A 72,089-nucleotide genomic window follows, 5' to 3' on the forward strand; every position below is an offset into this window, starting at 1 on the left:
TTGCAGCGTGTTAAAGTCATGTGTTGCACCAGAGCAAATAGATAGATGAATGAGTGCTCACGATCTCTGGAGTTTCCAAAATTCACATCTTCGTATCTGCTGAAGGATTGCTTCTGGAAGGAAAGCATTTAGGAATAGATACTCTTCTGAACCTGTTTTATTGGGGTCCATGTGGATTTACTGGTTTGCAGTTTTACTACAGGCTATTCCTGAACTTCAAGTAGCAGACATGTGGAATATGTTTCCCTTTTTCCATTTGATAAATAATTCAAATGTTCTGAAAAAGGTCTGTGTCAGTACATATTGTGTTTTGGCCTTAAAAGGTACTAAGTATAGTAAGCAATGCTTGTATGGAAGCATTTTAATCTGGTGCTGAAATGATCTTGAGGACTGATATCATGTGGTGTATCAAACAGCACTTCTGTGTGAATTCAACCAATTCATGTTTTTATTAAATTAATTGTAAAAGGGCACACAGAACTTTACAGTCAGCTTGGACCTTTTTGTATTAATGTTTTAAGTAGTGCTATTTATACACTTGTTTTTTGAAGTTTATGATTTATTGTAACTGCACTACTACCAGATTTCGTCCATATACCGTATATACACATTATTAACAAGGAGCTCAAGGACATTTTAACATATTTAGAGACAGTTTTCTACATTCAGTAAAGGGTTCTGATGAATGTCTGTCATTTGCTAAGGTTATAAAAGGTGTTAGGATTTGTAACAAATAATCAGGAGTACTTGTTTTGTAGCTACAAGAGTACACTCTTGTTTTATGCCGAGTAAGCCGGGAAAGGGTTAAATACAAACACAGCTGCTCAGGACAGTAGCAAAGCCTTGAACAATGACTTAATGCACTCCAATGAGGCTGCTTCACATCCCTCTAATGGATCAGTTTTCACCTGGCACCTCGGCTCTCTGAAGAATAACTGAGAGGGATCAGCTTAATCGATTCCTTTCCTCTACACCGATCTGGATCAATAAGGATTCCTGCATTATAAACCACCAACTCCATTTCCAGTGCTGCTGAACTCACTCATGTCATTTACATTTGCATACCAAACGCACCTGGTTTGCCTTACGTCCAGCCCCATGTTCATGAAAAGCAGCTGCATGTATTTTAAGCAATGCCACCACTTACAGTTCATTTCTTCCCATTATCTTCACATTTAAACAGTAGAACTACTGTAAAACACTCATGACGTCCATCATTAGCCTCAACTGCAGGGCTTTGAATGGCAATCTCTCTTGCATGTTGTTTTCGTCAACGCCCAGATCTATTCTCTGAGTGCACATTCTGGCAGATGATTCACTGGCATGTTGAAAAAGCAGTTGGAAGTCTGCGAGATTGTTAAAACCTGCGGGGGATAAAATGCATGCGCCCCATCAGTATGCAATACATCAAAGATGCCGAGACGCCTCGATGACGCGCTCACTGGCATGATCAAAACAGCGCCCTTAAAATGCAAAATCTCACTCTGCGATGGCTGAGATAGAAAGGAAGCACTAATATAAACAACAATCTCCAGAAAAAACAAAGGAAGAAGCTAGAGCCACTGGAGTGGAGTACCTTCAAAGGAAATATGAATATGCCTGAGTGTCATTGTAATAATGACCCCTTAACTTGGATTCAACCTTCATCCATCCACTTACTAAAAAGACAACCCATTTCCAGTATGATCAGATAACGTAGATGTAAGATGAAAAACTAAGCGATTATTTATCCCGCTTGTTTACACTGGCATCGGTTACCTCGGGAAGGTGTTTCTGGTGTCAGATCTCACAGGGTAATGTGGTGGGAGGTTTGAGAGGAGAATACATGCTCAGTTTTACCCAGTCCTGTATTATGGGATGCTGCGCAGGGTTAACGGCACAGGGAGGCCTCGCCGCCTGCGAGGATTATTGGCAATACACTCCCACAAAACAGCTGCAGAAGGCAAATAATTGTCTTAAGGTGAATAACAATACCATGTATATCCCACCAGGATAAAGCTTATTTCCCCAACGTATATATTTCATTTATGAGATGCTCATATGAAGCCTGTTTCTCTTGGTTTGTATTCATGGATTAGGCACAGAAATGCAAAAAAGGGGGGGGGTAGGATTTAGCAGAATGCCCAAGGAAATGAACAGGGGTTGCAGGGCCATGCCAATATGCTTATTACACAGCGATACAAGGACTCTCCCCTGAGTGAGCTTGGATTTTGTGAATGAAACCCCTCCTTATCTTTTCTACTCCGGCTGCCAATCAGTAAATGCTGCCCAGGGGGAAGCCCTCTCTGCAGCACGCAAAATTCAAAACACATATGCAAATGTGCCTGCTTCTCCAATCTAAATAAGCCGGGATGTGCGGAGCCAGAGGTGAAGCACATTAGAATGGGCTCACTTGGTCATTACGTGGTGGTCGCGTGCAGTATCTCGCCTCAGGTTAGTAACTGAGCGAGGCAGCCGTGACATTGAGACAAAGAGCTTGTGTTTCTCATCAGACCAGGCTATGCTGGGCCCCGTTTGTGACTCATGTTAGGTCAAACAGACTGGCAGGTTGACCGCAGGTTCTGACGTTCAACCTGCTACTTGCCAAATCACAAAGAAATGTGACTGCAGACAGAGGCTGGCTTAACGTTTGATTGGTCATAGTAAGTCCCAATTATGTCAAAGTGATTTTGCTCAAATGGTTTTGGTTGTTTTTTTTCTTTAGATTTTCAGATTCATGCCTTTATTTGGGGGTTTCTACGAGAACATCTTTATATAATGTAATGTTCAAAACACAGTACCTTGCTCTACTGTCCGTCTGAATACACCTGTGTTCCCCCATCTGTCTGAAATGCTCCTTGTTAACGGCTGTCTCTGCCCCCTCCCAAAAAAAGTCCAGTCTGCTCTGACTGCTCAGCGTTTTCAGCGTTGGTGCTGTCGCCATCGTCACTGCAGCCAGAGACTCACTGGGTTTATCAACTACACTGAGTTCTGCACTTTTACCGGTGACTGTATAGTTTGGACGTCACAACCTTGCGCTAGTCCCGACGGCTCATTTGAATGGCAGTTTCTGAATACAGGCGGTGAGCGTATTGATGATAGTATTTATTATTTAATAGTATTTATATAGCACCTGATTTCTAATCAAAAACGTTTGAAGAATTTATTAGTAATCCTGTATTAAGAAATAATTGAATAAAAACCAACAATTGTTCAAGGTTTTAAGGTTTTTGCAGGACACAGTTTGACCCTGAACTATATTTGTACAGAATGCATCATTTGTTTTTGGTCTCCATGGACACTTTACCATTGTTTACGTTTGCAATTTTCAGCGTGTTTGAGTTAATCCCGTCTTATCAGCTATGCCCTTACACTCTTGTGCATGTGCTATAATTAGTGCCTAATGGAGATGATATGATTAGCAACTGCACAAATTAGTGGAGCGCTGAATCTTGAATTGGCTCTTTTTGAATGGCTTTAAACACAATATTGTTAATAAGGAAATTCCACATAGATTTGCAGCATGAATATATCACGGCTACGAACACTGGCTTTGCAAAGGCAAAATCAATAGTTCATCCACGAGTCATCTGCATTATGTTAGCCTCTACATCACCCAATTAAAAAGGGAGAATTTAGGCAAAAAAAGCTTTTTGAAGTTTCATTTTTAAGGGTCTAATATTTTTGAGTTATGCTGCCCCTAAATTATTTGTTTGACCAAGGGCAATGCCGTCTGTGGAGGAGTATAATTCCCAAGCTGTTGTTGTTTATGGGCTTCGGCACAATCAACCACCCCAACAGCGCAGTTCATCACGAGTCCAGTTATTCATTCGAATGACTCCACAACATGAAAAGCCGACTTCCATTGAGCATCACTGTTTTACATAACTTTGAAAACCAATACCTGTTGCAGACTTATTGGTTCTGAATGAACGCTGACTCAATGAGCTAAAGAAAAAACGAGAGCTTTTTTTAATGTCATTTGTCAGTGCTCACCTGCTGCATCAAGGCCTAATCCTGTTTACACATTGGAAATCCCTGCTCCTTTTGCCGTTTGTTCTGGTTTTTGCCTTGAGCCACATGCTTTAGTTTTGACACCCTTGTCTATCCAGAGTTTCCCTTCCGTGCCAGCAAAGAAAAAAGGGTCAATTGAAGAAAATGAAGAAAATTGCAATTTAAATATTCATAAGGCTCTTTGTCTTTTCCCTCCCATCTGTGTCAGAGAGGGATCATGCTATTCCACCGTGGATTCTAGCAATTACCTCTCCTTGTAACCTGCCCATGTCCAAAGTCACCCCTGCGATCTTGAGAGGCACAAGCAACCTTAACATAATTGTGAGGTTAGAAGAGGATGCCAACAGACCAGATATTGCTGAAGCTGACTTCATTTCACTGTTGTTGAATTGGAGCAGACCCCTGCATTGTCTCTTGCGAATTAATCTTAATGCCATGGCTGTGCAGGCTGAAAAAGATTACATTGTATAATTGCATGTCTAGCTCTGGCAAAGGGAGCCATTGTGAATGCCAAGCAAAGCGTCTACCGTAGGTGTGGGGAAAAACACTTTTTCTTGTTTTTACTCACACTTGTTATCTCCTGATTTTAATTCTAGCCGCTGACATGTCTTACTTTTAAAGAATGCAAGCCAGCTCCCCAAAAACGGTGGCTTTTGGGCCAATTTAAGCTTTTTAAAAATTTGATGAACCTAACTCTGAGTAGTGACAGCAGTGCCATCTACACAGTCTACACAGCTCAGACAGGATTTTGGCAAAAGGCTTCAGCTATAGGCCAACACTCTGCTAGCTCTGCCACACTATCATTCCAGTATGGACCGTAGGGAGTGTGGAGAATTTAAGAATTAAAAGCATTATTTAGTAGAATTTATAGCACCCCTAGTGGCGAATGAAATTGTCACAATGATGAGAATGTAAATTATGTTAAGAGTCACAATATATTTACTTATGGAATGTAATATAGGTTTACAGGATGTTTACTTATAGAAGATATTATATGTTTGCAATAAGTTTACTTGTAGGAGTCTTTTAACATAATCATTGGAAGTGTTGAACCAAAGTACAGTCACATCGTTATGGGGGTTCTGAGCCATGAGGCAGAGACATCAAAGGGGACGCAGAGGTGCTGGACAAATGGCCAAGGAAGGAGGAGGAGAACCGGAGACAACTGAAGGGAAGCAGACGGCCATAAAACAGAGAGCACTCCTGGGTAAGACCATGCGGTCCCAGGTCAGAGGTGATGTCAGAGGTGATGTCACAAGGGGTCTAGCCATTGAGATGAGCAGTGGATCGATGAAGGAGGCGTCAGAGCGATTGGAAGCCAATCACTGACCCCAGAAGACGGCCTTTGTGTTTTGCGACAGATTCCGGACACTTTACGACCATCAAAGGACATAAAAGGACTGTTTGCGAGGACGTGCGCCGGGCCATGGTAGTTCGCTTTGCAGGATCCGACTTGGTCGGGCCTGTGAGGGGAGTTGCACGTGGTCTCTGCTCTCGAGATGCATACTATCGATAGTGTATTATAGGTTGTAATTGTCATCATCAGTTTACAGACGTCATTGTTTAATTAAATGCTGTTTTGAATTTGGACCGGATCGAGTTACTTTATGATGCGCCTGCGCAGAAAGAAGTAAACACAGCAGCGGCCTTGCGCTTCCTCCACCAGTTTCAGCCTCAACAATTTGGCGCCCAACGTGGGGCTCGAGGATTCTGAGAAGGCTGAGGAGACGTGGATCGGTGGACACTTTCGAAGTGCGCACGAACTAAAGGTACGCAGAGCCGTTTTAATAAAAATCTGCATAGGTAGACTAGGAAACTTAGGCGAAAGTGTCCCGCGATTGATGTCTCCTGAATGCTGGACACGAGGAGGAACGCAAGCAGGTAAAGTAGAAATTTAGAGTGACTGTAATACTGTATGAGGTGCATTTGCAATCTGAAATACTTATTTAACTAGTGTTGTTAACGCTATGAGCTTCGGGCTCTAGATATTGTTGCGAAATCCTACCGGTGAGGTCCGTCCAGAAGTACGGTCCGTCAAGAGAACGGAGCGTCAAGAGAACGCAAGCTTTGAAGAAGCTAATATAGCTACGGGCTAATAGAGTGGCATAAGCGGCTCTGAGTGTCGAGTGATCTTCGGTGAAACGACGACTCTAACGGGAAGGGTACAAATTGAATACGAGCTTAAGAAGCCGAAAGAACGGGTCACGTTTTTGTTAGCTCCACTGGTTGGAAGCTAGCTGTCGCGAAACGCTGGTATGACTGAGTTCTAGGGAATTAAGACGAACAGTTCGCCAGAGGGCTAGCTATCTGGATGGCTAGCCGCTCGAAAGCGCTATAATAACTGAGTTCTAGGGACCAGTTCGCTAAAGGATTTTGCACTTTGGACTGAGGCTCAATCGCTTAAAAGCGCTATAATGACTGAGTTCAGGGGAATCTAATTTGGGGGTTGGTAATAGGTAATGAATGGGGCGAATTGTACATAATATTGATTTGTAACGGCTGTATTTTGTGATAAATGTTGTAGTGTTGTTGAAAGTTGTGTTGTAAGAAAGGGTAACGTACGGTGTGAATGAATTGTTTGAAGCCGGGAGCTAAAGGCCTGCTCCGGTGCTTACTATAGATAGTTGGATAAACGAGGAGATTATAAAATAACCGGTGCATGTGGAGAAGTCAAAGCACGGTCTAGCAGAAATATAGTGTGTGAATTCGGCACGTTATTGAGTTCAAACTATGGTGCTTTGTGTAACGTTTTCGCCAGTTAGCTTAGCTTGTTTCGTTAGAAGACGAAGCGAGGTAGCTGCTAGCATTAGCTACAAGCTGTTTCCGGTCACATCCGGTTGAAAAACCATAGAAGAAGAAGAGAACTCTGCACAACTAGCGGTTTGGATGAGTAATTGCATGATGATTACAGAAAACTCCATTACCCAGAAAACCTAGAGATGAAATCTGTTTAGAACTGCAAAATAGTTAACTACAATACGCCACCCAGTAGATTGGTAGATCGATTACAAAAGTAAGTTTTTGATGACAAACTTGTAGCATTCATTGTTTTTGACTCTATAATCTTTTAACTTGCATAGTGACTTCAATTGTTGCTTAGCATCAACACAGCATTTTAGACTACCGTAGATAATTTTACATGTACTTGTACGATTGGTAATTAGTTTCAATTCAATAATTTAACTTCAGATGGTACGTTTAGCTTTAATCCAATATTTTGACTTTCAGTTTTAATTCAATTTTATTCTACAATTGTTAACTTTGATTCATATTTCAACTTGCATAGTTGATTTAGACTTTGATTCCAGCAGTTGTAATTTTTTATTTTAATTCATAATTTTAATTTTCATAATTTTTAATTTTACAATTTTTAATTGTAATGAAAAATAGAAAAATACTTAATTTTTCACTCAGTCAGGGCTACAGTCAGAATAGAGATTCGAGGGTAGACGGAGTAGAGAGTTTATTGAACGCTCCTAGCCTGCATAATGTTTACATCAACTTCGGCGAGAGGCTCATTTTATAGCCAAGTTTGCCAAGATGACTTAGGAGTACCAAGGGGGGTGCTTAATTAATTTAAAGCCAGAAATCAGATTTCTTTGAGATACTGAAATTTTGAAAATTGACTCTGATAAAAAATTGGTTTGTTTATTTTGGGTTTTGTTCATTTTGGGGTTTTGTTTTGTTTTGGGTTTTGTTTTATTTTGTTTGTTTGTTTTTTGAGTCAAATTGGGATTTAAAAGTGCACAGAATTGGGACATAGAATATTTTTGGTAATATTCATAATAATGTTTCGATAATCAAATAATTGGGAGGGAAGCAAATTGGGGTTCCTTGAAAAGGCAGTTTTTGCCTAAGGAAAATTGTGATCAACTTTGAGTGTGCTTGGAGCAGAGAAAAAGGTGAAGCAGATAGAATATATTGATGTCCAAGAGGGAAAGAAAGAAATGTAAACCGTTAAAGCAGAGGTGGAGAGAGACGAATGCAGTGGTGAGACACACACACACACACACACACACACACACACACACACACACACACACACACACACACACACACACACACACACACACACACACACACACAGATAATCTAAGAATTGGATTGTCATTTTTAAATTTGATCCCAACATTGTAGCCAACTACAGATTAGTGATGTATTCTAACTTTTACTGCTGAACTTTGGGTAGTTTTTTGTTTTGTTTGTTTTTTTTAGTCGAGGTACATGGTCGAGTGAATCCTGATCTGGGATTCCACTTCGCTGCCGTATGCTCCCCACCCACAAACAACATGGACGACACCACTCAACATGCCGAGGATGAAGAAGATGAACGAGACTCATTCAAGATCTACAGTGTCAGCCCTGACTGAAGACTTTCCGCCATCCATGAGCCTGGAAAACATCACACAAGAGAATTGTGTGACATGGACAGAGAAGTTTCATCAGCACAGATGCAAGGATGCTCAGCTGATAAGGTGAGAGGCCATGACAGGAAGCTGAAAGATAGAGACTTTGAGACTTTGACACACACCAACTGAAGCCTTTGGGTGCCATAAAAGTGGCAGCTTGAACATCAAAGAAGAGGCTGCTCATCCTCCATGAACAAGGAGTGGGTGAAAGGATCGACAATCAGCAATCAGACTGGGGGGGTGCAGCAGGCAAGCGGAGTGGACCCCTAGTGATGGTGATGCACGCAATACAACACAGAGGGTGAGTTAACTTTAGATTCTTAGATGACAAACTCGTACATTTAATACACGCATTAGAAACTAGACAAACAACACTCATATCCACATAGCGCATGTATTCGAATGAAATTGAAGGATTTGGAAAGTTAAGACAAGTCACGTTAACTATTAAGGTATAGATGTTTGGAATGTCACATGCAGGCTGATTCACTTCACTGCACAGCACATATGTTACGTGAACTAGAGGAAGTATGACTTAGAGAAGTGGAAAGGTTATGTTATAATGGTTAAAATTAGTGTATTGGACAAAAAGTACTGCTGTGTCTCTGTTTCTCTGTCTCCCACACAATCTGAGTTGTAAGAGGGGGAGATTCCACAAGTGTTCTGTTACGAGGCCGAGGAATGCTGTGATGTCTGACCTGCAGCAAGTCAGACTCAATACACTGACTTCAAAAGCACAAAGGATCCTGATAAACAACAGTAATAAAGATTGAGAGATGCATAACAGATTTGTTTCTCTTGAACAGGAATTTCTGCAGCTGATGCCTGTAGAATTGTGCCTTAAGTGTGCCTGCAAAAATATTCCTTACGTGTGATATTCAATTATTATAAAATTGTGAATGAATAAGCCTAGACAATTGACATGTGATCGCTTCCATTGTTACGCTAAATTAGTTTACAGCAGAGATAGCGTGGCAAAGGGGGGATAATGTAATGTCATTTTGGAATTTTGTCTGTAATTTTTGATTTTGTTGTAAAGATAGATCCACATTTTGAATTTAGTAACGTCATGAAAAATCGCAACCTTTGAATCAAGATACGACCAAAATCCAAGTCTTTTAACTCAGTGATAGGACTTTAGGAGATAGGACATGGAAGGAGATTGAATCTTATACTTTTATTTTGGTAACTGTACAGTGCAGGTTATAATCTTGATGTATGACTAAATTGACACGAGTGAAAAGCAAATTCACCACCGTTGGACGACGATGAAACACCTGGAACTAAGTGGCCTTAGAGGCACAATGTGTTGTCTACTGTTTTTCAGCATGTAAATTGTAACACCTATTCTGCTTACACATCATGACACCTGTGTAAAGAATGATCCTTTTCCCTACACAGCTTGTACTTATTTTAGAAATGCTACACGAGAACTGTTAGAAATGCTTTTGAATGTATTAGCCTCAAGAATTGTTAATGCAGATGTTCAAGTGGATTCCTGCAGAGATTGATTGACAATTAGTGAAACAGATATACAGAGCAACCAGTTATGAGTTGATGATGCATTGATGGATACAACTGTTTAATATTCAATTGTGAGGGATTGTGTTATTCCAGGGAATTGATTAATTCGCTGTGAACAGCGAATTAGGGGGGATTTGTGGAGAATTTAAGAATTAAAAGCATTATTTAGTAGAATTTATAGCACCCCTAGTGGCGAATGAAATTGTCACAATGATGAGAATGTAAATTATGTTAAGAGTCACAATATATTTACTTATGGAATGTAATATAGGTTTACAGGATGTTTACTTATAGAAGATATTATATGTTTGCAATAAGTTTACTTGTAGGAGTCTTTTAACATAATCATTGGAAGTGTTGAACCAAAGTACAGTCACATCGTTATGGGGGTTCTGAGCCATGAGGCAGAGACATCAAAGGGGACGCAGAGGTGCTGGACAAATGGCCAAGGAAGGAGGAGGAGAACCGGAGACAACTGAAGGGAAGCAGACGGCCATAAAACAGAGAGCACTCCTGGGTAAGACCATGCGGTCCCAGGTCAGAGGTGATGTCAGAGGTGATGTCACAAGGGGTCTAGCCATTGAGATGAGCAGTGGATCGATGAAGGAGGCGTCAGAGCGATTGGAAGCCAATCACTGACCCCAGAAGACGGCCTTTGTGTTTTGCGACAGATTCCGGACACTTTACGACCATCAAAGGACATAAAAGGACTGTTTGCGAGGACGTGCGCCGGGCCATGGTAGTTCGCTTTGCAGGATCCGACTTGGTCGGGCCTGTGAGGGGAGTTGCACGTGGTCTCTGCTCTCGAGATGCATACTATCGATAGTGTATTATAGGTTGTAATTGTCATCATCAGTTTACAGACGTCATTGTTTAATTAAATGCTGTTTTGAATTTGGACCGGATCGAGTTACTTTATGATGCGCCTGCGCAGAAAGAAGTAAACACAGCAGCGGCCTTGCGCTTCCTCCACCAGTTTCAGCCTCAACAGGAGGCAGCTCCCTAGTGTCTTTGTTCTCTGAGTGCCAATTATGCTATCCAATTGAATTATGCCCTTGAGTGGTATTATAAGCAGTTGTTGAGGGATCCAAACATTTGTATTCATTAAGGTTTGCTCACAGGGATGATTGAATGACTGGCCCAGTCTAATTAATATGAATAAACACAATGCATAACCAATTTGAATGTTTATTAGCTCCATGCATTGCAAAAAAGGCACTTTTGGTGTGATTGTTCCCCCTCAATCTTGGCCTCTATGCCATTTAGTGCACACCTTGCACTCTGAACATCCCACAACACGTCTCAAGTAGTAGCCAGGACTCAGTTTGAAGTACTTCCACACAGAAGAGTATTCATCTTAATGAAGCTGTGAATCAAAGAGCCCCCAACTTATTCCGGCTAACTGGCACTGCGGCTAATGTATTACCGAGTAGCCCCAGGTTTGTATGCTACTGACCTAGAGAGGATCCAACGTCTCTGGCCCCAAACATGACTAACAGACCATCGGTCGTACTTGCTCAAATGTAACCTTATTATGAATATCTGTTGCAACAGATTGCACTCGTGGAGCACCCTTTATCAAAGCTTTCAACACCATGCTCAGTCAGGTTTTACTCATTAAAATGTGGTGTTGACACCAGATGGGAAACAGAATTACTTCGGTGCTTCAAATGTTGCCCGTTGGCTGATACTCGAAAACAACTCTGAATTCATTCGCCGAAGTCAATCAACCCTGAAAACAGTACTTTGACAATCCTTTCCTTCTCCTCTGCCTTAATCCTGCCCTTCCTCTATCCAGGGCCTCTCTCTCTCTCTTTCTCTAGCTCTCCCACTGTGCCACAGCGGATTTGGCTACTAGTTTGTGTTGCAAAGTCCTCTCAGCAGGGGGCCAGGAGTTAGTTGGCCGGGTCCTTCCCTTCAGTGAGCCACCCTAGGTTCCCTGCAAGCTCTGGTAATTCTGACCCCTTTCATCCCACTCTCACTCTGACTCAGTGACATCCAGTGTTCACGTCTGTTTTTGGTGGGTCTGACCTGGCACTGCCACCATGCGGGTCAGGGCCAAAAAAGCAGCATGCAACCTTGTTATGTGTGAAGTCAACCTCGCAAAGGAAGTATTGCTCTTTTCCTCCTCAGTTATTTTGTTCGCTCTGGCAATATCTGTGCCTAAATCCACTGGAGGCCACACAGGCAGTGCCTTCCTCCTTCCACCCGCCCGCAAGGCAGTCGGTCATCTAAAACTGTTCGCAATTAGTCGGAAGGCGCTAAATCTTTCTCAGGATCACTGCAGTCACACTACAGCGATCTTGCAGATCTCCACACTCCTAGCCAAAGGAGGGTTCTTGTTTCTGTCTTCATCCTTGGATGTAAAACACATCAGTATTAATTAAAGGAACATAAGACAGTGTCACTTTATGTCCTTTGATTATAAATGAATAAGGTTTCATGCATTTGAATTTCCTCAAGTGCAGTCATTTTATTTAGTCAGACACCAAAATTCAAAAAGGTAGACAGCTGCAAAATGTCCCTCTCTCATATTCAACTTAACATAACTGCTACTGTACTTTATCCATGTTTAATCCCTCTCATTCTTCCATAACAGTTCCCCGATGCGCACACACACACACAATGGGGAGGAGTGTCTTATGACACAAATATTGGCTTAGCTGAGTCATTCAGCTTAATAGCCAGAAGGATTGAATAGGCAGTCTGCAGAGCATTTTGGTTCAAATCATTCTTTAAAACTACTTCTGAAAAGAACAGCATCCAGTGAATTACAGATCGAATTGTCTGGTTTCAGCAGAGCAGCCGAGTTGGTAACATTGCCTCGATCCAAGTTTACGTTTCACTCGGTCTTAGCTCCAAATTCAATTTATACAATTAAATGTAATCCAGTGTTGGGAATGCTGGTAGCACACAGAGGTTTGATTACAAATCTAACAATACCATGACAGGAAAAAAATCGAATTAAGAACATGGCTGCCTCAGTCAATCAAGTGCGAGGCTGTGGAAACTCATCAGTGTCTCGCTAAGGGAGCGTGCGTTTGTGTGTGGAGGTTCTTGTGCGTGCATGTGTACACGCATGTACACGACCCTGCCATCTCAGTACGCGAGATAATCCACATCCTGGACAAGCGCAAACTGCAGTCTTCCAGAACACTGCAGAAGGTAATTACAAATTAGGCCAGCCCTTGGATCATGAGGCAGACGGCATTCTCCAGTGCATCCTATCACCCCCCGACTCTCCCCGGCCAGAAACAGGCTCAGGCCAAGTGAACAATGACTCAGACCTCCCCGCTGTGACAAAAACGCAAGCAGGCGTCCTGCACTAAGCCCGCCGGGGACTGTTGTCCTTGGTGAATGGCTTCCCGGTGAATTAGCACCAGAGGTCACTGGTTGGCATGCACACTGAGGAAAAATCTCGGGAAATATACGTTCCAAGGCTCTACAGTACGTGATGCTATATACACAAAAACTTCAAGTCAATCAAACGCCTTTTGCCTTTAAGAAAGAAGAATGTGAAGTGAAGCTTTGAGTGGCACTCCTCTCCGCACTCTTGGGTGTGGGAATAAATGTCTATCTTCATCCGAAGATACGTTCTGCACAGGCAGTGGCAGCTTCGTTTCACAAACACACGGGCACATGTAGACATCTCTGACTGTTTTGATGATCATCATCAAGCTTCAAACTTACATCTCGTCCCCTGACAGGATGTACACGCATGAGCAGGAGAGAGCTCGTAGCAACTTAGACAGCGAGCCTGTGATCGCTCTTTTTGTTAGAGGGTGCGCGAGACTGTGTGTGTGTGTGAGGAAGCGAGGCGAGCACGTGATTATTATCTGGAGCGAGCGTGCCGGTGTGCGCGCACATGCATATGCCTCCTGTCTTCACGGTCATCAGGGCTGATGATGTGTTCAAGGTGGCACGACAGCTCGGGGATGGCGCGCTGGTCGAATGCTAAGGGGAATACCAGCCATCGAGACGTTCCAGTCCATGAAGTGTGCAAATCAGGCGGCAGGGGAGGGGGGGGGGGGAGATTAGAAGGGAATGGAATAGCTAGGCCAGGGCCAGACCACCTCATCTGGGAGGAGAGGGAGGAGGGGATTAGAGGGATGGAGAGGACGGAGAGGCAGTGAAGGGGAGCAAAGAGGGGAGAGTAATAAAAGTAGGGATACAAAGACAGAGTGAAACTCAGAGATAATAGATGAGTGAAGGGATGCTAGATAGGGTGTAGTGCAAAGAGCCAGTGAGTTGATCGCGGGACTACTTCCCCATACAGGCTGTATCATCAATGGAGCAGACTCCTAGCAAACAGCTTTGCTTTGACTGCCTCCCTTTTTGAGAGCATGAATTAACAACTGCACAGAGCAAACGCGATACATTATAAGCTCTGCTTTGCCTCGGTAGTGTGAAAGAAGTCTGTGTATTGACTTGTCATGCGTGTCATTTTGGCCTTGGGGCATCAAAAGAGAACAAAATCTGTCTTCCGTCTAACTGTAGAGACTTTTCCAACATCGTGGCTTCAAATAAGTCTTTGTATGCTGATTCTTTTTTTTTCTCCTCGCCCTCTCTCGGTTACCATGGCAACAGGAGTTGAGGATTTGGTTAACACAAAAAAAAAGAAGAAGCTTTTTTAAGAGTTGCCAACATTCACAGACAAGTTGATGGATCATTTTACACCTGAGGTTTTTTTTGCAAAGTAAGTGTTTTCTTTTTTTCCTTCAAGCGCCCCTCCATTTTCTTTCCAGCAGTTGTCTGGTGATTTTCAAATAACCAGATTAGTCAGGAGAGCAGTGTTAAAGTAGCAAGGGCATGAGCACTGCCAACAATGATGTCTGGCAATTTCACTTCTCTGAAAAAACGAAGCACATTTGAATCCGCTTGCAGGATTTAACTTCTGCAGAGAAACCTGCAGAAAACACCCTTGAATACAGTTTGTTTCTTTTGAATCAAACCCGGAACATTTGCTCGATACAGATATCCTGTCAAGAGCAAAGATGCACAAAACCTCAGAACCACCTTTTGAAGGTTACGCTTTACATGTGTGTAATCATAATGTATACATCTCTTAAAAAGCACATCAAATGTGTATATACATATAATTGTATCAGCTCCGAGTATATCAATCTAAGCTATTGCATCTTTTAAAGGTCATGCAATTATGTGTATTATTATCATTTCTTATCATGACTTACCATCTATCCTCACAATTTGAAGGCCTGACTAATATTTTTCATATTTTTGAGCGATGATAATGAGTGACTCCTCCCTATTTCGTTAATAAGAATGTGGAACTAAATGGGCAGATCGGCTGAGTGATCTCGTCAGGGCTCGGGACTTTAGAGTATGTGTGTGTGTGTGTGTTTGGCGGTGATTTTGTGTAATGGTGCTTCTCTCTATTAGATCCCATGATGTAATCCATCTTCTGGATAATTAGCAATGAGGGGATGGTAGGGAGGAGGAGGAGGAGCTGGCATGCACCGTTATAGATGAAGGCTCTAAGCCTTTACCCTGATGGAGGGTGTGTTTAATAGATTTGTGACATGTTAGTCTCCCATGACGAACACAGTGGCTTCCACATTATCTGAATGCTGTCCTATCCCGTCTGAGCAGCCTCCACTTCCTTCAGTTGGGCAAAGGTTCCGTTTGCCTCCATTCACTGCTTGAGAGGGCGGAGCACCCTGTACGATGACAACAATAATGCTACTGATGCAGTCAAATACTCAGGATGGAAATGTGAAGATGTCCACCCACGTTCACAGTACATGTACACCCTGGAATAAAGATACAGTAGAGTAATGGTGCAGCATGCATTGTACAGTATACGGGTACTATACCCAACAGTGGTTAACTTTAAGATTCTCTGGAGACTTCGGGGATTACCACGTAGACAGGAAGTGGACTGAATGTCAATGCAACGCCTCCGGGGCAATTACTGCTTCCACGCTCCATCGTGGGCCCCCCTTGATTGCTCCAAAGAGAGCTCTCTTACTTTCCGATTCGCATATTGCCCCAAACTACAAGTAGAGACCGTCGGCGTGAAGGAATCAGATTTATTACTGGAGCCTGAGATTAAATAGCAGCACACAGAAATGGTGCTGACCAACGGCAGAATGGGGCCGCACGGGGAATGTGCAGTGCGCCGCTTCTTGAAAACTCACAAATGCCAAACAACAGGTGCACTTCAGGTCATCTATATTTAATTTGAGTGGCCAACGCAGGACGATAGATGTAAACGAGAGTGCGCGCACGTTTGTGTCGTCAGTGACGGACAATAAAGTTGCCCTTCCCTTTTGATTCGAGTTGAGCTGCTGCTCTGCTTTCTCTTCGGGAAAAAGGCTCATTAAACCCAGCTACATGACTGCTTGTGTGCGTGTATTCTGACATACAAGCATTTCTGTGCGTGTCCCCATGCTTTTGTGCGCGTGTGCACTTTGTGTTTGTGCTTGCGCCTGCTCCATCGAGGTACTTGTCAGGACTCATGGGAGGGGTCAAAGGGAGAGGTCGTTAATCAAGACGGACGGGAACAACACACTGGCGTTCCCCGGGATGTTGCTGGGAGCTGCGAGTCCCTCAGCCCAGATCCCTCTCCGATCAGAGCACCAATTAAGAAACCGTGCTGCTCCACTCCTCAGCAGAGGCAAGGAAGACAACCTTTTGTTCCCTGGCTGCCTTACATCCCACTATCAGACGAGTGCCCAGGAGCAGGTCCAGCTCGGTTTTTAGTACAGCAGGAACCAAAGTATATTTGGTGCACTCTGATATATTCCTGAGAACGGGCTCATGTTTTACTTTTGATGAGATGCGTCGTCATAGTGTATGAAAGGACAAATACACAGAGAAATACTCAGGCAAAGTCCAATTACCATTCATATTGTAGAGCAAAGAGTTTTTTTTTTTGGCAAAGTACTTAAATAGAGCAAGAAAATGCAGTAATTAGACTGCACTGAAAAAAACTAGCCAAGTATCATCACTGACAATAGAAAGCTTCTTTTAAGGCTTCAATAGCACTCATCAAATTGCAGGACCTGTATTCATCCGTGTTTTTTTTTGTTTGCCTCCTCCAGACAGCACTAATGATCAATTCCAGCCCTCAGCATATTTATTCATGAGTGTATTACACCTGGTTCCTCTTTGTTGCCAATGCATTTCCTCAAGTATTATGTGACACCTTACCTCCCACGCTTCTGGCTCAGGTGGCATTTCTTTCTTCTCCTGCTCACGATTGGGCTTTGTTGAACCTGCGTGCACACGCTGCTTTTCCTTATTGGATAATCTGAGCTTATTTAGTTTACGCCATGAATCAATTTGTAATATCTATTTGTCATGGTGGTCAGAGAGAAATGTGTACTTGTGTCAGTTTGCACACACAGAGCATTGTTTTCATCATTTCTTTGTCACATTTTGTGTGTCAGTGATTAGTGTGATTAGCATTATTATTATTACCATTTAATATATTTGCTTTGCTATAAAGACATGTTCTCAAGTAGAAAATGTCCATCACAAGTTCCAATAGCCAAGCTGTTTTCAAATTCCTTCTCTTCTCCAGTAAACTTGATAAAACCGAAAAAAAAGATCACAAGCATTTTATGAGCAACGCTTTGTCCATTTAAATCATTGCGGTTTAATTTCTTTTTGACTGACTAAATTGATTAAAAATAAAACTTTATCCAACAAAAATGCAGCGATGCTCTTTGTTCCCAAAGTCCACACTTAAACTAAAGTAACTGGGCTTTCTATCTGTCCCTGCCTGGAATCTTCTCTTGATTCAAAAATGCGTTCTGGCTGCTGATGTTTTGGATCATCTACAATCTCAGTCTCATTCAAGTTCTGTTAATTAGTCTTATTTATCTTTAGGGTCGAAGACAGCTCCTGGGCTTTTCTAAGATTGGTTTTATGATTCTGTATTCATACTCTGTTTAATATTTTGCTTGTGTTATCTTCCTCATGTTGTTTGTCTGTATCTAGGCCAGTATTTTTTTCTCCCAGTTAAATAGCCTAACTTATCAATTAGATGAATAGTGTTTCAGAAATAAGTCAAAACAGCTCACTGATTGACAAACTCAATACACATATTCAGTCCTTTAATCAGCCATCCACTCACTCTCTATGGCCTCCAGGTGGCCAACAGAAGGCATTGCATTGTCCACAAACACCTGAACTGAACTAGAATCATTAATTCACAAGCCTCATCTGTTCAATATTGCTGGACAGTGGAGGACACGTCGCATCTGTGACTCCGTGTGTCCTTGTTTGCTTGTCTCGGTGCGTGTAAACACAGCCAGTATGTTTGTCGGCCGGTTTCATCTGTTCACAAGCGCTTCAGTGAGAGTTTCTATAGTCTCTCCATCGCGCTCCCTGTTCACCTCACTGTCTGGCTCCCTCCACATCTTTTCTTTTTCGCTTTTCTGCTCGCCAGACTGATGCGATGCACCATTTCAGGGCAAGCTCGGTGGTTAGAGTTTCCTCCCACTGATATGATTAGGTGTCATTAGCCGGTTCAGCCGTGTCAGGCTAGGCTGACAGTCAGCAAGTGAGAGAGCTCTATGCTATTGATTGCTTGTACTTTAGCGCTCTTGACCCCGTTCTTTAGCCTTGCTTCACTCCTAGAAATGAGCCATCCTATACTATGGCATCTGCTAGAGAGTTCAAGCTGAAGAGATGCATGTATATGTCTCCATGTATATATCTATATATCTATCTCCTTGACTCCTGGTCTTGATGTCCTGCAGCCATCTACTCCCTCCGCTGTGTGGTCGCTGAAGAATATGAAGTTTTGGCTCTGGCGGTCTCGCTGGGGAAATATAAGTTGACTGTCTATTGCATTACTGTTTCTAAGCCTCACATCAGGAGGTGATCAGATTCCCTGAGGTAGAAGGAACACGAGAAATGGAGAAAGGGAAGAAAGAGTGTGCGTGTGTGTGTGTGTGTGTGTGTGTGCAAGTTTGTCTCTCTGTGTGTGCGCCTCGATGGTTGTGGTTGCACAGTTGGACTACTACTTTTCACTAAATCACATTTGAACGTGCTCTAGTGTTAGTGTATGTGTCTGAGACAGGTAGGGGATCATTTGTGTGTTTGTGTGTACAGAGGAACCATTTTGTTAGGATACAGTGCGTGCTTGTTAACTCAAACAGGCTGTGGCGTACCTCTATATAAAGCATCCGAACAGACATTTGGTTTTTTTTAAACAAAGATTAGCATGAACAAGAAACATAACCTAGCTAACTTTAAAATGATTTGATTGTTGGTGCCCTGACAAGGTGGATCCAGTACTGCAGGTACAGTTGCTGTCCTGGGATTTTCAAACACTTTTGTTGCCTGGAGTTTGCAGTCAGCAGTTTATTGTGGGAGAAAAAACAACAACTTGTCACTGAGATATGCTGGAGGAAAATGGCCAGAAGCATGCAAATAATAGCTGTGCAGCAGCGAACATCTCTCAACTCATCAAACCTTTGAGTGGGTGACAGAGGCAGCATACTATACTGGTGATCATCAAAACAGGCTTCAATACATGGATTCATCCTGTGTTTTGTCAAATAAAGTACATGATTGTGTAACGGTCATCAATACAAACTGACCACCGACTGTACTTTATAAATAACATGTAAAAAAAAAAACATTATTATTGAATCACTATTTAAGGGCACTGCATTGCAATAACATATACTATGGTACAGTATTCAAAAGGCCAAATTGAATTGTACGTGGTATAAAGGTAGTTATGACAGTGTTTGTTCCAATGAGCAGTATCTACAACAATGTAAAAATATTCCTTCATTTTGAATCCTACTTTGGAAAAAGGCATTATCAGCTAAATGTATTACAAAATGTATAACAAGATAAAGTTCAGGGGTGGTGAGATGATTAAAGGAAAAAGAAAGTTCTGCAACATAAATCATTTTTTGAGGATTTCTTGCGTTTAGTGAAATATTAGACATACATTGGTGATGTTGGTGGGGAACATGTCTCTTTGGTGAAACTGCTTATGACTCAAACAGCTGAAAAGTGGCAAGGGCACCAGCCCTGACCAATCACTGCCTTAATATAAGGGCCACAAGCCAAAAAGACCTGGAAAGCATTAAAAAAACTTACGGTATCTTTTTTTAAGTAAAATCTACGAACTATACCTCTCAGATAAATGCAGTGTTGTGAAAAGTACAATATTTACCTCTAAATGTCGTGGAGTAGAGGTGGAAAGTAGCATCAAATGGGGAAATGATGTGGTGTGTTGCATTCCAAAACTAGGCAACCTTTTGCAAGATTGGATTACGTTGCAAAACCACGATCAGCAGTTGACAATGACAAACTCTCTCTCTGACCCGACCTGAAGTTTTCTCACCACTCCTTGAGGTTGATATGCTTTCTCATCTCTGATCGAATATATATCCCCACCAATCACAAATGGGGTCTTCACTATTAGGTTTTACTAAATTTAGGGTAAGCACTTCATCCAGCGCCCTATTAAGGCAAGGACCAGCGTTACCGAGAGTGCCCAGAGCACCGCTTTGATGCTGAGTAGCAGCTTAACAGGCTTATAACGGAGCAGGGGAGCAAGTCAATCAGCTGCTATTGAGTGACTCTGTAATGGCCAGCCTGACCATCACACTCCCCAGAGAGACAGTTTTGTTTTCCATTAAGATTGTTATTACTCAGGGAGGCACGACACAACCTCCAAGTGACTGCGCCTGTACGTGTGAAAGCTAGAGGAAAAAGTTCATGTGGATGAAGTTGGAACCGCAGCTGATGATAATGTCCGTTAACTCAATGCTTAAGAAAGGGTGCCATGCTGCCGTATCACGCGACTTAGGATTTCTGGCAGGTATGCCAAGCATGCTTGAGAATTGCAGTCGAAAGTAAAAAGAATGAAAATGTCATTAATGAGCTAAATGAAAACGAGAGTTTGTATTTAAGCTCACCAAGTGTCCCGCCCCAGCCAAAGGGGGGATTTGATGCTGTCCCCGTCCGCCGGCTCACAGGCCCAGGAGGGAGAGCCGTTAGATTTAATCAAACGCCACTCCAATCAAGAGGCCTCCCATCTTCATAAAGATAATTACTAGAAATGTCAGACTCTACGAGTGCTCCCACCTCCCCTTGACCCAACCCACGAACAGCGATAAACCACAATGCTGGACATGTATCTTCATAAGAGGGTAAAGCCATGGCATCTACTTGACTGGGACAATTAGTCAGCATTAGCCGCAGATGGCCTCCATAACAGAATTACATGCCGGTGAGTAACTCTAAATCATCCCTATTGAACTTTTATGGACCAATCATTTGAGTTACTAAGTAATAGAGCACAAACTGGAGAATAAATGAACTACCTTCCTAAGAGGATAAACTGTGTTTATTGAGTAGTTTATAGTTTCCTTATAATGGTGACTTCAATTCTTGCGTTCAGTATAATATTTTTACTTGATACTATCTATATGCAAAGCGAGCTCGTGGAGCCCAGTGAGGCTTTCATGTGATAAAACCTGGAGGGTAGTCTGGGTGGGATGTCTTTAAATATTGGAGAGACATTAAAATTAAAACAATATACTGCGTGTTGGTAATGGCAATGGCCGGACAGCCACAACCGTTTTGGTTTTTTTCATTCAGAATTATTCATCAGCATTTGTACTTGGAAGAAAGAGAGACGAGAGAGTAACTGAACTGAAAATGATTTAGAACTTGTGTGCGCATTTAATTTATGTAATGTTAGGTGTAAGTCAATGTAATGAGCAGTGACGGGAATGGAACCCTGAGTCTATTTGAACAGTGATGCCCAAGGACTAACCTGTGACAGCAGTGTCATGTGAACAGGGTCAAACACAGGTTAGACCAGACAGCAAAGTGTGTCATCGCGGGTCACCCGTATAAAGGGGTTCGGAATTATCTCCAAATATGGACATTTAGGCAGTTTAGAGATTGCTTTCAAATACCTTCAAATCAAACTTCATTGAGTCTGTTCAAACTCTGCAGGCTATCCTCAAACATATTAGCAATACCTGTATAACTAGCGATGGGAGGAACACTGAGATCCTGCTTGAGTAAACATAGCATAACCCGAATGTCAAAATAAATGTTAATTCAAGTTATGCCTTAAGTTTAATGTGTACATGTTTTATCAGCAAAATGTACTGACAACATCAAGTACATTCAAAGATATCTTGCAGCAGGTCAATATGGGGCTACTTTATAATTACTTTTTATACTATATGTGTATTATGTTAAGTAGTAATCTGCAAAGTAACTAGGAACTACAGTTGCCAAACACATCTAGTGGAGGTAAAGATACACCATTTCCCTCCAGAATGCAGTGAGGGACAAAGAAGTAGAAACTAGAAGTACCTCAAGTACTCACATTTGTACTTCAGTAGCTGAGTAGCCATTGCAACCATTATGGAATGAAGTCCAAACTTGATACAGAGTCCCCAGATTCTAAAGTCTCATCAGCTCTTTGATGTGGCGTCCCTGTCTCCTGAACTTTGACTGATTGCTCTCTCTGGGCTCTTGCAGAGTGTCAGGAGAATGGATGAGGTGGCAGAGAGTGACTGACAGCTACCGGGCAGCGGCTGCTCCCCAAGCAACCACACTTCAGCCAGCCTATCTAAAAAAAAGCGGGTTGTAATGGAATTATAAAGTACATTTTAGGATGCAGGCAAGGTTTGGTAAATGCCTTTATCAATTTGAAACATTATGCTCTTACCAGGCGTCTTCCACTTTGCAGTTGCCACTCAAAGCAAAATAAAAGGTTTTATTTTAGCTCTTTTTGTTTTTTAGAGGAACCCTTGCAAGTCAAAACTATGCCTTTAAACGCTCACAACTGTCTTATTAACATGTCTGTTGTGCATAATGAGTGCACTGGGGACGGCTGTCATGAATATGGCTTTTAATTAGTTAAATACTTCACCATTGTCTGTCTACCAACAAGCCCAGCATATCACACGTATGGTAACAAACACAAGTGAATTGTTATGGATCTATCATATTCCCCAGTACAAGCGTTAATTTGGTCCGACCCATGCACAGGATATCGAGAAATCGATATTGCTTTCCCATGTCTGTGGCTGCGCTAGGTGGGCCTAATTGAAATGTATGAGGGAGCCTGCTAAATGATCTGTGCAGGCAAGGGAGCCAGAGTGATTGCAAACATATGGAACGATTCCTTAGACAAGAGAAACATTTGTACAATGCTGCGAGAGAAACGGAGGAATAAAGAAAGAAAGAAAGGAAAGTGACAGAGAGACAGAGCAGAAGAATGATGTTTCTGGACTCAGGAGAGATATTTCATTAGACGTTGTCAGCTTTTCAGTTGAATGCTCGAGCGAGTTAGTTAGTTAGAGCGAGAGATGAAGGTAGAAAAAGCTCAGAATGATGTGGGGGTTGGCACATTATTAAACCATTAAAAACAAATTGACAGCACAAACATGGAACTGAGCATCATTTTTTTTTTGACACGTAAGCTGAAACAATAAGCTTGACCTGCATGACTGTTTATTTTGTGACAAATGCTTGTTTGTTTTCATGGTTCCTTCTTTCCTCCCCCGCACCTCTTGTTTCCTCCCTCCTCCATTCATCTCTATCACAATGTCTCTAGCTCTCTCTCTAATAAGCTATTGACATTTTGCTTAGTAATGACTGCAGGACTAATCGGGCTGGTATCGTCCAGAATCAGCAATGAGTAGAAGTGTCATTTCCTAACTTCCACAACAGGTAGACATCCAGGCTCACTCAATTCCCATTGGTCAGTTTAATTATCTCCTCTGGGTAACGGCTACCATCTCCTGTGTGCTGGACTGGCCCGCCACCACGCCACCATGCAGCGATTAGGCAGGACCATCTTGCACTAATGTGTTCAACACAAGTGAGTCATGTCCGTTTGGACGTCATTGTTGGACATTAATTAGGGAGGATGTAATGAGGGTCTTTTAATACAACATGATAGTCTGAACAAACCATATGTCTCATGTAATTGTCATTTCAGCTGACTTATCAGATTCAGTATTTAGTTTATTTTCTGGTACGAACACCGGTGGTGAAAGAACAGTATGAAGTCAAACAGCAGCTCTCACTTCAGCAAAGATAGAAAAAGAGTCACTGTTTGGTGACTAACTCACCAAACAGTAGCATCTTTTTTCTCCAAGTGGCCCTCAAGTCCTTCACAAATGCTAGGTTAGTAGAGAGTTTACACTGTTTCCTAACCGACAGAGAAGGGGTTTAATGACAGCCGACTGGCAATCATGTTTCTCTACAAATATGGCTTGAGGCTAGAAAACAAAGCTCGAGACGCATGCTCACAGCCTAAGGAAGGTCCGTGAGCAAGTGCCAAGTGTGCTGATATAACTCTTAAGTTATCTACACCTTGCACATTGCTTTACGAATGGAAAGTAGAAAAGTGCACTCAGTAGATGGAGGATCTTAGCCAAGTGTGTCTGCTACCACTGCTGTGATGTTTGATTGAATGATAACAACCACAATCGCCCGCCGTCTACACCGCGAGCATATCGGACGCATTTTTTCACACTCGCATGTGTGACGCAACAGAAACGCTTGTTTTTTTTTTCTCATTTTCTATGCAGCTTACTGCACCGGCCCTGTGCAGCTAAACTGCAGTTCACTATTTAACGCTTCATGTTGACTGTTTAATGCTTCCTCTGAACAGAAATGGTCAGTCCTGCTGTGGGTTTTGTTCCGTTAGCCGTTAGCCAAACACACTGTACGACTCCCACTGACTGCTAACGATAGCTACAAACAAATTTCCCCCTGGGGATGAACAAAGTATACATCTATCTATATATATCAAAGTATACATCTATCTATATATATATATCTATCTAGCTCTCCTCCTTCTGACATGAGAGGACACTTGGTTTGTCATTTGCTAAGCAATGGTTACTGTATACAGGAATACATCCATACATACGTACATTCATATTAGCAATTGTCTTACCTCGGCGTGAAAATCAAGTGAAGAACAATTTCAGAATCTGTAGCGGCAACAAGAGTCCAAACTGAGGCAGTTGTTGATCACTACTGGATGGTTAGGAATAGTGAGGAGTCAGCAGTGAATGGCGTTATAAATCAGTCAATAGAATATGTCTTCAACCATTGCAACCACGAGAGGTCCTTGCGCATACAGTCATAAATGACCACACCACAATATTAGGCTGATGGGTCCAGCAGTATGCAAGATTAGACGTTGACAGACAGACACAGAGATGCACAAACACACACACACACGACCGAATACATAAACTCCTTCCAGCGATCATACAAAATCTGGATGTATAAATGCAAAGAGTCCATGCTAAAGCATGCAGCTCAAGAGGTTAGCGTTCCCCTTATGCATCACGTTTGGCAGGTAGAAAAGGTCAAATGATTAGTGTTTTGAGTATTTTGCCCTCTAAACGACAACCCTCATCATTAACCTCTCTATATGACACAACAAATATCAGGGTGACATTTGTGTCAGCTTTTCTGCCAAATAACGCACATTCCACGGGCAAATGAGCCTCTCAAGCAGAGACGGCGCCTTGGCACAAGAATGCCACAAAAGAGCATCTGTTATCAATGTATTGACATGGAGAGCTCGGGTGAGCACCCAGGTAATGTCAGGACAACAATCTACAGGAAAGGGAACACAGTTTGGAATAGAAATAACAGGTTCCATGATGAAAGATCTCAAGTAGAACTCTCAAGTCGAATGTCTTTGTTTTGACTACGGCCATTGAACATAATACATAACATACAATTAAATATAGGCTTTCTGTAATTTGCTTAAATGATGTTTGACACGCCCTACTCACAAATCAGGTTCCCAAACATTGGCAACAAGAACACCATTAACACAGGTCATGAGGACACGCCTGACAATTGACTGCATTTCCAGGTGAAATTCATCGTGTCCAAGATCAGTCATTTATGGCCTCAGTGCGCCTTAAAACGCTCACGCTGACTGTCTATAAAGCTCGACTTTTAAATCTCGGACTCAAATAGATAATTAGACATAATGAGTAAACAGTGTGGCCGCAAGATGTGAGCGTGCTCATTGCTTTTTAATTGTGTTTCCCTCTGTGCACCGAGCTGGTTCTGAGAGCTCTGGTACCTGTGTGCACTGGCCCATGTGAGGCCAGGTGCAGTCATTACCACGGGACAGATGGATCAGCAGAAGCGGCGCTCGTTTCCCTTGCAAGGCAACACGGTGGCTGCCATATGTAGGCTCGTCATTAAAATTGACTTTTGACCTTCCAGCGGGTGCCTGTCATTCTAATGGAGATAATTAAAAATGGCGACGGTGTGTAGGGTGTGATATTTCCTCTCCGTGTTTGCGGATGTTATTGTGTTTTTGAAGAAAGTAATAATGGTGTTTATGTGCGTACAGCCATTCATGTCTGCTGGAGCGCGTTCATGCTTTTGTACCTTTACGGCCATGTCACCGTGCGCATGCGCGTGACTCCAGTGTCAGAAGCGTTTAAGTTTTTGAGCTCCTTTTAATATTGCCAATGCAGCTCCTTTGAAAATTCATTAAAGTGCTTCGACCCCTCTGCCATCTGTGTGAGCGAGAGGGAGAGAGCCGTGCGAGGGAAGCAGCTGGGGAGAACGGGAAGATGAAAATTCTGACACAGGCAGAAGCATGCGGGCAAGCCCCTGGACACAGAATGAAGAGCCACTGATATGCCAGCTTTGAACTGCTATTTATTTATTCCTAAACCTTATCTAAGGCTGCATTCAAATTTCGATTCGGAGATGAAGACTGTGGGGTCAGATCTTGCTCTGGATGAAATTTGAAAGACAAACGGCAAGCAACCATGACGGAAATTAAATAATAAAAAGGGAAGAAAACAATCCCTCAGAGGTCTAATTAAAAATGCTACACACAATGCATAGGCTCAAGCTATAATGCTATTAACTCCATAATTACATACAGTATATTACCAGAAGAAGAGGGCTGCCCGATTACACTAATAAATCTCCATTGTTGATGTAAATTGCATATACAAATAAACACAGCCGAGCCAGATCATCATCATATACTGGAGCTTAATGAGTGAACACACATTTGGAACCTTTATGCCTCAGCGTCCCGACACTTGGCCTGATTTGAGCTTCAATTTAATTCGCCAGGACAACTCGTTATCCGTGTGACTCCTCCATAACTACCGACAATCCCTGCAGTAAAGCACCTGATTAACAATGTTGCTGGCGCTCTTCTTCGGGGCTGAATCCAGCAACTCCCATCTTCATGCCAGTCATTTCTCACAATAAAGCAATATCAGTTGCAGTGTTTATGCCCTGTAATCACTTTCTCCTACACCTGATCTCCTCTTCATAAACTCAGAGCGCCAACATTATTGCTGCTACAGTCAGAAATACGGAGCTATGTATTATGCATTAACGTTGATCCCCTGGAGGGAAGGTACACACACTTTGGTAACACACACACACACCCTCTCATCGACAAACGTCTGTGGGTATACTCTAAATTCATACCAGAGTGCGCACCCATACACACATTTCCCTGCTTTTTTCTTTTCCTCACATGTATACACACACACACACACGTCAACACACACCTATGCCTCAAAGCATCGGGGTGTAATATAGACTGCCTTCACTTTGCCTTGTCTCTCCTTCTCTGACACTAATCAACACCTCTTCTGCTATTAAAAAATACCTCTCTGAGCTTTTTGATCTGCTAACTAACTCATTTACATGACTGGCACTCAGCGACAGGGCTGGGGAGGTGTGGTGAAGAATGGTGGTGTGGGGGGGGGGGGGGGGGGGGGGGGGAGAGGCTGACGCAGGTGAGAAAAAAGAAAAGAAAAGGTAGAGAGTGAAAATAGATTTTAAAAAAAGAGGATGGCTGCTAGAGGAGTAAAGAATTATGCAAATACTTTTACATTTTAGCATTTGAAGCTATGATTCAAAATCTTTTGATGAGAAACCATTGATATTTTTCATGTAAATGTGTAACGGACTAAAATCAACACAGCCAAAATGAGAAAAAGATGTCAAGTTGATGGGGGGAAAAACGCCAGAACCTTTGCCTCATGTTTCCTCCACCTTTCTCCTCCTCCTACAGCACTACTCCCTCTTCTCTTTCTCCTGTTGGCTGACTTTGTGTCGCGCCATGGGGCTTCCAGCGAGCCTGAGCCTCTTTGGCAAGACCTGTGAGTCTGCATGGCATTAAAGAGACTGGGATGATGCATCCAGACGATGGGTGTTGTTGGGCAGGAACACGGGAACGGGAGGGTGAGGAGAGAGGAGAAGTAGTCAGCAAATGGGGGAGAGTGGGGCAGAAAGACAGGGAAGTTGTGGGAACCATTGTAGGTGGTTTCAATCATTCTGCTGCCATCTGCTCCACTCTATTTTTCGCACTGACAGTGGATATTTTTCCCTGGTGAGACGAGAGGAATCTGTGTGCGATTGTGTGTGTGTGTGTGGACGGCAATGAAAGTGAAGGACATAACAGTGTGGGCACAGAGCACAGTCTCTCAAACATATTGTAAATCTCAACTGTACAACCCAGGTGTCTGGTGGTATGTGTTATAGCTGCAACTAGAGATTATTTTCATGATCAATCCATTAATGTTTGAGTTAAAAGAAAGTGGTGAACAATGCCCCAGTGACAACTTTGAATTCCTTATTTTATATTGGTTTTTCCAGACCAGGACCCAACAAAGTGAAGTCTACTGCAGCACTACAGGCTTCTGAAAGGCTACACACACACACACACACATACTAACGTCAGCTAGCTAACACACTGTCTGACACAAATCGTTGCATGTGAACAATTTAAAAATTGTTTTTGAATATCCGCAAAACATAATATTGCGATAAAGCGTTTCAATATTTTCTTGCACCCCTAATTCTTACATGCTGATATTTAACAGGAATAATGTTCCATGTTCACCACTTTAGTTCCTCATCATGCTAACATGACGTACGTAGCTGCAGGTGTTTGATCATAAAGGTATTAGGCAAATAAAAATGTTGACCTGATGATGCCGCTATATGTGAAAACTTCTGGGGACCATGACCGTCTGCACAAAACTGACAACCCATGCAATTGTTGCTCAGCAATTTCAGTCTGGACCAATGTGGAATGGCAATGTCTGATCGACAGACAATGCCATTCCACAAGGCTCGCTGCGAGGGAGGCAAGAAATGTTGGAAAAAAAGAGAAAAGAAGCAAATTATCACATTTTGGAACATGTGTGACCCCAGTGTGACTTGGCTTCACTAACTCACATCCATGAGATGCATTGCACCTGGTGTCATCTCTCCGGCTGGGCGCTGGTACCCACATCCTCGGGGCATTTAACTCATGTTACCTCTCTGCTTAAACATGCATGAAGTTATAACAGTGCTCCCTACCACCTCCCAGCTCTGACTGCTCTCTCAACTGGATCTTTCTCTGTCGCTTTCTGCCTTTGTCTCTTCATAGGCTCGACCTACTTTTTCTTTTTTTTCTCCTGCTCCTTTTTTCCCCCCTTCATCTCCTATCCTGCATCACGAGTGTCTCTCTTTATATATCTCTGCTTATCCCTTATAAAAGCCAGCAATGAAAACCCCCTCTTCATGTCACCCTGGTTGCTTATACAAAAATCCAACTCTTCAAGATAAAAGGCTTCTGAAAATAATACCAGCATTAGGGTTTCCTATTTCACAGCGTTTCAGTTCTGAGGGGTCAGTGAATGTGCCTGATGTGGAATATTGAACATGAAGATGGGAGAGCGCCAAAGTGTTTTTTCAGCATGTTTGCTCAGTAAACACAGTGTTATTGGATCTAGACGGCTGCTATCGCAGGTTCAGGAAAAAGGCCACCGTTGACTACCCCTCAAAAACAAATTGGGGGGAAAATGGAGCACAATTTAGCGGACTGTAAAAGGTGAATCGAGCCTTATGAGAGAAGAGACATCCACTCAAAAACAGAAGGTTGACATAACATTGGGGATATTAATCACAAGTGGCACTAGATGAAAATTCAGGGGATCGCATCGTCATTAGGATTCATCTTCTGGCCATCTGTTCCAATGCAATGGCATTCCATTCAGGAGTTGTTAAGACATTTCACTAAATACAAAAAAAATGTTCACCTCATGGTGGCGCTAGATGAGAAGTCAGAAAAACACTAAAGCATATTAGCGTATTTGTCAAGTCTGGACGGAATGTCATTGCCTTCCGTCCAGTCATTATGAAGATATTTCCCTCTGGACCAAAGTGGTGGAAGGCATATCGACAAAGCCAACTCTAAAGCCACGCCACCAACATGGCTGTAGATCTGCCAGCTGTCATCACACTAACCATAACTAATCAAAACACCGTGTCAGACAAACCTCTTCACTGTAATGTCTAAAATCTAACCAGACAGCCAACCATGGTTACACAACCCCAACCTCCCAATGTGCTGCACATTTATAAATGAGGAAGGTAAACAATAAGGCTGCTTAAGGCTTGGAAGAAGTCTGCTGGGACACAATCACACCTAATAGTCTAATTAAAGCCATTGATTGCTTATATAAAAGCACATATGAGCAGTGGACATTCCCCACTAACAACCACCCACAGGACTGGTAATTAGCACAAATTCTGAGGCATGGTTAACTCAGTCCCTGTTTCTCCCACCTCATTTGCTGTGCGGCGGTATTGTTTTGTTTATCAACGCTCTTCGCCTGTGTGACCTTTCCACGTTGTTCCTATTGTGTTGCATGCACTCATTTTCCTTTGACTGTCACTATCACTCCTGAGCGTTTGTGTTCAATCAGCATTCCAATCTTTTTTTTTCCTTTTCTTTCTCCAACACGCACAATAGTTCTGATGATTTGGTAGGACTTGCTAGGAAACTGGGCTTTGCGCAATACCTCTGTGAGCACTATCTGGATTTGATGGCCCCCAGCGAGATGCGTCGTCAAGATCACAAAAATCAGACATTTATACCTTTTTAAGGCTCTCTGAGGCATGATTTTATATCCTGTTGTTTGTGAGTTGTGACTCTTATTCTTACTGAAGTGAAACCAGGTTTAATGAATACTGATTCTTTTTTTTACTGTTTTTTTTAAGTGAATTATGTGATATAAATGAAGTTTGCTCCAATAGAACAACATGTTTTGGGGTTCTTGTCCTTCAATGCAAGTTTGTTCTTTTAGAATGGATAGCAGTGGGACGAATGATGATAAAATGATAACTGATAACTTGTGTTTTAACGAAGACCAAGCAATCATGTTTAAGTACATTTGTTTTTGGTTGTTACTTACAGAGGACAGTTGAAAAAAACAAACATGGGATTGCTCAGGCCCAGGAGTATTACAGTATAGTAGACGTAACCCATTGGCATAAAGAGAGGGGACTTAATCAGTCGGGTATCTCAGTGGACAAGAGTGTAGATTTGTTTGAATGATGCAGCAAGTGGATCCTCCCAGTCTCAGTTAAATGGGGAAGCAAAGGTTAAGCCTCTGCAAAAAGGGAATACAAATTGATGATGTGATCACAACACAATGAAACTTAGTGAGAGAGGTCAGGAGGATTGTTGTGGGATGACAGTGTTGTCATGGAAATTGGCGAGGACAAAACTGGTTTTCACGGCACTTTGAGTGCAGAATGGAAAGCTGAGTGATTTATTATACAGAAGAAAATGAAATAGAAAAAGAAAAAGAAGTGCCTCCCTCTACCCCCTGACCCCCTGTTAAAAAAATGGCACTACAATAGCCACAGTGTGCCTAAAGTCAACACAAGTAAAGAGGCAAAAGCGCAACTCTGTCCCTGCTACGCAAAAGATCCCTCCCCAGGCTAGCCTGCTGTACAATGCACTATTGATAATTTAAACTCATTATGCAGAAAAGTCCCTGTTCAGTGCAGAGTATAACCTGCTGTGTATCACACAACGCATCCGTTGGCAGCATCATTACATTCAGCTGGCCTACAAAGAGGTTGAACATTGATTGCAGTTTGATTTTGCAAAATGTTTCCTACAGTAGACCAACAGCAGGCCTACACATTGCCTAATCACTTAAATCACTTGTGTGCACCATATGAGAGAGAGAGAAGGGAGGTTTGTGTATACTGGCAGAGAAAAGACCTGTATTATGGCTGAGCCGGGCGTTAAGCTGCGTCCAGGTGTTCGCCTCTTTCCAGGTGGCCATGTAATACTCTTGCCGACCCAGATCATGGCAATCATGGAGCTGGCAGAGATGGCTCAATGCCGACACTAGTGTAGTGCCCGGGTAATATGCCAAGTTGGCAGCGAAATGCCTGAAAAGCAGGCGGGCGCACAGGCAGAGAGTTTCGAACACTCCTGGAGTGGAGAAATGGTGGAGTACCTTTCATTTTCATTTCAGAATTCATGAAAATGGCACAGTCTGGTGCAAGGCCTGATATCTTTGACTTATTGGTGTCAGGAGTAGTGGTGGTGAGACATCATGCTCTGAGCTATGTGTACCAGATGATGTTTTATCATCTCACTTAGAGGAGCTTGATACCCTGTGCCATGCCTCCGTCTTGCATTATTTTCTTTTTTGTGTTTTGGCACTTGGATTTCTTGTGTGATGCCTCTAGAAGCATATCTTCTGTCGAAGATTGTGGACGAGCTACATCACGTTTGAAAATCCTCAGCCTGAGAGATGATCTGTATTAGCTCAGGATGCCAGAGTTATACACAGCCTGACTCTGGCCTGTAGAGTCTGGGCACCGGGTGCTCCACAGTGTAAGTAGCTTGGCTGGCAGACAGCCACAGACAGCGCTGTGTTTCTGCTTGCCATCCTCTCATTTGACTGCATGGTAATTACCGTCTCAATGCAGTAAGAAAAAGCAGCTTTTGGTAGAAGGATTGAGAGAGAAAAGGGGGAAAGAAATGTGAGGATGTGTGGCTTAGCAGCTTAATGAACATGTCAGATGTATTTAAACAAATGGATTACCACATCTGTACACACTCGGCTGGATCGCGCTTGCTCCAAAACACTTAACAGTCTGTAGTTGAAGGATGAATGAAAAAGACATTTTCTGGAGATATGGAGTAGGAAATAGAACAGTCCTGCTTTAAAAAGTAAATCAAACCTGTACTAGATCAATTTTGGCTGTCACTCAACTCTTGCTATTACATCTACATCTATATCTTATCCTATATATATATATATATATATATCTCCTGCTACATTTGCATTAGAACTGATTGTCAAGCTGTTTAAAGCCATTCTCTTCTCTCCTACACACACCAGAGCCTGGAGGAACCACTCCAATCCAGGCCTCTTTTAGCTGGCCTTGATCGTGCCAGTCGACATACGACTGCCTGTAGGGCCCCCCGTCCCCCCGTCCCCCGCTTTCACAAGTGGCGGATATAAAGGGCCAAGTCAGTGCTGCGCTGCCATAGGCATCACGGCGATTGCCTCTCCCTCTTTTTTATTTCTTCCTTTCTACTCTGTCCTTCCGGCTACTTCTCCCCAGGCGACAGAATCTTTATCCCACTTCTACGTAGCTGAACTCGGGGTCAGAACTCAGCATCATGCCCACAGGCCTCTGATCTCCCCAACTTCTGATCACTCATCAAGGTCCGTCAGGGCAGAATTCTCTAAAACGCTGCAATAGAAAATGTCCCTTAAATCTTTTCAGTGTTTTTGTGTCTCAACACAAGAGGGTGGACATGGCCCCTGGGAAGATGCATCAGACCAGGGTTGCATTTGATTTACCTCTGTTCTTTATTTATTTCCCTGTTCACCATTCTATAGCATATCAGAAGAGATCAGGGCAAGAACATACGGACTCTTTTTAATATCCTAAAGATATGTTTTAACTTTTTATGACAAACATTATGATTAAACGTTAAGATTGCATTTATTTGAGAAAAAAAGAGTACAATTAGTTATTAACTTCTCTGTCATCATCTAATTTGACTATAGTCTGACCTGAGGAAAAGAAAATATCTGAATATCAGGAGAGTGTTGAGGATGTGGGGATTGAGTGATACAGAGCGTTGTCGTAGCGCTTCTGTTTTCAAACAGGAGACAGCTGCAGCAGAAGAAAAACATCTGCCGCGGCGCTAACACAAGCATACCTCGTTTCCATACTGTCACGCCTGAGCGGCCTTTAAACCGGACAGCGCTGAGTCTGACAACCGCCTGATGAAGTTTGGAGTTTCTATATCTGCGTTCATCAGGCTGTCACTCACAAAGTAGTTATTCACACCTCGACTTGAAAGAGAGATTTAAAAACAAGTGAGCAATTTTTTTTCTTTCTACCCCTTCAAAGAACAGCCTTAGCTTTGGAGCCAATCTGGCTTCTTGTCTGACTTGTGTAAACTTCTAGATACTTCTGCAGTCTGTGTGAGCCCAGGCCATCTGTAGCCTCCGTCAGTGCTTCTCTAAGTCTTTGTTGCAACAGGAAAAAAAAAAGAGGTAATGTTTATATCAGCTCAGATGGAAGGGTGCAAGCTCTCTCAGAATCATTGATAACACGGCAGCTCTGTTCTCTCTTCTGCAATGTCTGTTTCACACCTTCTCCCATCTCTCTCTGCATTGAGGCCTTTTTGCAGCTAACTGGAGCTTGGCCAGCCAGAGCCATTTTGTCCCATTATGTGGTACTGCAAAAAAGAAGGGGGAAAAAAAACAAACAGCTGCTCCCATTCCACACTGGTGAATAGGTTAAATTGTGACACAAGGAACAAGGCTTTTTTTCCGTCATGGTCTAAATTGACTGACAACAGGCGCTGGAGGTTCCACTGTTCCCTCTCGGGCTGCCTTCCAGCCTCATTGCTTTTGATTTGCAATTAGCGGCCACACAGTCCTGCAGACATTTTAGAGGCAGAACTCTCGCTCTCTCTTCCTGCGTGTGTGTGTGCCTTCATTGACATGTTTTCATATGCCACTGTGAGAAAAATGGCGGATCCACTGATTGACTGAAATTAATCCGCGGCTCTGTAGAACTAGAGGAAAGAGGGATAGATGCCCGCTGCAGTGGATCGGTTGAGTGCGTGTGTAGTACAGGCCTAGTTTGAGTAATGAGTGTGCCGTCTCGAATGTAAGCTGCTCTATCATTTATTTAATTGATCTTTGTGTTTGTTTGTGTTCGTCCCAAAAAGAGAAGTCTACACTTTAACAAATAAGTGGTTATATTTATAAAATAACAAGGTAGCAAAGATATTGGCATCTTTACAATTAAATACAATTAAAGCCATTATGTTACAGGGGAAAAGCTCAGTATACTTCAATGCCAATACTAGGGAAGTATTCAAAACCAGTGTATGTGGGTTGTAAGTGCACTTATAAATCAAGTGTTTAATAGCATTGAAATATGCATGCTTGGCATAATATACCAAACCATAAAAGTCACATTTTCTAGGACATTTCCCTATTAAAACAGAGAAGAGCTCAGCAATTAGATACTTGTAGATCTTGTAGAAAGATACATTTAGAATGGAATAAGAGATAAGAGCTACTTAAGATACTTATCAAATGCAGAATAATACAGCTCTCTCTCTTCCCTCTACTGACCTCAGAGCTAAATTAGCTGCCACCCTGATCACCTCGAGTCCTTCATCTGAGGAGTTGAAAGTTGTAGGGATGGGCGAGGGGAGTCTAAAACGGAATATGTGCGAGGAAGGTTTTGACAGGATTTCCAATGGCTGGCGAAGAACAATCGAGGATGATTAACAACCCCATAAAACCCTCACAGATATACTGTGTTCATTTGTGTAATGGGACTTAAAAAGTCAAGAATCGTTATGGGCAATTAAGGCCAGATCAAAAGATGGTGAATTATTTCCCAGGTAAATATTAGAGTAATACGAGTTGTGGTCACGGCATAGAAAACCTGCAACACCAGTTGTCGTCATATCGGTTGGAGCGTTTGTGGCGATAACACATATATTTATGTAAAAATACATACACCAGCGGTGCAAAGGGATATTAATTTATCACCAGGCGTGGCCACAGTTGGCTGTCAGGGACCAAACAAAACAGCTCCTCAGATTCCCTTAAAATGTGGAGTTGTCCCCGCCGTGGCGCACTGACTGTTATGTGATGAATGAGGAAAGTCAAGACCGGCTGTGTCAAAAAGAATCTCCCTTGAGGAAACTGATGTCCTTGTCCTAGAGCCGCCGAGTCTCAGAGGACTGAATACACAGCACTGCAAATATCCCACCAAGGGCAGACGACGTCTCTCGAAGTTTAATCCAAATTTCTGGACGACGTGTAATGTCTGTCGCCATGTTTTCTTTACACATCAATAGCTTTTTGGTGAAAAGACATTGTGTAAATACTACATAACGAACATGTTGATGCATTTAACAAGATGAGCTGCCAACAGTTGCAGAGACGTTTTAATTATAGGCAGCTTGAATCCTTAACTCAGCCCAGTACAGACTAGGCCGCATATACAACTTGTTTATATATCGGGATGTGACCACCTGGGTAGAAATCAATGTGTATTTCTTGTAGTAGTAGTCTTATGTCTTCATAAGCCCTTATTTGATTTAGTAAATGGGGCTACATACAATTTAAAAAAAGTCTCTTAAACTACATAAACCTTCCAGTGTACTACTTCCCCAATACATTGTCGCACAAGACATTTCATGAGCAATGGCAATATCAAGGGAAAATTGACTAATAAAATTGTCACATTTAATCTGGAAGGAAGCTCAAAGGGTTCATGGTGTGGCCGCCAGTCACTCATCTTGGCATAGCCATTTCTGCCTGATTGCAACGGCTAGCCAAAGCAAAACTTGAGCCCATGCCTTCACTTAAACCCAGGCCTGAGCAGGGATATGCTGCTCACTACGTTGCATCACAGAGGCTTTTTGTAATTCCCCAGCACTGACCACTCCAAACATCCCCAAATCCCTCTTGTCAATACAGAAAAGACAACATGAGGAGCAGACTTCTCAGCTTTTCTTTGGCTTGTCAAAAGTTTTTCTATCGTGTTGTGGGTTCCACACAGCATAACTAAGACCCTGGAAGCAGCTTATCTGCTTAAAACAGGAGGGTGAGAGAGGGTGAAAAAAGTGTCTCCGTCTTCTATCTTTTTCACAGAGTGGGTTTATTGAAGCCACCAGAGCTTTGGTTTCTCCCTCTAGATTCCCCCTCCACCATCCCCTAGTCTAATCCACTGAGGCCCAGGCTACCTCCACTGCTTTTGATTGGCCAGGGTTCCGAATATCCACCACAAAGGCTAAGGAAATATCTGTAATCTCCACTTCACCGCAAAAAGTGTGTCTATTAAAAAACGCAAAAGGTGATGAGATCACATTTAAACTGTTGCCACATCCCACGCATCTCCTCTCCACCGTCATTGTTGTCTTTCATCGCCGTCCATTCAAGTGTCTCGGTCTCTCACTCTACCAAACAACACTGATGCTAATGTCATTGAAACCCCAGGTGCTTCGAGGGGCTCTTGAAGTCTGACATCAGTCCCTGCCGCCCCCTCCCCTGGGTCCAATTTTCCCGGTATGAAGCTTCAAGGTCCTCAGCTGAGCTCTCTATTTAGCAACAACAGTAGCAGCGAGAGAGAATGTGTGTCAGACAGAATGGCAATGAGCGTCCCGGAGATTGAACCCCGGTCTTCCCCCCTTTTCCTGAAAGCAGATTTGTTCTCACGAGCCAAACAGACATTGTAATCACATTCCCCCACCGTGGATCCCCTTGGGATTTGTTGCATGCACACCAAAAATGTAAATGAATGCAGGGGAATAGACATCATTGGTGATAAATCATATTACTGGCAAATTCTGCTTAGCAACACAACGAGACTGCACTGGTAAGCAATTGCAGCTCAGCTGTAGTCCTGCGTCTACTATTTCCCTCACACTGCATCCAGTTATTGTCGGCTCACTCCATTTCCTTGTTTCATTGCACATTTACCAGAAAGCCAAACTGTACTTTGGAAGAGTACATTCGTAGAGGGACCACTTTAATTGTTCAACAAAAAAAAAGAAAAACATGCTGTAACGGAAATCCAGTATAAACTTCTCAGGCTGCCAGGGAGTTGGCACAGTAAAGTGGAGGAGAGTGCAGGTATTATAATATCTCTTTCTATCATTTTTTGGGGAGATATGCCTGTCGGGCAGTGACGTAGTGAAAACATGGCCGGATGTTGCTTTTTGTTAAGGGTACCCGTTCATTGTTTGTGCAGTGGCCACCCTGAGGTCTTCTCCGGTAGTGCAGTACTGGCATTGTATTATGGTGTTGGAACATTGGACGTTGGCAAGCTAGGGGAAATAGCAACGGTTTATGTGCACAGGGTGAGAGACATCTGAGGGCGACTAAATTGCCTCAGAGAACTACAGAGAGTGGGGAACACCTTGGTGCATGGTTGTGGTTGTTTGTCCGGTGGTTATGTCACACCGGCGCAAAAAGAATAAAAGGTTTGTCGGCAATTGATGAGGTTCTTGCTTCCATCCTCTCCGCTTCCACCCTCAAAATCTTGAAACACCGACAAATATTAATGCAAGTTGTGCAAACTTTGAATCCTCGTGGGGGAACTATCTCAGACATTTCACGCCCCTCGATTAATAAATGATGTCCCCCCCTTGACAGGGACTATTCTTAACCCCTAGTCAGTACAATGCTGGGACACCGTCATTTTTCAGGGGAGCTAGTGACAGCCTCAGCCTGCATTGAAGTTCAGCTTGCTGTACATTGTAATTTGCTGACATTTCTCTTCTCTCTTTCTCTCCCTCTCTTATTTCCCCCCTCCCCCCTGCTCCCTCTTTTCCCCAATGGCCCGCTTACAGATGTGACCAACTATTCCACACTAGGTAAGACTCATTTAATTCCTCATAGCACTGTTCTCAAGAGTGAGACTCATGTTTGAGTTGTGTGTTGATGTGTGTTTGGGAGAGATGTGAATGCATGAAAATGGAAAAGGGTTAGATGGGGGGGGGGGGAGGGGGGTGGAGTCGAAACGGCACCAAGATGCTGCTGTTTGCTCAGTAAGGTATGCAATGCTCTGCAGTCCTCCCCCATCCCATTTCCCCATATGTGTTCATGGGAATACACAATGGTGGCTTTTTCTTGCAAGCGGATTGTGTGCTCTGTGCCTTCAATTTGAATATTATTCAAATGAGAATCAAACGGCCCAGATTGTTCAAAGAATACGCCGGCAGTGTTGACTTAAACAAGCATAGCGCGGATGGTGTCCGTTTCCCACTGTGGTGTGTGTTTGTGTGTGTGTGGAAATATCTCACATGATAAGCTGTAAACCCTTCCTCTGTTCAAAACTCCACATGTCAACATGAAACTCCTGGTACTGTGGACACCGACGGTGTCCATATGGTCAGATAGCCTTGAAAGTCTTCTTCTCAGGGGAGAACTTAACAACCGTCTCTAAGAGACCTTCTAATCTTTTGCTCACTTCATACGCACTTCATGGCAAGCTCGAGAGACTTTACACCAGCACTTAAGTCCAAATCCACAAGCAAAAATATTGGTAATATCCAAACCCAGATATACACCAAGAGTCAACCAAAACTAGTTGGTCTGAGATCTGTAGAAATGCAATACTCCCTTGTGCAGTCTTTATCAGACACCATATCTAAATGTTGTGTACTGATTGAAGTGGATTGAAGATGACCATACCTTATGAATGGCATTTTTCAAATGTTAACCATAAAACACGATGGCTAAAATGCCAATATCATTCCTCTGGCAATGGCGGTAAACAGACGCACTTTGTGGCGCAATGACTATGCAAGCACAAAAATGGCTTGTATAAGCAGTGAACAAGGCTTACAAAAGCAGCAGACTTACATCCCCCCAACAGTTGAATTGGGTTGGAACAAGCAGAACTCTGTGTGAAAGCAGCCCAGGCTGCTGAATGCCAAGACGAGTGTGCATTCTATGTTTAGTCAGAGTGTTGTTTCTGGAGACGCTCAGCGGGCTGTAGGATTGTGATGGAGGTCAACTGCACGATTGAATCCACCATAGCGGGGCCTCAGACCAGACCAGCGGGACCTTTCAACACTAACCATGGCTCTGAGCATCTGCTCATGGGGGGAAAATCAATCAACTCATCTTGAAGGTGGTGCAAGGGAACTGGTCAAATGAGGAAACTGGCAAACCTTCATGTTACTCTTACTCGGCTGTTGTTGTGTCTCAGATACATAGTTGTTGTTAGTGCACTTGACTTTTCGTACTCGGACAGTTTTTGGATACTGCCACCTCATTGTGTAATTGAAAACGCAGCGCCATGCCACTACACTAGCACAGTTCGGGCAACCAGGCAGAGCATCTGCAAGCAGTTCTGGTCCGGCTCTCAACTCTTTGAGGCGGGCGCTGGCTGACTGCTCGGAAACAGAAAACCCCTGGCTTGCTGAGAATAATAAGTACCCATGGGAAGCTGCCAGATGGACATTTACTGTGAGCCTAGCTGGAGAGGGAGAAATCTGTCAAACATCACACTAGGCATCTGTGGGGGAGCAGTGCAGGTTCACGTCCACTATGTCGGATGAGAGGACTGCTCTTTGTCGAGACTAAAAAGCTGTTAGATTTTTAACATATAATGTCTCGTTGATGCATTCACCTTCTTTCAAGGTCAGCAATCCACATCACATTAAAGCCACCTGTTGCAGCGAAAGCTTTAAATAATGTCCAGATAATGGACGCTTTCAAGAAGTTTACCATATGATAGTATTGCAGATTGCAGACGGGTCACTAAGTGCTGTGGAATGGCTTTCTTCACTTAACTCAAATTGTATTCTTATTTCCAGTTGCTAGTAATTAACACTAAACTCAATTTCCAGCCCATTTCTGCTGTGCCGCTGATGCGAGACTTGAGATAAAGATCTACATGTTAGACGTGCAAAGTTTCTCTTATTTCTCCCTTAAATTGTGGTACAGTCCCCATCATGGAATAATAAGGCAAAAGCAGGTTTTTGTCTTAGATACTCCTTGAAGCCCTGTCTTTTGACTTGAAGTAGAAATGCCCAGTATTTATTTTTTTTGTTCATACACTCTTCAATACAAAGCTGTCGGCGAGGAATTACAATTGGCTCATTATGCTCTCGGAAGCTCGAGGGTCTCCGTGCTGGTAAGGAGAGGGAGAATGAGCGAGAAAGAGCACAAAGAGTTCATCCTAGTATCGTCAGCGGTGAAATAGGACCTTGGTTCTCTTAGACAATCTGCGCACCAGTTATTATTGCATTATGTCTGGCAGCCCTCCTCTCAGACAGGAACTGAGCCACAGTTGAACAGTGATATAACACTGGCAAAGAAGAGAGTGATTGCTGGCTGCTCAGTTAAGCAAATATCACAACGATGTTGAAGTCTAAAAGTAGATCTGTGCTTGGTAAAAATGATAAAAGGCCAGCCCGGACAGGATTCAAAGCACTGGTAGCTTTGTAATACGCAGGAGTGGATTCTTCTGAAATGGTTCGGGTTTTTTTTCATCTCTCAGAGGACAAGAACAATGCTATTCACGGATATCACAACACTTTCAAGTCTCCATCTGGGCTTCTCACGCCCTGGAAAAAAACGCTGCTACGTGCTTTTCAAAATATCAAGAACAACGGCTTGCTTGGAATCATATGTTTTTTCGATAATTATGCGCATTATCTATACTTATGAGAGAGAGTACATCGGTCATAGGTGAACGTAACAGAATATATGTTTTAGCAATGATCTTGAGTTCACTGCCCACACAGGAATACTTGTACGGAGAGCAAGCGAGCTGTCACGACCCCAAAGAATTAAAGAACAACCAGGACTTGCTCCTGTGCTGGGTCTTAATGTTAGCGCTTTCTTTCTGTTAGCCGTGCCCTCTGGGTAACGGGCCATTCCGCTAATGGTGAGTTTCCCGGGCATGTCAAAAGCCTCCTGGCATTAACAAAAGCTCTTGAGGGAGATTAAAGTTGCTGTATGTTAATTTTTTTTCCCTCCATTTTTATAAAAAAAACATCTACTGCAGAGTAAGTTGTTAATAAGAAATGTGACTGATCGCTACTTAGCGTAAATTTGTATACATTCTACAGTAATTAGACATGAGTGACGAATTCACCAAGTGTTCGCTTTTACAGCCGCCTCTGAGAAATCTGCTAACATTGCATTTTGTTAGCAGAGCGTGTCGCTCCTCGCCTCATCTTTTGATAGGCAATGTCCATATTTTCATAATAATCACCCATAATTGCAGATGATCACGCGCGTGCATATTCATGCTATGCACATGCAGATTCTTTAAGGGTGTTGTGCCACAGTAATTTGGGCAGACGCACCATGGAGAGTCGTGTACACTTGGTCGCCCCCATCCCTGCAAGTGAGGCTGTTAAGAACAGATGGCTTATCTTTAACTTTATCAGCGACGGCAGTGTCACCAGCAAACGCGATAAGTTGTTCCAGTGCCTGGGGAGAGCGGCATCCATCAGTAGCTAACAGCATATGGTGAAGGCACATTAAGGTGTCCTCTCTCTCTCTCTTTCCCTGCCTTCCTGTTCTATGAGCGGTTCTGGAGCCAAGCATCAGATGCCGACTTCACAGGACAAAGTGTGTGCGTGCATTTGAGTGTGTGCTGAGGGGCAGTGGGCACCCAATTTGAGATTGTGTGCTGTCTGTTTGATCCGTTTCATGTGATTTCAAAGCTCTGCGTTAATTAATTTACTTACTTATTTATTTTTTGCGTAGGATTAGAATTGGCCCTAACTCCCAAACCCTATCTACCAGCCATTTTTTGTTTATTGTTTGTGTCTTTAACAAGGTTTTAGGACTTTAACACGGTTGTTCCCGGGCATGGTAAAATAAAGTTGATTTTCCATTTGGAGAGAAATCACAAGGCAATATCAGTAACTATGTCGGTGTCAAGAATTAGTGTTGTTTTTCCTCTCTCTCCAACTATAACAACCTCAATTACCATCCCAACCTAACCACCCTGGTAATGCTCTATTCCAACATTGGAAGGAAAGCGTGTTTCCCAGACCCTCCATGTGTTGCATTCCTACATTAAGCTGAATGTCAATCAAAGTCTTGTTTGCTTGAGCAAGTGGCTCAGTCTTCCACGGACCAACATGACAGCACGGTGTTGGACACAAATCAGACGCACTACAAAAATGACCTTCACCTCCTGTGTGGATTGGGAAGTACACAGTAGCAGAAAAACTGCTAATGATGACAAGCTTCTCTCCCGAGGCATACACAAGTTGTTACATAATGGTATGTTTCAGTTCTTAACACACACGACTACAGTTATTATGAACAGCACTGCCCGAATGTTTCTAAGTTGAATTAAAAAGCCTTGTATAAGTTGTCAGAACAAGTGACACCATGCCTGAAGGCAAGTGCCATCTCCTAACACTAACTACATTCCTTCTTATTTTAGAGTCATTGTTTTTCAGCAATTACTTAATACCGTGTTATAATCACCTCCAGTGCTTTTTAATTTGACTCTCTCTCTCTTGCTTTGAGTTTTGACATCCATTTCTTGCTAAATTCCAACTCATGTAAAAACCCTCTGATATGTCACAGCATGCATCCTACCCAACCCCTTCTAGCTTCCCCTTTTCTATTGTTATTCCCATGTTGAAGTCTCTCTACGCAACAATAATTAGCCTGCTCTTCAAAAATATGATTTTCTCTTGTGTCTTCAGGGTTTGGTCATTAAATGAACAAAGGCAGTCAAAGGACTGACACAATATGCACAGCTGATTACGGGTGCAGCCATCACAAAACTTGGTTCGGAAACAATCGGTGAATCTACTTGTTCTTACATCATCCTGTTATCTCATGTTGACAAGGCAACTTGTGCCAAGGACATGTTTCTCAAGTGCAGAAATGTGTTGTTTGACTTGTCGCGGAGTCTCTTTTTTTTCCAGTCAGCTTGCGAAAAACCCGGTTGCAGCGGAGCACATATAAAAGGTTAAGCTATAAGATAAAGTTCCTCTCTGAGCACAGTATATGTGCATATATTATTTCCTGCATCTACAGGAATGATGCTGCTGTTTTTAAAGCCTAAAACGTCTCGTGTTACCAGGAAAATCTGCTGGGATATCAGCTGAAGTCATACGGTCTCTTTTGAGACAGCATCTGGCCCAAGCTGGCTCAAGCACCCTGGATCCATTTTGGCAGAACATTTGAGAATGATTGAAGACCACTGGACAGAATCCATGGCCTTGCTCCTCTGAAGGTTGAATGTCAGAGGTCGCATGGGTGGCCAACCCATCTGCCGGCCTGGCACTGCCACATACAGTACAGGCTGGACGTTCGGAGTAGAGTGGCATGTTCCGTGGGTGTCTAAGCAGAGAGAGGCTGTGTTCACTGCCTGCTCAGATGTATTCTCTACATCATAGCAAAGCGTTCCAACAGATGATGTCATTATCACTGCTTTATTAACAGTGCTTTGAAAGATGCAAAGTGACTAATTAATTATTTTTTTCTGGGATATCAATCTTATGCAAAGGCGTATGCTTAATAGTCTTGAGGAATATCACAGCAAACCTTGCATTCAAAACGTTTTTCCACTGTGTGAAGGTACTATTACATTGTGTCATCAATATTGGGTCTGAACCTGAACTCAAGCATGGGGGCCTACGATCATGGTAGGATTAACCTACTGGGGGGGGGGGCCTGTGTATTTTGTATGCACTCAAGTTCTCATTAGATAAAGTGCCCACAGCAGACTGCACGTGGCAGTTACATCATGTGTGTTCAGGCGCGATACTGATAAGAAGGTTACTTGCGTTTTGGCAGCAGAGCCCAATACACACACATTGTAGTCACTCATATGAGATGGAAGAAAATAAACGTAAAACCTATAATTAAAAAAAAAAACATGACCTGTCACGCGGCCTGTGTAAACAGCTGTGGTAATTAAAATAAAAATGTGACATGGACAGCTGAAAAATGTGGCCAAAACGCTGCCTGTGTAGACAAGATAAAAAAACAACAACCACCTATCATATTTCAACTTTCCCTGTCTGACCCTATATTTTAAAGTATTTGGTTCTCCTCTCTTTGACTTTCATTGTACTGTAAAGCCATTGCTAAACTACACTAAAAGAAAAATCGGAAAGAAAGATACCACATGAAAGATATTTACTCGAAAACGCGTGTCATCCTACAACTGCTCCATTCAGAAATGATTGACAACCTTTAAGCTGGTCATTCAAGCCAAATTACTCGTTCAGAGGCAATTCACCAAGCATTTGATCAAGGACAAGAGGGATTCAGCTGTAACACTTGATATTCATGTTCAGCCTTGGTATTAGTCACATTTTGATACGTACCCACATCATCATTCAGAATAAAGCATTCACGGGCAAGTGAGCAGTCTTTCACACGATACAACAGAATATGGGTTTGTAGCCTCAAAAGGTGGCTTGATCTATTACATTAGTTCCTCTTGTTAATTACTCTTAATAGTGCAGCGAGCGACACTGCGTCACGATTAGGGGGCAGCAAAGCGTGGCTCTGTAGAGGCTGCACTATATTTACCCTGCAGAGCTCTATGTACACACAAAGCTGCTCCACCGTGTCCCAGTACGATACTACTTTCTCTTTCTTCACCAACACAAAAATAGAATAATGCGCTAATTAGTCCTCTGAGGCCCGGCATACGGAGAATCCAGGTTTGTAAATACAGGAGAGGATGCGTCCTCGACTGTCCCTTGTTACAGATGAAAGGCCTGAAGCCAGATGGGGAATTTGAGCCAGGCTGTTTTTTTTGTTTTTTTTCCTGCTCTGACATGTGCACTGACATTCCTGCAGGTCAGAAAGGGAAAATCACTGTGAGGCTTGTGTTTGCTTGGGGCCTCTGCTAAAGGGTTATCCTTTGGGGTAAGGACAGAACGGTGACCATGAGATTGGATTAGAGCTTGAGACATATGAGCAGGTTAATGAACTGCTGTGTTTACGGGGGAAAGAATTGTAATCTCACCACTATATTCTCTCTCTAAGACAAAGGTCTGGTTACACATTTTACAGAGGGAGCATCTCAATAACGGCTTTGCAATGAGTTTGACTGTTCATTTGTTTCTTTTGTGTGGGGAAGTAGTGCGTCCGATACAGTATGCAGGGAAATGGAAGGTGTGGAGGTGGCAGTGGTGGATGGACACGAAGCCAGTCTGACTTTAGAGTTTGGGTCCCATCAAAGACTACTGTTTCAAACAGTTAGCATTATGTTTTAGTAACCTAACCCTCGTCATAAACTTGTCGGTATATTTGCCACAACCCTAATCTATTTAAGTGTCTTTCCAGACACCACTGACTGTAAAAAAAAAATATACAGTAATATGATCTTACAACTTCTCCATCAGATTAATTGAAAATGTTGGTTGGTGCTATTTTGTTAGCCACAACTTTTCCCCTGGAAAGAACTTGTTTTGTACTGTCTGCGCCTTGAGTTCTGACTTGTCACATTGTTTTGTGTCACCAGTGGATACCGTCTCCAGAACGGACCAAAACACATTCCATTATTTAAAGGAAACTTTCACGCTGTTGATATCTGCAATTTCACAAGGAATATTATTAAAACGTTTTTTGAATTCACACGGAGCACTTTAAATAAAACTAAGTGACTGTCAGGCCGCAGGAGTCGTAATTTACAGTAGCATCACCAAGTATTAAATGTATTAATTCGGTGTTTGTTCGAGATGCGAAGTGGCTGTTACCTGTGTCACCGCAGCATCATTTGTCATCTTGTTACCGTGCAGCCACCTCTCACTTCTTTTATCCTCTCACTCTTAAACTTTCCTCTTTGACTGGGCGCGATAATCACCTCACCTAAAAGATGGCAGACAAAAAATAAAAAATGAAGAGAATGCAAGAATAACATGCTGACACTGCACAGTGAATAATCTTTTATCCCCTTAGATTTCCATCGTAAACATAGTTATCTATTCCTATCCAGCTTTTTTTCTATTTTTTTATCACTAGAATTGTATTTACTCTTCCATTTTCTGTTGTTTCACATTCTCCAGTGGGTTTGCGTATTGTGAGCACCACTCACACACACATTCGGTCTCATGCGAAACGATTACACACCTCAAAGTATTGAACCGCTTGTTCAACAGTGAATACACCTCTCACACTAACAGAGGCAAGCAACCTAGATTCAGCCACGTTAGTGCAAAGGTTTGCACAAACGTATCGAATAAAATCCCCAGATTCACTTTCAACAATGCAATTATGAAATATGAAATGCTCTGAACATGCAGAAGTAGCGTAACAGAATTACAGGAACACATTAACTTCTTCTCTACAGAGATGATGAACTATATCAGTGTCTCATGGTAAAGTCATGTCATCACTTTCTTAACCATATTAATTACTGAGCTAGAACAGGTAATTTATAAGGCGGACATTAAGTCAGGCTAAGTTGAGTTCGGTGCATTATGATTATATTAACATAATCCGCTTGTTAAATTGGATCAGCAATATTATTAAAGCAGGCATAGCTTTCACTCAGTGTCACTAATTCCTCTGACGCTTAAGTCCTAATGAGAAATAAGGAAGCACTTACAAGGAAGCGTACAGACTGAACGGCAGGTAGAGATTATCTGTCTGCCTCACTCAATTTCACTCACACACTCTTGTGTCTTTGTCATAATCGCAATTACACAGAGCCCGACGCACCAAGAAACAAAGGAAACCACACACACTCAGGAATACACACTTGCAGCGTGCAGTCTCGGCCTCTGTGCCGATGCTCTCAAATGTACAGCACACAAACCCGTCATGACAAGGTTCTTGGGAAAACCGTATGGAATGGAGACCAGCTGATACTCCATGATTTGGCACAAAATGTGAGTTGTCGTACTGTTGTCAAAAACTGCGCTTAGGGTTTTCAGTATATGTTGCCACGTCGTGAATTATAAAGTAGAAACTGTAAAAGCTAAAGAATGAGGATGAGCATTTAGAACTGATTGCTGCGGTTAAAACAAAAGGAAAAAGTGAGTCATAACGCTGGAGGACGATTGTTCGTGTCGTGCTGTTTTTTGGGGGGAGGGGCTGTTAAAAATGTATTTCAGCTAATATAAAGAAATAAACGGTTACCGTTATGAATGCATTCAGTGCAAGTTGTTTAATTATAATACGACACATCTTCTCCAGTTGTTTTTTTTCGTTTGTCCTCATGCCAATATTTTGTCATAACACACATAATGTGCACTGATTCGTGACAATTATCGGCCCCGGTTGGAGAGGGAGACCTTCAGCAGCTCTGGCATGTGTGAATAGGCTAACACACAGAAACGCAGACAGCAGTCCGAGGGGAACCATTCACTGTCTTATCAGGCTATCTGACAGCACACAATGCTAATTCAGGTGTGAAAGGTAAACTCATTTCCATTTTGCAGTCCGGCCATGCTTTCATCAATATTGACTGTCTGCCCATCTCGTTGCTTCCCATTGGACACACAAACAAAAACTTAAATATCCAGAATGAATTGGAAATGAGTTAAAGGATTAATCATTTTGCACTGAACACACATAATATGACAGCCAATACCCTATCGATCACGGTGGAATTCTAATTTACCCATAATGACACAACATTAAGTGGACCTGATTGATGCTTTTCACACATGGGAGGACACAATTATGTTCCCACACGGGACACCTGTGTGCGCGGCGAAGTGTGCGCGCGCAATCCGGCATGCTCTAGTCCGCCACAAATCCACACACTCCCATTCCATAATGTTATTATCTCATTCTCCACGGTCTCATTTTTCACAAAGCCCCGGGGTGTGTGAGGGACAGTCAGGGTTGAGCTCACACAAGCCCAGGCTGCACACCCGACTGCCAGTGAAGGTCTGTGTTAGTGCCAGAAGAAACAGGCAAATGGAAACGACCCAGATGATCCTGCAACACAATGTGGTGCGGGACCAGTGGCAGCAGCTGGTTGACTATTATTTGGAGATTCAATTTGGAGGCTGACTATTCATAGGACGTTATTACCTGGGAGATAAGTAGGCTCAGGTCTTTACAGCCACACAATACAAAAAAGACCTCAGCATAACAGAGGGGTTGGGCTGTTTTATCAGGGCCAATTGATTTCTTTAAAACTCATGTTGTGGCTTGCAACAACAACAAAAAAGACATTTTATCGCAACTATTTACAACAGTGCATTCCAGCTGTGAAGATTATAAAGTATTATTATTCAAACCAGACATGATCTGAATGCCTGATCTTATTCATCTTTATCATGACGTCATGGACCGTTCTGTCGGGGGCAGAAGATGAGTTGAGGTTGTGTCAGAGCCTTCAAGAGACCAGGGTTGGTTATCAAACTCAAGCATTGTCCAATCAATATTTGCCTTTGTGAGGAAAATCTTTTAAAGTTGCCACGGAGAGAGTGTTTTCTGCTCATCAAACACCGATCCTCGCTGTATGAAATGGACTGCGTGATTCATTTCACTGTCAAGACACCCAACTGTCCACTTTCCCAGCTGTCCAAACAGGCTCCGTGCCGTAGACTGCTGCACCTCTTGGACATGGTGCTTAATCACTGCGATGCATTTTGGGATCCTTTTCATTCTCATGAGGGAAGTCACCATCTGATGCACTTGTAAGTTGCACACTATATTCTCCCTCTGTTTCTTTTTTTCTTCTTTTAGCACAAAGGCTGTGAATCACAGCAGTACATAAAATGCATTGTGCAGGTTTCGAGAGTTCAGATTCAGGAAGTTTATACTTCTGCTGGTATTGTGATTCATAGAGGTCATATAGATTACCTGATGTTTGTGTTATTACATCTGCCAACGAGGTTATGCTTGCAGTCCATTTTGTCTCGCCGTGAACTCCGCAGATTATAATGCAATTTGGTGGAGAGTGAGGCAACGGCCCAAGGAAGGAAACTGATTCGTTTTCAGCAATGTGGTCATTTATCAAGCATTATGTTTGCACTCAGCTGTAACGCTGAAGTGTGAAGAAAAATTCAACACTCAACAGTTCCATATAGATGTTACACCTACACAGATCTTCTACTATTTGGGATTTTTTTTGGAAAACATAATTTGTACAACTTAATGTCACCCAGTCTTACCTAAAAATGTTAAATACTATGACATACTTGGATGTTAGAAGATTTGCACATATCAACTCTGCGCTGACCTACATACGTTTGGTATTCTGTCTATAGGCACTACAAGGTGGACAATTAAAACTGTTGTATTAAACTCAAGTTATTTACTTTTAATACTCATTTAATACACCGTTTGAAGCCATGCTAGTCACATGGCTAAAAGACGTTTCCATTAGTACCACCAGCAGATAAAATGTTCACATATTCTATGAAATATCTCTACATCCACTGCATGGACTGGCGCGAAATATTGTACTGAGATTCATGGTTCCCAGTTGATGTATCCTAATGACTTAGGTGATCCACTGACATTTTTGAAGCGCAATAGTGAGGTTCACCTTTGTGACATTGAGCAAGATTTCTCAGCAACTACTGCATTGCAGTGGAATACACACACGCATGCCCCCCTCAGCGTGGATTGTGGTAACTGTGGGGAACCCGAGATCGGGTCAAAATTCCTATTTTTTCAAAAATTGATTTACTTCAGCATGTTAGCACTGTCATTATGAGCATGTTACCACGCTGATCTTTGCCTTAGTACAGCCTCACAGCACCCGTAGCATTGCTGCAGACTCCTTGCGGTGTCCATCACAAATGCTCTGACTTCTCACGCACGGCGTGTATTGTGTTGCGTAATAACAAAGACCCCAGCCTTGAGCTGTGGAACAATCAGTACACACGGTAGTGACATGTTGCCAGAGGCAACTGGATCAGATGACTGGACTGCCAGCAGATAGCCACACACATGATTAGTGTCAGATCAGTGATATCATTTAATGTGATGCCTCAGACACGGGCCAGCTGTTACTGTGGGGAGCCGACTCTCCATCACTTCTTTGGTTTGGAGACACAATTTTATTCATGGACGCCGGCAGTGGATAGAAGTGGTTGGAAACGTATCTCCATGTGTCTCCGTCAGACTAACAGTCCATCGCCTGGAGGGGACGCCACAGACTACTAAATCACAGAGTTAGTGATTAGCAAAGTTGGAGGGGCAAAGACAGGAACCAAAGCCCAAACCAATAACTCTCAACATTGAATTTAACGTTCGTCGAGCAGGTGCTGTAGAAATGTTCCCTCAATCTTTCAATGTCCACATTAATACCTTAAAAGATGTTGCGGAGCTCATGCGACGTTGCGGTTGAGAGGCTCATGTGATGCATGCATATGTGCGGTTAATGCAGCATGTGTTTTTACAAAGTAGAAGTGAGCGAACAAGCATGTATTAGAGCTGTCAGTAGAACAACATGAGGAGTATATTCGCCGTGGCGCTCTTCCACTTTTGGAAAAAAAACAAACTTTTCTAACACATTCACAAGAATAGCGATGGCAGCATCTTTAAATTTAGATTGACGCCCCCTGAACGTGTGATGAACACTAATTAACAACCTTTCAGCTTGAGAAAATGCTCGAGTCTCCTGCCTCTTTGCACATTGCTTCCCCTTGTTGCTGCTGCAGTGGCAGGTGGAGTGGAGGACTGGGACTTTATATTTTTGTTTGATTGGCTCCTGTAAGATGTTGCTTTCTGCACCCCTCGGAAAGTGTAAACCACCTGTTTACCCACACTCGCATCCTCAAGAATTTTCAGAAAAGCCTTGTGCTTCCATCCTCAAAGCTATCCATGCTTTCACACAAACTTGCCTCAACATAATCTCAAATGTGCCTTAGACCATCGTCAACCTGCAGATGTATTATTACTGTGGAGTGATAATATTTTGTCATGGGGACAAACGGTTGGTTGAATTTAAATTTGTGCTCATGCTGTATGCAGGGTGGATAGGATTAACACTGGTTGAGTTGTTTGCTTGTTTCTAAGTTCACAGTATAAAAAGTGACAGAGGAAAGACATTTGAGCACTTTGGTGTTCCTTCAAAACTGTCTTTCGGCTCACGTCATCCATCTGGGTGTTTTAACAAACAACCCATTTGATGAAAATGTCTATCCCCGTCAGGAGAAAATATATATATTCAATCAATCTTTTTGTGTAATTCAGCACCAAATGACTGAGACGCAAAAGCTGTTTTGAATAAATTAAAGGATACTTGATTTTGTGAAATAAACTTCTGCATCTGTGATGTTTAGCCTTCTCTTCTCTGCGTGGGCTTCATGCCCAGACCTGCCCGATATCCACAATGGCTAGCTCAAGGCAAGATTTGCTGTTATGTTTCACACCACACTCTTGTGGTTTTTTTAAGCAAACAAAGTGACAAAAGGACAAGTGAAGGCAGGAAGAGTGCTAAACTGAACGGTTAATCTGTGTCAATCAACTCAGTGTATCATCCTTCAATAAAACCGATGCTTAAGAGGCCGATCAGGACACGCTTAAAATGACAGTTACTTACTATTCGCATGTGCAGTATGATTAAATATATGTAATAAGTCTGACCTTTAAAAGGGACATGTAGATGTTTTTCAGAGCATGTGCACATAGAGTTGGGTATCTGGAGTGCCTACCAACCCACAACAACTGTGAAATGATACAAACCTAGTTGATGATCTCCACCCATGGCTGAAGAACTTTGCAAAGGTGCACCATTTTCCTCGTAAGCCAATCACAGCAGATTGGGCGTACTCTTAAAGAGACAGGCGCTAAAAAGGAGCATTTATTTAGCTGGTGTCTCTGGTCTATTTCCTAATGGAGCATAATCATAACCAGTTTTATATCCATATAAATCAGTTATTTTTGTAACTGTAAAGTCCAAAATCCACACTGATAGTGTTTATTTGTCTTCAATTAAAAAAAAAAAATCTCATCTTTATAATCTTGCCTCGAATGACTTTCGAAACACTCTCTAATGTCAACTTACTACATGAATTTAACTGAATACGGTCATCAGCTCAAGTATGATACTCCTAAATAGATATTACTAAAATAAATAATAATAAATAATTGTAATCAATGCCATTATCCAATTTTTAACTGTGTTACGCAGAGGGCTAAAGCAAACAACTAGTAGACTTACAAGGATGAATATTATGCTTCTGCTTAACCACCGCTGGGTGTTGAGTCCCTGCACTGGATTTTTAAGGCTTGTGAAGATGTAACTGTGGAGTCTCAGAGGTGTATTATTCACAGAGAAACGGAGCTTACTACCATAGCCCTCATCCAACACTCACTTTAAAAGGTTTGTGCTCATGGTGCAGTGTTCTCTCCTGTTCCTCTTGCTTACCTACAGTCTGTCTTACAGTACATTCTTCTCCAATTCTTGTCTCGAGGCTTACTCTCAGGTTTCTTGGTTGCTTTTCTGTTGTCTATTACACGCGTTGCGTCTTTGTACTGTACTTTTCGGAGAAGGCTTCTCTTCAACAAAATGCCACCCAATCACACCATTATAATTCCCTGATTAAGTTCCTGGTTTAAAAGAAAGTCACTCAAGCTCTATTAATAAGATTGAGTATCCCCTGTTTAACACAATCTAATGGATGTGTGAAATAAGCCCCAACTATTAATGTTTAATGTATAATTAAATGTTCTACATGGCCGAGCTTGTTTACTGGAATAATTGATGTTTTTGATTTCCCATTTGCCTGCATTACAAGAAGGGATGGAGACGGTGGGGGGGGGAGACAAAGACAAAGAGACTTGGCTCACCCTTTGCAGTTGAAGGTGGTGAAGGTCAAGTCACAGATGTTAGATTGAATTCTTGAAAACCGGGCTTGTTTGATGAGCCCTTAAAAGTTAAAGCAGGCTCCACAGGCTAAATAAGGAAACAACTAATAACCCCCCCCCCCCAAATCTGCAAAATGCTCTAAACTACAGCCTGGTGCTACAGTAGGTTTGTATTGTTGTTCGTGTGAGGGAGTTTTCTCTTCTGTTGGGTTTGGTTTACGTGTTCACCTGAGAGGGACAGCAGGGTGTGACTGAGGTGGAGAGTGCAGCCTCACGGTCCACCGCACATTGGACATGGCAAAGTCTCCAGAGTGAGCCTTCATGCTTTCAACGCTTCTGTCTTGCTTTTGTGATGCTGCTCCACACAGGGCTGAACGATTTGTGAGAAATTGTGATTAGTCCGACCAATATTGGGATTGTGACTATTTCACAGTCTCATATCGGAACTCTAGAAGTGGAGAAGGATGTGATTTACGCTTGACAAATGCAACTCTACCTGACAAGTGGTGCGTCTGCAAAGGCAGCGAAAAGGACTGCAAGCTACTTAACGGATGGATGTAAACGTTGATGAAAGCAATTGTATGTATTGTATTTGAGTGAGTACCACTAAATGTGAAGAAAACATTTCTTTGGTTACAATAAACCTCCACTAAGCACTTTTAAATAGGTTACAGTCAAGGTTTCTTTCTTATTAATGTTAATCACCTAGAAATTCGCCGGCCACGGTTGTCATACCTGATAAAATCAACACTTAGACCTTCACCTGGTTGTTAACACACTGGTAATCAATAAAGTTACAATTTTAATTTGTGCTCTTACCGTTTGAAAATTGCACACTTTCAAATTGCTCAGCCCTAGCCCTCTACCCGACATCGATGTACTTGAACGCATCCTTTGCACTGAACCCTTACATGCTTTTCCACCACTCCCCTCTTTGCTTTCCCTCCCACGTCATTCTAACCAATCAATAGTCAATGTGCGTGGCCTGCCAAAGGCAACTCACCTGTAATACTGTTTGCAGTGACTGGACAATAGCCAAGTCTTGATCAACACACACAGAGGCGCTAACAGATGCACCCTCTGGCCCGCTGGCTTTGCAGAGCTTCACACACGTTCCTCTCTCCTGCCGCTTCCTTTCACACCCCTTCCACCTTCGGCTGCTTAACCACACATGCCTTCGAGTCATCTAGATCGCTCCCAGGTGGTTCAAATTTAGTTTGAACTTCGAGGCAAGTTTAAACTGATGAATGGCTTTTATTGAACATGAATACATTTAAGGATTGAGATTAGTCAGCTCCTTTCCTCTGATGATCTGAGTCCGCCAGAGGATGTGCTCAGCACAAAAAAAATTAAAATAAATGCTCCGAAGGAAACAAAAATGCGCACAGTTTTCTATTAAGAGGAGACGAGGGAGTGCTTGTTCTGTGTGAGCTGCAGCGTGGGATCATGTCCACCTGCTTTTTAAAAGTATCATTGCAAAATGTATACACACATTTATGACAATATCCTGTGTGTGATGATTAAGTTGTTGGTAAGTTGGCTCCTAATCTCTTGTGTTTGTGTCGTGTTATCCTTGATGTCAATCTACCTTATCCATAAACGATCCCTATTATTTAACCTCTTTCAAATTAAAGCCCCTGACAACAGATCTCCCCTAACTTGAGTAATATCACACCCATTGACCTTCCCATCCCTCAAGCGGGCAACGGCCGGCACATTGATCGATCCTGCTCACGGACTTGGTGCTAATCTTTCAAGGGAGCGACAGGAGGTGACGGTATTTCACTGTTCAATCTGATGCAATTACCTTCAAAATAAACACATTTTGGATAGCAGCTGACCTTCCGCTGAAAGAAGGTGGGTGGGCGGTTTTGTTTGTGTGCTTGTAAATGCCTGTGTGACTGTGGTTATTTATCAATCAAGCTGCATCATGAACAAAACATATCCTGAGCAAGACGCAAAGATACGAAAGGAATAGTGGGTCAGGCTTGTCAGCAACGGAGCTCGTCTTCCTTTAAAGCCTTCAATGTCTCGCAAGGGTAAACACACTCGGTGCTGCCGCCGTTCCACTACTTATTTCCTAATGCATTTTATTTCTGACTCGAGGTAAGACCCTTTCAGTCCCTCTCACAATAACATGAAACATTTACTTCATGAGACAAAATCCCCTCCGGGAAGATTATTACAGCGGTTAAAATGAAAGCGATGTGACGAGATCACACGTGCTAAATTGAATCAATAAATGTGCTAACATCACCCTGGATTCAAGCAGCCGTGATTAGAGCAGATATGATTCTGTACATACTAACAGCGATAGCGGCGCTGTTCGACCTAGGCCTCGTCTTTGCCACGGGGCAAAGAAGCCGAGCCTGTAAATACTATGTCTCTGAAGACAGAAGCGATCGAGCGTGGCCAGACACGAGCATGGCTTCCCTTTTATGTATTCCACAACACATTCCTTACAAAGACATCCCTCTGAGCTGCTTTCTTATACACATTCTGAAAACAGCAGCAAGCCAAATCAATAATCAACATTAAGGGAATAGAAATGCATTTTTAGTGTGTGATCAAACGCTCCCGAGGGCCAAAAAGTGAAGCGTTTATCTGGATAATTCGTCCGTTAGTATATTCAAGAGGTGTCAGTACAAATTTGTCTCTGATCAATGATTATGTTTGATTCTTTATAGGGGTACTAATTTTTGCAAATCCATATAGTAAGTAAGCAGTAAAGGCGGACATATCCTGGCTTTTAGTCACCAGGGTCCCACATTTCCCATAATGCAACGGGATCTTTAGTTAGACCCTCCTGCCTGCTCTTCATTCACATCCCACAGTTTGTAACACAGACTTGCTGTGAACATGTTGAACCCTAACCCCAAACCACAATCTTTCCCAAATCTAACAAAGTAGTTCTGTTGCCTGAACCTGTAATATCATACTTTATGGGGCTGTGTTTGACAGAATATCATCCAAAAATGATTGAGTGAGTTGCTTAAGGACACTGCAGCAGGGAGGAGGCCTGCCGACACATGCGCTCGAATCTGGCTACTCCGGTTGAGGGACAGTCTCCCAAACAACCATACCGCCCTGCAACTTCCATGAGATAAAATTCCTAAAGTGTGACAGTCGAAGCACAATTCAGCTGCAAACTTTACACCCACTTTCATCAACCTCGCTCTCCAACTACCCTTGTGGGAATGAACCCCATACACAACTGATTGTGGAGCGATGGGCATCTGCCTGTCCAAATGCACTATAGCGCCCTGTTGTTGGAAAGCTAAAGGGACAGCGACAAGCACTTAGCTGGTCCCTCAGCAAGTCCCATTCCCCTTTCCTCTTATCTAAAGTGACAAGAGGAGTTTTCCAGCCCTCCTATGCCTGAGGCTCATCCTGCATTATCTCCCAGTCTGCCAGCACCACTAGCTATCTCGTGTCCCTCATTCCCTCGCTCTTAAAAATATGCTAAAAGAAGCATGAGGGCATTGCTAAAAATTCAGGAGTGCGAACCAGTTGTGCAGCGAGGATGTTTCTCAAACCGCCGATCATATTGAATGATGGACTCGGATCAAGGGAGCGGAGAGGATGCGGAGATCACTGCAGGTCCATTTCCCTCTATCTCGTGCCATGTACTGTACTGCGTTGCCCCTACCCAGCAAATAGGCCGGAGTTACCGAACCGATAAAGTGTGTGTGGAGAATGCAAAGCGACAAAACATGAACTAAAGCAGGCACCCTAATGAGATATTGATTGCCCACACTGATGTTTACACTTTTGCCTGCAAGTCCACCGATAACAATTGGCTTCTCTGTTCAAGCGAATGCTGAGTTTTGCCATGCAATTAAGGCACGTCTGATGTTTGAATTAATTAACTGTAAGTTTTGATACGTACTGTAAGGCTACTAGCACACATAATGAATACATTTACACACTTTTCTTACACTCCCACTGCACAAAGCGGACCAAAACAACCTGAAATAACTGAATGAATATTCATTATTTGATGCAGTCGTATGACTCCACCGAAGCATGCTCGTGATACATTTGAAACTTCACGTGTTCACGCAGCACAGACTGCGCCCGCCCAAAACACACGCAAATGCGACACTTTAGGCTGGTTTGACAATTGTGAAGACTCAAAGTCTACGGGCAGAAAAACAGTTTCTCCTTCAGAGACGAGGCTGAGAAAACCTCAGCAATTACATCTCAGCCCCCCCATCCTCCCTTTTGGTTTTCTTCTAACTGCTATGCAGCAAATGGTCCCATTTTTTTCTGCGCTCAATTAAAATGTGTATTAATTGTGAAAAAGCCCCAGGGACTCAAATCGTTCGGATAGCATTCATTAGACATGGCTTATACTGTATATCCAGTGTATGCAAAACAAAAAAATGATTGAAACTACCTTTTGTTCTATCCAACAAAGGAATGCTCACCCAGAGCTCCCTGTTGTTTGTGCAATGGCCCCCGCCGCCGAAAGTAAGGGCTGAGAGCTCCCATATAATGAACCTGGGAAGCAACTCTTCCTGCAAAATCAATAGTGACGAGCTCCTTTAAAACTCTCAACTTTGAGCCTTTGATGCCCGAGAATACATTACCGCCGTTAACTAGGGCTGCCGTCCAGGCACTAAGCATGCAGCTCACTCTTCAGGCTCCATTTGCCCCCTTCCCCACACAGACGTGCACCATTACTATCACAATTACAGCGGACACCACATCTGCAGGCTACGAGTTGCTTTATTTATCACCCTGATCATTCCCACTCAGCAAGTTTATCAAATGTTACAGTTTCATTAAGGGTCATCGATAAGTCGGTGGTGTGGGGATGGCAGTAGCGATGCAGAAGAGAAGCTGCCGGGGAACGTTCGATGTGTGTAACGCTCTTGTGCATTCTGAGCAAAACCCCACTCACCCTGCAACCCCCTCCCAACTATACAATGATTGCACAAAGCTCACAAGCCTTTCATATTCATTTAAACCGGCTTTACACCCAGATTGTGATGTGTTTGTGTGATTTAAACAAATGGATACCACACGTGTGGGTGTGTATTAACAAAAATATAGCAAGCAATATTTTGCCACTGAATGGTTTTAGCCCTGTGAACTCCACAAAGCATCAAATCAGGCATGGATTGAAATACATCCTGCCGTAGGCTGCCTTTGCTATGCTCACATTCACATTCGATTGCTGTGGCTGTCAGGTGCCAGGTGAATTTAATATATACCTTTAAGTCTTTGCACGTATGTGTGCGTGTTGTGTACAGGCGGTCTTCTCTGCTATAAGCTACCCGCCATCACTGTCACATCCTGGGCCATAATCACATATGCACCGGGCTTGTTAAGTACTTTCACCCTTTTCTTTACGGCCCGGAACTGCAAATGTGAGGAAATAAGTTTGAAGCAAAAAGAAAGGATTCTCGCCTCACTGTCCGGCATTAACTAATTGGCGGCGTTGTGCGCACAGCGAGGACCAGAAAAAAAAAAGAAAGAAAACGAAACAGTCATCTTTAGAGCACGAGAGCGAACTAAAGTCTGAGCAAGACAAGCCGTCAATGAAGAGACAATTCCCATGTGTCTCCTCTCGCATTTCCGCTTTAATTTGGTGACGCAAAGCTTGAAATGGTACTTTTATGCACAAAAGGATGTTAATTTTAGCCACAAAATGCCAGTATGCTGAGTATAGCTCAGTTATATTGTCAGACATCTTAGTCTGTGCATGTATTAAAATGGCATGCATCTATGTGGGTTGCAAACCTTTACATATTTAAACAGACACGTGCAGCGCATGGCCTGTGGTTTGCATAACGGGTGCTTGTCCCCAGGAGTGATACGTATGAGATTACGTCTGTGCTGCAGAGCCCTTAAGTGTAAGACTATTATGCGATTGGATCTCATGTGGGAGGACACAGCAGCTGAAAGCTATTTATACAGATTAGAACTGTGAATAAGGTTTCGAGGAGGATATACTGTACGTAAGACTGAGCGAAATGAGACCGTCTGAAAAAAACGGTTAATTTATGTCTTTTTTTTGGGGGGCAATATGAATATTTGCTGTTTTTTCTTAGTGTTATAGGATTGGATTTTTATGTTTGTTTTGGACCAGGTTAGAAAAAAACAAGGCACTTCAAATAGTTAACTTGGGCTTTTTTAAATTGTGGCTATTTTTCACTATTTTCTTATTCTTCCTCACTATTTCATGGGATGTTGTGATCAAGTAACATTACTTTTACTCTATTTGTTTTGTACATAGCCTAGTCTGATAGGAATAAAGTGCACCACAGTACATCATATAATCGTCCCTCTACAACCATGCAGAGGAATTGCTGGGTTTAATATCACCACCTGGAATGCTGTCAATAGCATCACAGATCAACTGACATGTGCATGAGCTGGAAAGGTTTTGTGTGTTGAAATGGGTGTTTTCTGAGACCTGTATTCTTGTGGCACGCTGCTAATGGGTATTTCATTTTACATAACTTACTTTCGCATTAGTAGCTGTAAAACTGATTTGGTTGCCTTCAGTACGCTTTGGGTCAAAAACACTTCTGTCAGACGCAGACAGTTAATCCTTCTCTTGCTCATTGTTAGCAAGTGTCAGTACACAAAGACTGATTGTCCTTTAGGACTTTGTAAACAAAATAAGTCTAATAGTACTATTAAGGTGAATGTTATCGTAACAGAAGATATTGCGTTATTTAATTTGTGCGTCTTGTATATCTCAGCTGAGCTGGCCTAACTTTGTCATTGTACTTGAACAAATACATTAATACAGAATGTGACACAATGAAAAGCTATTATTGTCTGTAAACTAAGGTGTGAACTAATCAGGATTTCTGATGATGAACACGAGAGGAATTTAGCTAAACCGTTGAATTTCATGCTCGATAGAAAGAATTAGGCCTCCTCCTTTTCAACTGTGCCAGTATTGGTTACAGCCACACCTGTCACTTTGCTCATAGACAGCGACACTGTAAATTGGCAATTACAAAATGTCAGTTTATCAGAGCAGGAATCATATCTGTCAAAAGCTTGCAAAACACAGATGGTTTTGGAAAAACACAGGGCTCTGGTATGAGTTGAAGTGTGGCCGTTGGGAAACACGCTTCTATTGGAAACAGAGCTCAGGCAGTACGTTATTAGACATCTCAGGTGCACCTGGACTAATGAACAGCTATTTTCCTGTTAGTGTAATTGCCATATATCGTTTTTCCCATCCCCTGCCATATTCTATAGTTAGATGCTCTTGCTCCTTTGTAGTCCACACTGGTTGCCTGGCAACCTCATTGGAGGAAGAAATAGATTAAGCACCATTTAAAAACCGTGATATTGATATTGACCTCGACATTGATTTCATATCAGGATTTGTGTGTGAATTGTAAAGAAGAGACATACAATGGGCTAATTCATGGGCTTTAGAGGTGCCGGTAAGGTGTCGGTCTCTGCTTCCAAGTTTAATGCTAAGCTAGGCAAACATACTGCCAACTCAAGCTCGTACTCGTGTCTAATGAACAAATATGACAGAGCTCATCATCCAACTCTTGGAGAGAGCGCACGTGCATTTCTTGAAATGCCAATCTATTCCTGATTCATCTACAGACTTGGCTTGAAATCCATGACGACTCTTGTGTCAACACTCCAGCTATCTCAGAACACGCTGCTCTTTGTGCAACAGCAAACGCCTCTTCCTCTGACAATGTCGGAAAAGCATGTTCTCTGCCGCGAAACAGGCACTTCCCTTCACCTAGGCTATTGTTTTTTGATCCGAAAAATAAATACTACACATGTCCTCATCCTGCACAGGACTTGCCATCTCCACGTTCACCAATCTAGCCCGGGTCTTTCTAGTTCGAAGTAGAACTTGGTTTGTCACGTCTGATCCATCAATATAATGTAAAAGGTGTGTGTGGGTAAATCTCTGGTGCCAAAACTTACAGAAAAGAAATTCTGAATAACATGTCGCCTTATGCCTCATGCTGAATACACCTCACCACTCCACCTAACAGCAGCTGGAAAAAGTTGACCAGATACAACACACACACACACACACGCCTCTTGACTGTAAAGAACAGGAGCAGCACAATCAGCAAAGCCATTTTTAATGAGCCTCTTCCCCTCTCCATCTATCAGAATGGAATTAGGACAGCACTCAGCGACATAGGGGAGGGAAGCTGCGAGAATGGGGGCACATGGCAGAAGGAAAAAGTCTTCATTAAGGACAGTGAAGTGGAGGTAGCAGGAGAGAGAGAGGGAGGAAAAAAAAAAGGGGAAGAGGGTCCAGAATTGTGTCTCCCCTCCTCTCTCTGCCACCTAATCAGGGAGACAAAGTTATGCCGGTCAGAGCGTTTGTTATTTCAGCTAATCCCTCATCACGGTATTTCATCAGGTTTGGCATTTGGCTGCCTGCATTAATTAGATGTTCGAACGGACACCGCGTTAATAACGGACACACGGCAGATAATGAGGAGTCGTCCTCACGGCCGTATCCGCTCGCCAGCCTGCTTCCCTTTGTCAGCACTGATACCTCTGTGCTTGAAACACTGCGTTGTGTTTACCTGCGCCAGATTTCATTTATTGATGATTCAGGCTGTTTTCAGTGCCAGTGGCGATAATGTACTGTCTGCACTTTGGGAGATAAGTGTGTTCTGGCGCAATAGTTTGGACTTGTTCGGAATGTCTCTCCTTCTGTCTCCTTCTCTATTTTTATCTCGGCTCCCCTTCCAAAATGGTTCTTCGGCTCTCTCTTTTTTCTTTTATCCCACATTTCTCCTTATGTTCGCTCCCATTCACTCCTCCTCTCTATCTCACCTGTCTTTCGCATTTTTTTCCCAGACCCTCCCAGAGGAGAGTTAGAGCCCCTATCTCCCGTTTGCACACTCTCCTCCACTTTTAGACTGTCTGCTCTCTCACCGCCCCCCCCGCCCCCTCCTCTCCTCCCTCCTTCCCACCGTCATCCATATCAACACCAGGTGAATAGCCCCTCTCCCTAATATTCATTCAAAGTTCCCCGTTTTGTTCCTGACTGCATCTCTTTCTCTGGTTGTGTTTCTGTCTCGCTGGACCACTTTCCGTTTAAACTCCGCACTTTAATATTCTGTCCTCCATCCCAGCGCTGCCTCTCGACGCTTTGTCTCCCCCTCCCTGCTTTCCTCCTTCACTTTCTCCCCCCCCCCCTCCCCCCACCCAGTGACGTGACCTTATCTTTAGTATGCAGTCAATCATTGCCAAGTGTATGGTAATGCTCGTCACCCAGCCACAGGTCTCAGATCAGCTGCGCTCATGGTCGGCACGATGTCTCTGACCTCACCGTGTTCTCAGATGTAAATGTTGCTTCCTGTATATCTCAAGCGAGAGCAACCTCTTCTCATTTGTGACTTTTTATTTTGCTGCCGTTTTCTTCACTCCATTGCTCTCCGTCCCTCTCGTTTCCCTCGCTGCTCTCTTTGAAGCGTAATCCTTTATCAGACACGGCATGTTGACTAAGAACACATTCTTATTTACAGGAACAGCCTCGGGGAATAGTTGCAGAGAGAGAAAAGGTCACACTCGTTCACACCTGGGAGCTGCCCCGGCACTGTACTGTTTGCCACCGAGCAGCTCCGAGCGGTCAGAGGTGCCTTGCTAAAGGGCACCTGAGTGAACTTGAAAGAGTTCTCAGGACATCTGTCCATTTTCTGCTTGTCATTCTACTTTACTCTCCCAGCTTTTCTTCAATCCTTCCCTCAACCACTTCTTATATTCCTCTATCCATCCTTGCCGTCGCCTTTACATTTACTTCCTCTCTCTGCTTTTCCCATCTGTCGCTGGCTGTCACACATCAGGAGTGTGTCAGCGAGGATTCAGAATATGTCAGAGCGCCGTCTGGTCACTGAGGTTTCTATTTTTTTTTGAAAACCCTCCTTCATCTGTGAAGGTTTCGTTCCGTCTCCTTCTTCCTCTATCACCCTCCCTCCCCTGCCATCGTAAACAACTGATTATGCCTTTGAGTTATTCCATCAAGTTTTTTTCTAGCCTAATGATTCTTGTCATGGCGCAGAGCTGAATATTGAGGCACTCGCAGATCCCCGGTGTAACAGAGCCTTTATCTTTTCACTTTCAAATCCCAGAAGCTCCTTAAGTCTTCTCTTTGGAGAGTCAGCACCAAAAGCCAAATCTCAGTCAATTTACCAAGGCAGCCAAGTCGTCATTATTTTGTGCATACTGCCATGATCTTACTATCATTAAAATCCGTCCCTTGCATAACCGTCAAGGACGCAATATGTCTTGCGGAGAAAAAGGTCAGAATACACGTGTGTGTGCATACACAGGCACTCACAGTCTTATTTTATTTAGTTCTCTTATATATGTATTTACTTTCCTCTCTCCATTTTAGAAGAAGCGATAATTCTAAAGGAATGAATGCCCAATAAGCACAAGCCATGAGTAAAATATTCAAATGTTGTCCTATTTACAAAGGCTGGAGAGTCCCTCTCCCACTGCCGTCACATGTTTGTTATGTGATATAAAAAGAGAGGCAACGGCAACTCCAGAGACCTTATCCACAGATATTATGCGCCAAGTGGAATCTTTTTATAGCGAGTGTAAACACATTAGTTTGCCGCATTAAAAATCTGCTCAAAATGTAGGCGATTGTAAAGTTTTAAACAAAGTGTAAGTGTGCCACATTTTAACGAGAGGAGGACGCTTCGGTGTTTGTGTCTTGGGCGAGGGATAGTACGTTTGAGGAGTACAGCAGGAGAGGGCTTGTGTGTACTTAAAATGTACTTGTGTGCAAAATCCTGTGTGCTCCCACACCTGTGTGCAAGGGAGCGTGTCTGTGTGTGTGTGTGTGTGTGTGTGTGTGCCAGCCGTCTGATATCTTCGTGAGTCAGACGGGCAGGGAAGCTGGCGAGGCACGCTGATCGTTTGAAGTGCTATTCTCTTCCGGAAGTTCGATCCGCCTGGAGGAAATTTGTCATGTTGTTCCACCTTTCTGATTCCGGTACGGTGGGGGGTGAGGGGGAAGGCTATTTGTTCCCATTTGCTTTCGACATCTCAATAAACAAACGCTTGTGTGTAACAGACCGGTAGAGGTAACTAAGGCATTTGTTTGGCCTTGCTGTACGATCATTTGATCTCATCTCTCCCTTCCTGGTTTGGGACAGAGGTGGGCCGAGCAGTGGTTCTCAGCCCAATTCTTGACAGGACATTCTTCATCTTCTATTCTCAAAGCCCTTGGCTAAAGATTGTTCAGCCTTTTGACAAATCTCCTGCCTGTCATTCATTTTTGCTTTGTCTCACCCGATCCCCTTCTGAAACCTGCTATATAAGTCTTTGCACCTCCTGATCATCTCATTCTCATCTCTGCCCGTTCTCCCTCCTGATTTCCCTCCCCCATCCATCTCCTCCCCGTCTATCAAACAAGATCTACCCAAGGCTGCCGGTGGAAGCTCTTGTCATTCCATCTCAATTGAATACCTTTTCTTACATTGGTTAATTAAAGCCTCTCTCTCTCGCTCTCTCTCTCATTATTAACACGACTCCTGTGAGATCCATCACATCCCGTGGACAGGAAGTAAAAATGAGGCCCAAAGGGGAAGATGGAAGGAGAGAGAAAGAGAGGCATAGGTTGTAATGGAGAGAGGGAGGAATAAGGAGAGAGAAAGCATATTGTGTAGAGAGAGAGAGCCTCAAGAGTGATTCAGCCATTGTTACTCATCCCCTCCTTTTTGCAAGAGGGCTCATGTCATGAGTATTTTAAGTGCTCTCCATTCCGTTGTTCTCCTTTAATCCTGTTAGATAATTCTCTTCCTCCCTCCTCCTTCTGCGTCTTTCTTTCCATTTCTCTTCTTTCCTCCTCCGCTCCCCGCTGCCCACTCAGCAAACGGCGAGTCTTGTGCTCTCTGCCACAAAAAAAAAAAATAAAGAGAGAGGCTCGAGTGTGCCTGAACAAGGTAGAAGAAGAAGGAAAAGGGAGAGGAAGTGAGAGGGATGGGGGAGAAGATGACAAAGATGTGGCGGTACGGGTAAGCGGTAGAGAAATCGGCTGGCCGGTGGGGGTTCATTTGTTATGAGGAGGGATTGAGCGTGGACGAGAGCCAAGACAGTGGCGAGTGAGTTGTGAACTTGTGCCTGCACACAACTTGTCGTTAAGATGCACACAAACACACAAACGGCATGGAGTCTGGGATGATTTCTAAATGCATGTGATGCAGAGGGCGTTGTAGAATTCAAAACTATAGCTGCCAAACAGAGCGACTCTGAGTGTGTGGTAAGACATGTATCTCTGACAGTTGTCCAAACACACACTCACGGCTCATGCAGACACACTCAACATACAGACTGTTCAAGTGCATTTTCATTTAGCCTCCTCTTCCCATCCCCTGCTTTTTTGAATCCAGTGTGATTCAACCTGATATCATCACACTTGTACCAAACAATGCGTGATGCAATGATTCAAACCTGCCCTGTAACCGCTACGCAAAGCCAGCAACACTCTGTCGACCTCACTGGAGCCGCTACCACCAGAGATAAATACATTTCCCACAAGCCCCCCATTGCTCCAGCCCATCATTTACATGAGGACAATTACAAATGAAGGAGCTGTAGAGCAGCATCCTGGCACTGTAGTTCATCCGCCAAGACGAGGTAGCCACTTAGCGGAGGCAAGGTGGGGCAGCCACAATTCCTGCGGCTTTTTTTTTTTTTTTTTTTTAATGGAGAAAATAGGTCACAAGAGCGGAGGGAGAATTTGCTGGACCAATAGCACGGCCTAGTGGTGAAGAATCTGAACTGCGTGACAGGTCTGTGCTGTGGATGCGAGTCTGTTTGAGGGAAGTTCAGTGGAATCTAACACCCTTTATTTCAGCCATCACTGAAAGTGGATGATTCCCTTTGATACGTGGTGCTAGCATTTACGCAGCGCCATCATTACCACTTACTTGAACAAGCTTAACTTCTCATTCACACTCCGAGCACCCGATTTACTTAGAGATTCCAGTCTTGCTCTCACTGTCATAGAAATAGATTCAGCACAAAGAGGAGGCAGGAGGGGCGGGCACTTGTGCCGGGAAGAATTTGCATGACCCAAAAATGCCCTGCCTCTCCTCCGACTCCATAAATCAAAGGGATAGAGAGAATCCCCAAACGCCTCCATTCTTTGTCCTCAAAGGTGATAAATTGATCCCTGGCTGGCTAATAAGCAGAGGCACAGGGCGGCCCGAACTTCCCAAAGATTTATGCGTCGACAAGTGGATTTATAGAGCAGGAAATGTGAGAGATCTGGAGAACAAAATCTATTTACTTCATCCGTTCTCCCAGAGATTTGAGATGGGACCTCCTCGGGGAAACCTGGGGGTGTGAGCCTCGAAGAAGTAATGTATCAGGACAATGGAAATAGACTATCTGTCAGGGAGGCAATGAATGTAATGGAATTATCTGGTTTTGATTGATGAACATGTGTTTTCCATTTATAACAGAATCTCAATCCGTGTGAATATGCCCGCTGCGTTTGGACGGGTCACAATTCAACACAATTTGGAGTAGATTTATTTCCCTGACGTTGCCCCCCCCCCCCTCCCTCTTTCGTTAAATCTGATCTTATAACAGCAGACGGCTGAAAATCAATATGACAGACACTTAAGCATTCTCAGGTTTGTCAGCAATCTCGCCCAATGAAGGGAGGCAAGAATGTGGAGGGCGATCCGACAGCTTGCCTTTGCTTTGGCACGCGGGAAACCTTTTAAGGCATCTCAACCAGTCATCTTAATGACGTGAGGTGATACGGTGACAGGGAAAGCGGTCTTTTTCAGAAGATGATCAATGCTATCATCTTCTCCAAAGCTGACTGGAAAACATGGGACAGAACAGAGAGGCGTAGAGTTTCCTGGGAGGAGCTGCCCTTCCTTCCGCTCTCTTCGTGTAATTCTCCCACTTTAGCCGTAATGTGTTTTCCCTCTTCCCGTCCTCCTTCGCTGCATCTTCCAGTTTCATTCTCGGTTTCATCATCTCATCCGATCATTCACCCTTCACCCTCTCTGCGTCTTCATCCTTCCCTGCCTAAGCCCTTCCCCCTTTTCCACCGTACATCCTCCGACTTTCTGCCTATACCACACATTAGCTCACTCACTCCCCTCTTTGCACCGACAGCGCGCTCATCCTGTTGCGTTGATGAGATATTTGAACGATTAACGTTGTGCACGCTGAGCAGATTATATGATGGCCTTTAGGGAGGGGCAGTTTCAGCATGATGGAAAGTTTCCAGCATGAGACAAAACTTTGCTCGATAAGAGGGCTTTGCGGAGGGCTGTACTCACCGATTCTTCACCACAGTAGCGTTCCACCTTCGTCATTCTGCGAGAAACATGGATGAGAAACTATGGTTGGCTTACAAATTGTCAAAAGTATACTTGTATGCAGAGGATACAAATCTGGCTGTTTCGTAAAGGATTTGCAATTGCATTTTGAGTTGAAGCAACAAAGTCCTTTCACGTAAAATATGCACAGAAGTCTTACACTAAAGCTACCGCTGCATACAGGGATTTCTCGGAATTTGTATCTTTGAGTTTGGATGGGAACATTTCTCACTGAGACAGCTCACATGGCAAATGTGATATCGCGTCAACAGCAGCCTGACAACTGCAAACGTATGCAAATGTGTCTAAAATACCAATCCTCCTCCAACCCAAAGCAGATCTTTTTTTGGGCCGCATGACGCCAATTCTGAACAGACATGCGATGCATCATATAACTTAAGTCCATCTACGTCTGACAGTGACGCTACCCTGTTTCCACTGAGGCAAGCTGTTGGTACAGAGAGAGAGAGAGTGAGAGAGAGAGAGAGAGAGAGAGAGAGAGAGTGAGAAAGGGAAGCGAAAGGCAGATCACTTCCCAAGTGCTCATTTTTAGCTGGCTTGTTTCGGCACAGCGCACCAGAGCTGACGAGCTGAGCACAGAGTTTTTGACACAATGGTGTCAAACGCGGGACTGTGATGTTCAGCTCACACAAGCGAAACGCATCGCACCTGCTGGCAACATTCAGACGCAGACACAAACTGGCTGGTGTGGCAATTAGTGTGTTTGGGAGTGCCGTGAACCCCAACGACACATTTGCCTTACACTGATTGATTACAGAGGCTTTCAGCGGGATGGCGATCGATTGGAACTGCTGGAACAATTTGCCAAAGGCATCAGTTTTGGAATCATACAGTAGTGATGTTTGATACTGATATTTTGTATTACTTCAGTAACTTAATTACTCAGTAAACTGTAAAAGGTAAAGCCATGGCTAGCAGCCGATCTGTACTTAGCTACTGCGTGACGTAAGAGTTGCTGTCTTCAGAGTTTTGTTTCACCTCGTCCCTCATGTTCCTGGAAATTATTTAACAGATGGGATCCTCGCTGTTATTAAAATGCCATGCTGTGTCAGCGCTGGAGTCTTTTCCTCCATTTTGACTCAAACTTGAATCAAGCAACTGTCTAACAATTGCTGTCAAAGCTGCACAATGTATACTTGTATGTGAGCAATCTGTCCAATGACTGCAGAGTGTTCTGAAAGGTGTCCCTTGTAGGGAGCAACCCACAGCCAATTAGAATCGGACTCTCCAGCTTCCTACTGCTCTACGGAGTGTTTTAGCGTCTTCGAGATGTGGACATTTGGCAGCTGAAGAGTTGGTGAGGCCAAAACTGGAATACAATGATTTTGAAGATTAGATTCTGATGCACCGGGAGGCTTAGCAAGACTGAATCAATGCTGATGCTTCCTTGAGTCTGCAGGGTGTGTAAATATTTGCCAACCAGTTAGCCACAACACTCAAGACTTCATGAAATATTGTCATAATGAATATTGTATGATGTGTGTGATCAGGCTGCAATTGCGTGGTTGGCATTCTATTTTATCACATTATTGCTTCACAAGTATGCAATGGACCACTTCAGTTCTATCCCAACTTGTATAAGTATTCAATACCAGGCTCTATTTGTGACTGGACAGGGGTTTTAGTTGACATTTCTACAGTATCAAACCGCCAATTTTAGTCACAGGCCTGCGGCTGGTTTTATAGTGGTCGAGCAATAAATATTAAAATAGCCCTCCATAGGCCATTTCCTATGCTGTCCATACGAGCACGATGGCGCCATGACTCCCGTGCTCTGTCAGCAGCAAAGTGCGTTGTAAATTACGAGTCATTAATGATCGGGTGTGATCGTCCAAGGATTCAATCAGAGCACAAAAAAATAAACTTTATTTATTGTATTTTTTTTTTTTTTTTTAAACAGCTCCCACTTGACTGGCTATTTAGAAGTTGTCCATGGATAAGTAATACCTTCACCTCCACATCGACATTCTTGCGGTTTTATGAGTGGAGCTGGTGTGTCTCTGTTGGTTACTGTTTCATGGGAAGGTCATAAACAGGCGATTTATGTCTGAAGTGCAGCCAGGAATGCTGATGCTACTGTCAGAGAGCGGAGGTACCGCCATGCTTTGACTCACTTTTTTATGGAATCTGTAAAGTCCACAAGTGAGTGTCCTAACGTATGCGCTTTACAGTATGTGCTAACAGAGGTGGAGTTAACATCACTGGCAGTCAGAAGATATAGCATGGCACAACAAATGGATGGAATATAACTTTGCTCCTTGTGACAGGTTTCACATGTTTCAGCGTCTTACATCATCATTTAAAAGTCTTCGTGCAGTAAAATGTGTCGCCGGCATTAAAGTTAATCGTCAAAGTAACAACAAAAATAAACTCTCCATTAGCCCTCAGTCTTCCAGTGGTGTCGGCACTTCTGGAAAATAGTATTTACTACAAACACATGACTTGCAACACAATCACAAAGTACAACAGTGTGTATTAACAAAACACCGGCTAATATGATATTACATCGGTTTATCTGGACATTCAATCCACTATTGTTAAGTTATGGGCATTTTAATTGCTATAGACAGGGATCCATTAGCATAGCTTCTTGGGTGGCCATGGCCGTGTTTCTCTAAATCATTGAGCTAATTATACAAGCTAATTAATCAGTATGCTTGGAATGGGCTGCGTGAGCAGACGCTGCTCTTTGTTGGCTTGCATAATGAAAGAAGTCCATTTTTAGATGGGGAAGATGAAGAAGGGGAGGGAGAAAGAAACTTTGATCTCGGAAGTAAACATATGTTTTTTTTGCATATCAAGTGCGTAGGCGAAGTAGAGAAAAGGGTAAAGTGGGATTACAGATGCAAAAAAAGCCAAGCTAGATTTACATTAGCAGTGCTTTGAAGATGCAGAATACTGCATGGAGGCAGCAGATCGGTAGTGTGTGCAATGGTGTCCAACATCCAATTAGGAGTGTCATTGTCATGCAAGACAAACACAGGCGGAGATCCGTCGATCGCTGGCGCCGCTGTGACGTTTGAGGCTATCGTCCAAAAATAATGTAGACATGTGCTCCTTTTCCGTTAACGGGAGCCTCGCTCTGTTCTTGGAAATTCATGAGGCACACATGGGGGAGCGTTAATATCAATGTGTGTGTGTTTGTCAAAGCTTGCTGTGTGTTTTCGAGAATGAGGAGGACCTCGATGCTCCTTGGACATCATTTAGGGTCCCTTGCCACCCTATTATATTCCAGTCATCAATCTGAACCCAATCGTTGACTAAATCAATTTAGGTTCCACGTATGAGCAGTGTATGGTTCACACTCGGCGTGTACGTGTATACGTCTGTGTGCATATCTGTCAAGGGCACATTCATGCTTTCGTGCACATAACTAAGGGCGCATGAGAGAGAGTCACTGTCAGAAATTATTACTTAGAAGCAGACATATCCAAACATCCTGTCGTCAGTATGTGGTGGAGACACTGTCAGCGCTCATGCGGGAGTCTATTTTTAGCAGCTCTCATTATGCACAACGGAGAATCACCTCCTTTTAAAGCACATGAGGCATGTTTTCCAAACCTAATGGGACGATGCTGATAACACAGCAATGCATAGTGGTCACAGGGTTTGTTCGTCTCCATATGTCTCAACATGTGATTATGTACGCAACTCTACAGGACAATGATCCAAGTGTTTGGTTGTGAATGGACAATAATACAATACACTCCAGCATGACGCCCTCTGACCTCTCTCTTTCTCTTTCCCTCCAGGGAGATTCTGAGGAGTTCTCTTCTTTCATCGCTCTGGTCCGAGGCAGCAATCGCAAATCATTATTCCAAACGGGTAAGACGAAAAAAAAAACAGAAATCCTTCCTTGAAATTGTATTATTCAATAAAGTACTCCATCTATGACAATCACCGTTGGAGATCCAGTTTTCAATGTTCAAATGTCAATGCAGCCACAGAAAAAAATCAACAAGATAATATTGTCAACCCATATAAATGAAATTAAGGGTCAAACAACTAAACGTTGTTAGTATAGACGAATGTAGGAAAAGAACACATGATCTGTTTATAAAATAAGTCCGGTCACTCTAAATTAGTTTGGCTCGACTGCCTGACTTTCATTCTTTGATAGGAAATAAATCTCAAGCTTGGCAAACAAGTTAAGTTTGATTTCCTTTTTTTGAACCGGACTCGATGTTTCTACAAATTGAATAGAACGGCCCAAAATGCCCTTTTCACTCCCAATGTTA

Source organism: Pholis gunnellus (genome assembly GCF_910591455.1).
Source record: "Pholis gunnellus genome assembly, chromosome: 23".
Taxonomy (NCBI): domain Eukaryota; kingdom Metazoa; phylum Chordata; class Actinopteri; order Perciformes; family Pholidae; genus Pholis; species Pholis gunnellus.